The sequence below is a fragment of the Sorex araneus genome, chromosome 5, assembly GCF_027595985.1.
Source record: "Sorex araneus isolate mSorAra2 chromosome 5, mSorAra2.pri, whole genome shotgun sequence".
Lineage (NCBI taxonomy): Eukaryota > Metazoa > Chordata > Mammalia > Eulipotyphla > Soricidae > Sorex > Sorex araneus.
Window position 1 is genome coordinate 53,641,499 of NC_073306.1, and position 52,006 is coordinate 53,693,504.

General features: G+C 48.1%; 1 protein-coding gene and 1 non-coding gene across 2 annotated transcripts; both read right to left on the minus strand.

Moving 5' to 3' along the window:
* Positions 1-2,197: 2,197 nt before the first annotated feature.
* CDA (cytidine deaminase) lies at positions 2,198-28,649 on the minus strand. The gene is made up of 4 exons (XM_004603396.2): positions 28,496-28,649; positions 16,127-16,238; positions 8,900-8,957; positions 2,198-2,951 (listed from the first exon to the last, which is right to left on the minus strand). The coding sequence occupies exons 1-4, from the start codon at positions 28,647-28,649 to the stop codon at positions 2,835-2,837; spliced, it is 441 nt and encodes a 146-aa protein (XP_004603453.2). The 3' UTR covers positions 2,198-2,834.
* LOC129405334 (small nucleolar RNA SNORA72) lies at positions 11,455-11,590 on the minus strand. Its single transcript, XR_008630500.1, has one exon. It is a non-coding gene; the product is annotated as a small nucleolar RNA SNORA72 (small nucleolar RNA).
* Positions 28,650-52,006: the final 23,357 nt, after the last annotated feature.

A 52,006-nucleotide genomic window follows, 5' to 3' on the forward strand; every position in this document is an offset into this window, starting at 1 on the left:
AGGCAGAATTTTCTTGGATCTGAACACCTCGTGTTTCCTTTCAGCTTTTGCCACCCTCTGGGATGGGAACTCTCCAAAGTGTGCCGGGCCCAGCAGCCCCTGTGGGGGAGGCAGAGAAGTGCAGCATCAGGCAGCAACGCCCTCCACACGGGAAGCTGTGGGGTTGGGGGAGGAGACTGAAGCCTGGCTGACTTCAAGTGCTCCACGTGGAGAAGGGTCCCAGAGAGGGGGTACCCATCTGCACTTTCTGTGTCCCCCAGTTACTGAGAGAGAGGGAGCCAAAGCTTTAGTCTTTTTTTCTGGTGGGGGCTCAGGGCTCCTTCCAAGCAATGTTCAGGGAGCTCTGGAGACATTGCCACCCCGGAACCCTTGGCCAACCCAACAGGCTACCAGGGCTCAGAAGGAGGTGCTCTTGGGCCAGGGCTGCTGCAGACCAGGGCTGCACCTGGAAGTGCTCAGAGGGTCATAGGGTGCCAGGGGATCAGGTCCTTGCACATGTAAAGCATGCACCCCTCATCCCACAGTTATCTCCCCAACCCTGAAATTCCGTTTTCACCCCACCACCGAAGCTGGTCTCCAGGAGAACACCCTGATCTGTCAGCCCCTCCTCCAAGATCAGCCTGAGTCCTTTCCTTAATGACCAATTCTCACCTTCCTCTGGGGTGTGTGTGTGTGTGTGTGTGTGTGTGTGTGTGTGTGTGCCTGGACCACAGCGTTTCTGTGCATTAGATCTACTTATACCCCTCTCTCCATCATATGGTGAGTTCCCCAATGATACTTTTTTTTCCTTCTGTCCTTTCTCTCTCACCCTCCCTCCCTCCCTCTTTCCTTCTTTCCTTCCTTCCTTCCTTCCTTCCTTCCTTCCTTCCTTCCTTCCTTCCTTCCTTCCTTCCTTCCTTCCTTCCTTCCTTCCTTCCCTCTCTCCTTTCTTTCTTTCTTTCTTTCTTTCTTTCTTTCTTTCTTTCTTTCTTTCTTTCTTTCTTTCTTTCTTTCTTTCTTTCTTTCTTTCTTTCTTTCTTTCTCTCTCTCTTTCTCTCTCTCTTTCTCTCTCTCTTTCTCTCTCTCTTTCTCTCTCTCTTTCTCTCTCTCTTTCTCTCTCTCTTTCTCTCTTTCTTTCTTTCTTTCTTTCTTTCTTTCTTTCTTTCTTTCTTTCTTTCTTTCTTTCTTTCTTTCTTTCTTTCTTTCTTTCTTTCTTTCTTTCTTTCTCTCTTTCTTTCTTCCTGTCTGTCTGTCTGTATGTTTTGGGGCCACATCAACAGTTCAGTGCTGAGTATCAAACCATACCTACCATATTATCTCTCTGGCTTAAGACTGTTTCTTTTTTTAAATTTATTTTTATTTCTTCAATTTTATTTTCATAAAGTTGTTCACAGTAATTAATTACATTCAATATTTTAACACCAATCCCACCACCATTGCACCTTCCCTCCACAATTATTTTGAATTTTCTCACCACCACTAATGCCCGGCCCACAGGCAGATGCTAAATAATTTATTTTGATTGCTTGTTATGAACAGTTTAGGATGTCACATGGCAAAAGTGGGCAAGCATCAAGACTGTTTCTTATGCATCCTTTTCTCTGCAACCCATGGCATAGGAGAGATATTGGGAAGATCACGACAGACATGAGCTGTGGGAGAGTAAAGGAAACACTTGGAATCAGGCAGGCCTGGCTTACATTTCAGGTCTGTCACATACTGTCACAGATCTGTGACTATGGACAAGAGACTTAACCTCTCTGAACTTGCATATGCTCACTGGTAAAGTGAAGACTTGGCAATGGAGCATGATACGCACAAGCTGAAAGGCCTAAATTCTTGGGTACATTAAACCCCTGAACGCAGAGTATGAGAGAGAGCATGCACTGTTTTCAGCCTACAATCTGGCCTGAGTCTTGACATAATTTCGAGCAAGTCCAGAGCAAGTTCAACGAAGCCTGGCACCATCATCTGGGGAGACATAGACTTCCCGAGTGGTCGAGTCCTTGAGATAAAAAAGAATCATGGAGTCGAGTCCTTGAAATAGAAAAGAATCATGGGACACTGGTTGCCCCTTGGAGGAACGTCCCTTCTGTAGGCCCAGACAAACCCGTGCATCCCCTTGCTCCTTTGGAATTGCTTGGACACACCACGAGGTGAGCGGCAGCCAGTGTTGAGGCCTAAGAGACTAGAAATGGCCATTGGCAGTTAGGTCACCCCTCCTCCACGACCACACACACACACACACACACACACACACACACACACACACACACAGAGAGAGAGAGAGAGAGAGAGAGAGAGAGAGAGAGAGAGCAGTGTCTCCCATCTGGAGAAGCAGGGGCAAGTAGCCTAAACAGGCAGCTCTCTGCACTGAGGGTTTTGGGATCCTGGGCCTGATTCCTCTCCTGCAGAAAGAATCTTGACCGACCCTAGGAGACAAATCACTTTCAGAAAAGCTGTGCACAACAGGCACAACAATCATAGACTCAGGGCGATATGCGCTCCCCTGGTCAGGGCCTCCTTCCTGCATGTTCATGACGAGAGATGTTCCCCACTCTGGAACAGGGCAGCATGGTGGGCAGGTGGAGGGAAGTGGCCCAGACTCGGGGGGATTGTAAAGTGTAGCAGAAAGGAGAGGAATGACCATGTTCTTGGTCCAGGGAGGACAATGGGGTGCAGGAGGGCCTGGGGTCCTGGCGGAACATCCCTCGTTTCATTTGGAAGTTTCGTCTGCTCAGGCATGGTGGTGGGAGTGTCCCTGGATTGCGAGTATGTCCTTATGAAGTTCTTGGGGGTCCTCTTAAGCATGGGTAAGAAGCCAGCTCTCCAGGTTGGTGGGCAGCCTCTGGCCTTCACTGGACTTTATGCAGGTCCTGGGGCCCAAAGGAGGCTGGCAGCAGCTCCTGAACGGTCTTCGTTATGTATGTGCCGTCCGGCTTCGTCATAAAGACAGCCCAGTTGGTGCCGAACTGGAAAAGAGGTAAGAACAGCATAAGGGAGGTGATGTGACCAAGGAGGGTGTAACGACCCAGGTGTGGGTCTGTTCTACCTCTTACTACTCTGCATGCCTCAGTCTTCTCATCTGTAAATTGAGGATAGTGATAACCCTACCTGGATCACAAAGCATAATGGGGAAACAACAAAAGATGTGTGTAGGTGGTCAGTTTTAGACTTACTGCATTGTCAGCGGGTAATAAACACCCTGCTCTTTCTAGGGACTCACTCAAGGGTTTCTAGGAACAGTACTAACCTGTCCCACCCGCAGGAGCAGATCTGCTGCCAGAGAAGAGCTCATGCCTGCTCTTAGCTTCTCTTCTACTCCTCACAGCCCAGATGCAATTTGCCTCCTTCACCTGTCTGACTTCTCCATCAATCCTTTGAGGTGGGTACTATCAGCAACCCCATCATATGCACTTAGGGCAAATTAGCAGAACAGAACTTTACTCCCAATCTCCCCATCTCTCTCTTTCTCTCTCTCTCTCTCTCTCTCTCTCTCTCTCTCTCTCTCTCTCTCGCTCTCTCTCTCTCTCCCCCCATCTCTCTCTCTCTCCCCATCTCTCTCTCCCTCCCTATCTCTCTCTCTCTCTCTCTCTCTCTTGCATTTTTGGTCATACCCAGCAATGCTCAGGGGTTACTCCTGGATCTGCGCTCAGGAATCACTCCTGGTAGTGCTCGGGGGACCATATGGAATGCTGGCGATCGAACCTGGGTCAGCTGCGTGCAAGGCAAATGCCCTACCCGCTGTGCTACCGCTCCAGCCCTCCCCACCTTTCTCTTCCATGCTCAGGAACCACCCCTTTTGATGTGTAGCCATGGATGAAGGACTGAGCCTTGGGGAGCCCAGTGTGAAAGTGCAAGAGAGACAGAGGAACATGCTGGACAGGGAGCAGGTGGGAAATGAAGTCCGTTGCCCAGCTCTCCCTGAGCAGCTGCTGTGAGAATCAGAGGTGGCAGGTGTAGATCCCTGTCCATGTGCCTAGTCAGTACTGAACCTCAATCTTTCATGGGGTAGGGGCACGCCTGGGCGTGCTGGGAGGGGCATGTAGTGTGGTTGAACTCTGGGTGCCCACAAGCTGAGCATGTGCTCTCACACTTTGAGTCATCTTCATGCTTCCTAAAAGTCATGTTCTGGTTTCTCTGTCTTGGTATCACAACCATTGGTACTCAAGGGCCACTCCTGGCTTGGTACTTGTAGGACCACATGGTGCTGGCAAACTAGGCCTTCTGCATGAGAATCCTGCCCTGATCCCTAGAAGTAACTATTATCTTTTTAATGTATTGATTTTATTACTGTTACTGTGTTTTGCATATTGAATATGCCACGGGTAGCTTGCCAGGGTCTGCTGTGAGGACGAGAGATGCTTGGTAGCTTGCCAGGCTCCATGAGAGGGATGGTGGAATTGAACCCGGGTCAGCTGCATGCAAGGCGAACGCCCTACCTGCTATGCTATTGCTCCAGTCCAAGTCTCACAGTGGAGACTTTACTGGTGCCCACTCAAACAAATCGCTGAACAATGGGACAGCAGTGCAGTAGTGCTACAATACTATTGATTTTATTATTATTTTTTTGTTTGGGGGCTATATCTGTCTATGCTCAGAGTTTACTCATGGCTCTGTGCTCAGAGATCATTCCTGGAAGTCTCAGAGACCAAATGGGATGCTAGGGATTGAACCCGGGTGAGCCATGTTTAAGGAAAGTGCCCACCTGCTGTATTAATCTCTCTCTCCCCTACATTTACTTTTGTTGTAATTTAGGTACCATGGTTGCAATACTGCTCATGTTTATGGTTTTGGTGTGCAAAGTTTCTGTATTTCCCCACCACTGTCCTGTGTGGCTTCTAGTTTGCCTCTTCATTCTCTTACATTTCCTTTGCTGGGTAATCTCAGTTTTATAACTCAAGGCAAAGTTTTTGACATTGTTTAACACTATTTCCTTGTTTTATCAATATAACAATGAGTGGGGGGGGGAAATGCAGTATTTGTGTCCTTGTTCCTTAACACAATACCCTCTAGTTCCATCCAAGTTGCAGCAAACTGCAAGATTTAATCTTATAGCCACATAATATTCCATAGTGTACATAAACTACAAGTTCTCTATCCATTCATCTGTCATTGGGCATTTGGGTTGCTTCCATATCCTGGCTACTAGCACTGCAATGAACATAGCTGTACACCCATCTTTTGGAGTTAATGTTTTTGTGTTCTTGGGGGAGATGCCAAGAAGTGGAATTGCTGGGTCATAGGGAAGCTCAATCCTTACTTTTTTGAGTCTCTGTACTGTTTCCCTTAGAGGCTGAGCCAAGGATATTCCCACCAATTGTGAGTGAAAGCTCCTTCTTCACCACATCCCTTCCAGCATTCGGTGGTTTCCAGTCTTTTTGATATATGCCATTGTCATGGGGAGGAGACGAAGCTTCACTGTTGATGAGTTTTACACTTCCCTAATAAGTGACAATGAACTCTGCCTCACGTGCCTGCTGCCAGCCTACGTGTCTAGAAGTCATTCTTACTCTTTGACTGCTAGCTACAGCTCAGGTTTGCAGCCGACTCTTCCAAGCTTCTGTCTGAAATGCCAAGGGATTGCCAGGCACAATCAATCTTCTGGCTTTTAAAAAGTGAATGTTTTAGGGAAGGATATTTTTCTGCTTGGCAGGCTCTGCCAGAGGGTTCAGGAGAAAGTCTGCACAGGCGAGTTGAAGAGCCCAATGCCTCATCTCTTAGTCTTTGTATCTCGGTTTCAGTTTTGCTTCTCCCTGTCTTTAACTTTTTCATCTGCCTACTCTCCTTTGCCAATAACTTTGTCAATATCATTTGGAGAAAAAGCAGTGAGTCACTGGACAAAGTCAGGGTTTGGGGACAGAGGGGCCTGGTGTTCCGATGTGGTTTCCCAGACCAATGTTCTGGGCATCAGGGTCACCTAAAAGAGATGTGGTTGTCATAGTAAGCTGAGTCTCCAGGGTGGCAGTTTCCACCAGGTTTAAGATTGGAGCTCTGCAGACTGGGCTTTGTTCTGCAAGATGGCAGGAAGCAGCAAGGAGCCAGGGGAAGGCTGGCTTGTGCCACATATGCTTCTGAACCCCAAGGTTCAATGGCCAATTTCCATACCCCAATCTCAGCCAAATTTCAACAACTCTCCCCGAGTGGAAACCCCCATGGTACAGGCAGTCCCCATGGGACAAAGAACTTCCATATCTCCTCCACAGTTGGAAAACCTCTGTTCCACTTAGAGAGCAGAAATCAGGGAGTCTGCTGGGATTGTGTGTGCCCTTCTGTGGGCGCCCTCGAGGGCTCGAGTGTCCTTTGCAGACACACTGCACTCTAGGGAGAGAGGACAAGATGGACACTTCCCTTACAGGCTGAGTGGGGCCGGGGGTCTAATGAAACGCTGTGTTTGAGCGGATGATGTGGCACATGAGAGCTCAGGGGTCTCTATGAGGTCCCCAAGCTGGTGGCTTCAAGCTTTAGGGTCTTTGGAAGACACAGACAGTTATCCTCCCGGATATATAAAGACACTTGAGAAACTTCCACCAAAGCCAGGTTAGGAACCCACAACCAAACGTACCCCTTTGTTGTCAGAGCTGGAGAAACTGATTTTCCATCAAGATCATCTTAGTTTGAAAGGCTATTAGAGGGGTTGGAGAGATAGCATAAGCGGGTAGGGTGCCTGCCTTGCACGCAGCCAATTCAGGTTCAATCTCCAGCATCCCATTTAGTCCCTTGAGTATCACTAGGTGTAATTCCTAAGCATTGCCAGGCGTGACCCCAAAACAACAACAAGAAAAAAAACCAATAGAAGCACATTAGATCCCTTTAGTCCTTCTTTACAAACATCTATAGTTTCCCTTTTAGTTTGTGTTTCATTTTTTGGGGGCTACACCCATCAGTACTAAAGGCTCACTCCTGGTTCTGCACTCAGGGATCATTACTGGCAGGTTCAGGGGTCTACATGGGGTTCTAGGGATCGAGCCAAGGTCAGCTGTAGGCAAAGCAAGTATCCTGCCCACTCTACTACTGGTCCGGCCCCTTCCTTTCTTTTTAATCCAACTTTTATTTTAATGTGGCAGAACTTAAGTTTTTTTAAAACTTAAGATTTTTTAAAATCTTAAAAATTAAAAAAAATTTAAATTAAAAAATTCATATGTCGTCCTTGCTGTTTGTGACTCAAGATTTACACCTGTTTCTGCGCTCAGAATCACTCCTGGGTGGGGACTGAGGACCTACTGGGTGCTGGGATCAGTATGGGATCAACCTAAGGTTGGCTGCGTGCAAGATAAGCACTTTTCCTGCTCTATCATCTCTCTCATCCCACAGATTTTCAATTTTAACCATTTTTTGAGACTCCACCCAAGCAGTGCTCAGGGGGCCTGGAGCCCACTCCAGTGATATGTAGCCAATTGGGCCAGAGGGTTCAGGGCTCAGGCCCAGTGATACAGTGCTGCTAGGGTCTAATGGTGCTGGGGTCGCCAGGTCATCCCCGTGGTGCTCAAGAGGCTATGCAGAGCTGGGGATCAAACTCAGGGATGTGCCAGGGATAGGCACTGGAGTCATCTGCCTGGCCCCTTTTAAACCATTTTTAAGTATACCATTCATTTGCCTTTATTCTTGGTCTAAACATTTCCTCTGAGCCAGGGAGACAGGAAGACAGCACCAGGGGCTGCCATGCTTGCTTTGCATGGGGGTGGCGTGGTTTGGTTTAATGCCCAAAGTGCATGGCTCCCCAAGCACCACTGGGACTGGCCCCCAAGAACGTGGCAGAGGGTGGCTTCTGAGCACTACCAGGTGCGGCCCCCAAAATAAAAACTTTAAAAAACAAAATAAAAAACGTTCCCTCTGTCGCATGCCCTTGCAGGCCCCTGTGGTCTCCCCAGCCCTCTCCGAGTACCCCTCACTCACCATATTCTAGCCTCTGCCTCTTGCTACTTAGCAACTCACTAAATGGATGGGCCTTAAGTTTGCTGGTTTTACCTTTGAAAGACATAGCCTCCTTCTGCCCCGTCTTTTCTCATTATTTTTATCTCTGCTCAAATGGCATCTTCATAGGGAGACCTTTTCTGGTCATCTGAAGCAGGGACCAGCAGCCTGTTTTCTGTAAAGGCCCAGGGTGTCACTATTTCCAGCTCTGCAGGTCATGTGGTCTCTGTCTGAATTGCTAGACTCGGCTGTTAAGGGTCACAGCTACTGTGGACAACCCATGAGAGGATACACAGCGGGCATGACTGTATATACACACACCTTGATTCAGCAGAACAAACAGCAGGCTGAATTTGTCCACAGCCTATAGGCCTTGCTTGCTGACCTCTGACCCTGACCTACAATATCACCTGCCTGTATACTCACCCCCAACTCTCTACTTGTTTTCCTGTATCTTTTTATCCATGGTCTTCTTAAAACTATTTTTTTGGTTGCTCTGTGTGGGTTACTGATGTTGGCATTAGACTATAATCTCCAAGGAGTGGGGCGGAGTTTGTGTGTATTTGTGAGGGGGCAGCCTTATTTTTTTTTCTAATTTTATTTTACTTTTTGGGCCACACCTGGCAATGCTCAGGGGTTATTCCTGGCTCTTCACTCAGGAATCAATCCTGCCAGTGCTCAGGGAACCCTATGGGATGCTGGGATTGAACCTGGGTCACCTGCTTACTGGGTCTAAGTACAGCCATGCTTTCTCTTTGGCCCGGAGGGTGCCTTTTTATAGTTGTCTCCCCAGAGCTAGTTTACGGCCCAGCCCAGAGGATGTGCTCACTCAGCAAGTAGCATTTGCATCAGGAGTAATTTCCAGTGATTTGTGTGAGCCTGGGTAAGTCCTTTGAGTCGGCCAGTCAACGCATAACAGTTGCTTCATCTCCTGACAGGGAGTTAAGCTTTGCCCCCCACTGCTTGGGGAAGCAGGGAGGCAGCTCCAGAAAGAGATGCTGCTTACCTCTCTCATGACTTGCCTGCAGGCCCCGCACGGTGAGATAAAGTCATCTTTCAAGTTGCTAGGGAGTTAGAGAATCAAACATGGGTTAGTCCTGCTGGAGGCATAAAGACAATGGCTAGCTTCAGTCCCCAAGTCCCCACCCTGCTCCATATGGACCCACCCTGGCCAGACAGTTTCTGATTCACAGAGAGAGAGGCCAACAAGGGGCATGGAAGTTTTCCACACTTTTCAGAGACTTCATGACCAGTGGCTATTTTAGAGCATTCAACAGATGTTTGATAAGCGCTGACCATCACCCAGATTCCATGAACACCAAGGTTTGGAAGAATATATCTCTGGCCTTCAAGAGATTCAAGAGATTGCTCAGTCCAGTGGGAGACAGAAAATCAACTGAGTTCTAATTTAATTATTATTATTTTTTTGTTTGGGGGTCATACCACATGGTGCTTATGGGATACTTCTGGCTTTATTCTTTTTTCTTAATGTAGGAGTACTGCTATTTATTTGCTACTGATTAAGCTGATTGAAGTGGGCATGAACTCCACATACTTAAACATTTTTTTTAAATTGAGTATCCGTGAGATAGATCACTACAAAGCTGTTCATAATTGGGTTTCAGTCATACAATGATCCAGCACCCATCCCTCCACTAGTGTAACATTTCCCACCACCAATGTCCCCTGTTTCCCTCCCACCTTCCTTCAATACTCCACCCCCAACCCCCAGCCTTCCTCTATGGAAGGCACTTCCCTTCTTGCTCTCTCTCTCTCTCTCTCTCTCTCTCTCTCTCTCTCTCACACACACACACACACACACACACACACACACTCCTTTTCCTTTTGTGCATTATGGTTTGCAATACAGGTGCTAAGAGGTCATGGTTTTGTTCAGGGCATTCAGTATTTTTATTGGGATGGTAAGGCTGGAGTAGATTTTTAATTGGGTGGCCACTTTGGGGTGTGGATGTGACTACTGAGGCTTCCAGAAGTACAGGGAGGTGGGGGGAGGTAGCCCAACCTGACCCCGAGAAAGCCTGGGGATTTTAGTCACAAAACCTGCAAATCCAAATTTTCAACAGATTGTGCCTTGGTGAGATCGGTTCTGAGACAGTGGAGTAGGGCCAGGGCCATGGCAGTGATTTTGGGTTGTGGAAGAAGCGGCTCCCAAGGCCTCTGCTTGGGTGGGCACTAGGCCAACCCACCCCCCTCCGATTTCTCCTGGTTTGTTCAGCCATGTGCAGGTCCAAGATTAATTGTGGCTTTTGATCTCTTTTGAGATTTATTTATGGGTCTTTGAAATAAGGCCAACAAATGAGCTTGTGTAGCTAAGCCAGAGGTGATTTGTGGGCATGGCTCCACATACCTAACTTTTGGGCATTTAACTTCTTGGTAAACTTGGTCTCAAGTTGTTGGGGTCTGACCAAAGGCACAGCAGCAATTTTGGGGTATCAGGAAGCCTGGAGGCATCATCAGGCTACTGATGCACTCGCCCCACAGGTACAGGTTGACCTGCTGGCGACACCATACCCCTGGTTCTATTCTTCAGGGTGGCTCTTGGCAGAACTTGGGGGACCTGCTAGTGCCAGAGGTGAATCCCTGCCTCTTTCATGCCAAGCAAGTACTCGGATACTGAACACTCTGTACAGCCCCAAGTTCTTGTTTTATTTATTATTAATTAATTAATTAATTTATTTATTTATTTATTCTTTTTGGGTCACACCTGGCGATGCACAGGGGTTACTTCTGACTCTGCACTCAGGAATTACTCATGGCGGTGCTCGGGGGACCATATGGGATGCTGGGAATCGAACCCGGGTCGGCCGCATGCAAGGCAAACGCCCTACTCGCTGTGCTATCGCTCCAGCCCCTTGTTTTATTTTTAAATTAAAAAAATTGTCATTATCATTTCTTTTTTTTTTAAGAATTTTATTTCATTGAATTACCATGTGGAAAATTACAATGCTTTCAGGCTTAAGTCTCAGTTATACAATGCTGAAACAACCATCCCTTCACCAGTGCCCATATCCCACCACCAAAACAAAAACAAAAACAGTACACCTCCCATCCCACCCCCCCAGCACCCCCCAGCCTTGTAACTGATAAATTTCACTTTATTTTCTATTTACTTCGGTTACATTCAATATTTCAACACAAACCTCACTATTATTGTTAGGAGTATCCCACTAGAGTCAGACCTGTTGTGAAGAGATATGAGGTCTTGGATTTCTGTACTTTAGCAACTAAGTCCAGGGAGATTTCTTCCAGATATTGGATCATTGCAAGCTTGTAAAAACCATCTGTAGTCGTCATAATATGGCAGTCACCATGCCCTTCACCCCTGGCAAGGAAGAGGCAAGAGAGAGAAATACCTTTCCCCTCCTGGGCGGGCATGGAGCCTCGGCTTAGTTCTCAGTCTGGAGATATTCTGCGAGGAGCTGCCCATACCAAAAAATTTAGCTGGCATCTGGAGTCACGCTCATGCAGCTGTGGAGAGGCCACACACACGTGCGGCCCCCGGGATCACATCTTGGCGGCAGACAGGGCCGGTGCCACCCACCTTCTCATTCTCATTTCTAAGACCAGACTTAGGGAGGTAACGAACTAGGTGTGGGGACACATGCATGGTTTTATTATAGCAAGTATTTAGTCTGCCCTGATTATTACAAAATCAGAACAGTGAGAATATTCACAGTAAAGTTTTTATTTTAAACAATGTGTATTAAGTTCAGTGAGCTGACGCAACAGAGATGCTCTCCTTAAGGACTGGATTTTTCTGTTTGCAATGGAAATAGTAATTGCAAAGGCTCCAAGACATGAAAGAATAAAATGTGTGTGCTTCAAAGAGAAACATAGGCTCCTGAATCTGAGCATGTGGAGAAGAGACGGTGACATCTAGGGACTGTGTCTGAGGAGCCAGGCACCTCCTCTCCAAGCAGGAAGGAGATGGTGCTGCAAAAAGGCAGGTTCAGCTGCAGCATAGCCACAAGCCTGGAGGTTAGTCCACAGCAATTCTGGAGCCACCCAGATGAGATTTCACATTGCTCCATATCTGTCTAGTGGCGTCTGGGATGTGGCTCAAGTGGTAGAGCACGTCTTGTGTGTCTGAGGCCCCGAGTTTGATCCCCTGTACTGCACAACCCCCTGATCACTGCTGGGACAGACTCTTGTGGCCTCTAAGTATTCTGGCTGCGACCCCCAGAACATAAACAACAACCAAATTAAAACATATACAGAATATTTCAGGCATCCTACAAAGTACTTCACGTGCATTATCTAATTTTAACAAATATTGGGCACCTACTATGTGGCAGGCATTGTTGATGTTGGGTACATGGAAGTGGAAAAATCACTTAGAGTTCATTACATGCAGGAGTTTTTGAGTAATGAGGGTAACCAGACAACCAAGCAATCCATTAATTAGTATTTTGGGAGACAAAGATGCTATGAGTTAAATAAATCATATGAGAGAGAGAACAATGGGGCGCTGCCCTATTTAATCTTCATGACAACTCCCTTTTTTATGTGGGTAGTTGGGCCCAAAAGAGTTCAGCTCCGTGAAAAGATGGATTCCTCCTTGAGCACACTCCCTGCTTCAGAACAAACCCCTTGGGAACATGAGAGGGACCCTTGCCCGGAATGCCCAGTGAGTGGATTCAGCCTTACGATGACCAGGGACTAGTGATGGAGAAGTCAGATTCTGAGAAGTCCTTTGGAGGTGGGACTGCTTCTTTTTACTGCTTTCAATTTATGTTACCCTAGAGCCTGCTCTAGGAGAGGCATGCAAAAAGAGCAATGAAGACCCATCCTAGAATTCCTGCCTTCAGGGATCTTTTCGAAATGGAGATAAAATCTGCAGGGAAATTGGCTGTGGTTAGGACCACAGGAAAGATGCTGAGTGAATTCCAGCCTCCTTTCCATGGATGGTCAGGATCCAGCCCCTGTCCAGGTCCCTACTTCCTCTCCCACTCTTGTGACATGCATGGCCATCCGCCAATAGACATCTCCTTGGACATGATGACTTGCACTTGGGGTTTCAAGAGTGTATCTTTGAAATTGGATTTAACCATGGGTTCAATCGTCAAAAGTCAGAAGCAAGTACATGTAAGCACCAAAGGCCTGAGATAGCCCAATAACAAGAGTTGACACTTATAATGCCCTTCTCTGTGCCAGGCACTCTGCCAAGGACCTTATATATGTTAATTCATTTGCTCTTCTAACAAGTTTTTCCTGCTATCCACGTGATCATGAAAGTAGCCTTCTTAAGGTCTAGTTGTGGAATTGGTAAACAGAATTGAACACAGGATATATGAACTCTGCCTTGGGTAGTCTTGAAGCTTGTAGAAGTAATGATGATAACTTAAAAATTAGTTTAGGTGGCTGGAGAGATAATACAGTGGGTAAGGTGCCCACCTTGCATGTATCAACCTGGATTTAATCCCCACCACCCTTTATGGTCCCCCTGAGTCCTGCCAGGAGTGATCCCTGAACAAAGAGCCAGGAGTAAGCCCAGAACACCACCAGATGTGGCTCAAAAACAAACAAAAAATATTCATGGAGTGCTCTGTGCCAAGTTCTTTTACAGAAATTGCTTCCCAAGTCCTCACAATAGCTCATGGGCAGATGTTATTCTCTTCTACTTTACAGACTGAAAATCCAGGCTCAGAAGACTGGAGCAATGTCCCTGAACTCAGTAGCTGAGCAAGACTTGAAACTAGGTCTCAAAATCCCCAAAACACCTTGGCTCGTGATCATTGGCCATGAATTCAAATTACTATTGTTATCTTGTTGGGTTCCATTTTATTTTTTTTGGGGGGGGTGCACAATCAGCAGTGCTCAGGCATCGCTCCCAGCCATGCTCAGGGAACCATGTGGTGCCAGGAATTGAATCCAGAGCCTCCCACATGCAAGAGCTCTATCACTGAGTCACATTCCCCAGGCCCCATGAGTAAGATTTTATGGCTGGAAAGAAGATGCATTCTAGAATGTTCTGGGTACATGGAGTGTTCCCTCCTTATTTCCCCTTTCTCTTTCTCCTCTGCCCTTTCCTCTCCTCCTGGGCGGGGTAGTAAAAGTTTCCAGTGGTTTGTGCTGCCCTTGGTCGTGCTGAGGCCATGCTTTTCTGACTCAACAGTCTGGAAACGTATTGCTTCTGATGAAGACATCTGGGACCCCAGGGCTGTGCTTTCTGAAGGGGCTCTCTGAGACTGTTCCACACCCATCACTGTTAACAAGGGAGCTGGCATTTTCCATTCATCCTCTAAATCCACACTCTCAATTTAACAAGTCATTAGTGCAATAATGACTGCATTTCTGGCTCAGGGATGCCGCTTCGGGCCAGGTACCCAGAGGAGAGCAGTTGGGTGCTGGAAAAATGCAGGTTTTGTGTAAATAAGGACATTTGCTAATCATCGTTAGCAACACCCAGTCATGTTTGAGAGTAGATAATGACCAAGAGAAAAGGCTTTTAATTTAGAACATTCTAAACAGAGCAAGGCGACTGCGCTATTACCCTTTTGTTGACTTTGCTCTCTTTTTCTCCAGAATGTCATTATTTTCTTGGATCGGTTCTGAAACTGAGTGAATCTCCCCACTTCTTTTTTTTTTTTTTTAATAAAGTGTAATTCACATCCTGATCTCAGCTCTTTTGTACAAAATGTTCCCAGCATGGTCTCATTTATTCCTCTCAAAGCCAAAGGGAGGCAGGCCAGGTTCTGGGCACTGGAAGGCCTCTCAGAAGCTGGGGCCTTCGCCACAGAGCATGGTTGGCTCCAGCTACTCAGAACAAAAACAAAAACAAAAACAAAAACAAATAAACATCTTTCAGTAGCCTGGGCCAGCCTGGGCACAGCATGAGGCCAAGTTTGTGATCTTGTCAGAGAAATAGGGGCTTTTTTTCTGTCTCTTAGCTCCCACTGTCTTTGTTCTAATTCCCGGTTTCCATGGCTTGCCTTTCTAGCAGGAAGGTCCAGCAGCTCTGCCATAATGAAGCCATAATTCACTACTCACACATGACCCCAGCGGCCTGACGGCTCAAGATGTCAAACTCAGTCATCCATGCCCTTCCTTTCTGGGGGCGAAACATTTGTCGCATCATTCTCCCTGCATCAGTAACTTGCAAAGAATATGCAATATGAGTGCGCATACAATAGAGTGTGCACACAAGAGCAATTCACGGTGAAATCAGAGGCACAGTGGGGGCCATGTTAATACAAGAGCCCATTTCCATGCTGGAACGGTGAGGTCCCTTGGGTGCAAGGTGCAAGAATTCAAATTCCCTTTGTGAGGATGCATGTAAGTATGAATGCATCATTTATTTTAGAGTTGTTGTTGTTGTTGGGGGGGCACACCCAGCTATATTTGGGGGACTAGTGGCAGCTCAGTGTTCAGGGGACTATGCAGTGCAGGGGATCAAATCCAGGGTCTCACACATGCAAGACAAGTGGCTCAGCTGCAGAATCCCTTCCCTGGCCCCTAGGCATTTATATTGGAAACATGCAGAAAGAATTTAGAGGTGCTATGTTTAGCCAAGGACCCGAAGCGTGATTCATTTGAACCCTAAGCCAAGTTTACCCGACTGTCCGCCAGCCAGCTTGTCTTTGCATCTTGGTCCCTGGCACCTAGAGGTGAGAGTCGCTATGTGGAGGAGTCAGTTTGCATAGCAGCGATCCCCGCCTCGACTTGAAGGGGGCAGGGAAGTGTGTTTCAGATCTCCTGGCACAGGGAGGCACAATGAATAAGCCTGGATGAGACGCTAGAGATGGGTTTTGTTCTGCTCTACCACTAGCCTGCTGCTCCTTCTCAGCCTCTGTTTCTTTACCTGTAAGATGGAGGGGTGGACGATGAGCCTGCACTGGGGGATGGTTAGGTCCCTTCAGCTTAAGGGTTCTCTGCTCTCTCTGTCTCTGTCTCTGTCTCTCTCTTCCCTCCCCACCTCTCTCATATCTCCAAGGAACACTTCAGACTTTGCACTGTTAGAACTAGAGTACAACTGTCCTTGACCTAGAGCTGCCTTGTTGTTGCCTGCTCTTGGATGCACCCAGGGCAGAGTCCATTTCTTGTTTATCTCCTTACCCTCTGCACTCAACCCAGAGTCCCCTGGCATGCCCAACACATAGAAGTTTTAGAGTAAACATGTTCTATGCAGAGTGTCTGCATGAAGTGGATGTAGAGTGGATGTGAGCCAGATGGAGGAACCCCCTAGTTGCTGGGTCCTGTCCTTCCCACTCACCTGGAAATAGCGATTGCCTGGAAATCTTTGTATCCTTCCGAGATGGCCTTCTGGATAGCAGTCCGCTCAGCACAGTTGCCCAGGGCGTAGCAAGCATTTTCCACATTGCACCCTGAAAAGAGAGGAGAGCTCAGTGGTACTTCCAGCAGAGCCATTTCCTGTTGCCTGTGTTGTTGAGAGAGAATTTGCCCCATTCCCATGCAGAAACGGACCAAGACTCAGTATGATGGAGAGAAGAAAAAGGCAATTTTCCCAGAAGTCTTGGGAGGCTCTGGTCCTTGGGGTTGGGGTGCCCATCTCGGGACCCTCCCATTCTCACTCACACACAGCTGGAGAGTGGGGGGTGAGTTGGGGGCACAGAAGGGACTAATCTAGCCTCATCTCCCCAACATAGGTCAAGGTAAAGAGCAATGCAGGGTAAGAGAAAGAGAGAGAGCAAGAGAGAGAGAGAAAGGGTGTGTGTGTGTGGGGGGAGAGAGCAGAGGCTCCAGTTTGGGGTCTAAGAGACGGAAGTCATGGCAGAGTGGCAAGTGGCAGGAATGGTGGAGGCTGGATATTAATTCAAAACTTGGAGTTGAGCTGATTTTTAGGGGCTGAGTACCAGCTGGTTCAATCAGAGTTCTGTGTGACTTATTTTGTAGGATATGCTGTCAAAATCAACACACACATACACATACACACACACTTAAGCTTTATAAAAGTGCCTGTGATTGGGGCTGGAGCGATAGCACAGCAGGTAGGGCGTTTGCCTTGCACGCGGCTGACCCGGGTTCGATTCCGAGCATCCCATATGGTCCCCTGCGCACTGCCAGGAGTAATTCCTGAGTGCAGAGCCAGGAGTAACTCCTGTGCATCGCCGGGTGTGACCCAAAAAGCCAAAAAAAAAAAGTGCCTGTGATTGTCAAGACTTAAGGTAGTCCTCAGGCGTCCAATGGGGGGTGGGCTGCTAAGATGGCCCTGTCCCAAGCCAGGAGTCCTCTCAGGGTGTCCCTGGGGAACAAGCTGGTAAGGCCTTCGTCCAGGAGGTAAAACATTGACATAAGTCATTGGATAAGAAATTCTCGATTTCAGAGATGGGAACAGATGAGTACCAGAACTGGACTTTGCCCTGACCATCAGATGTGTAAATGTCTGTATCACTTCTCCTGACTTCCTTTGCTCCCTAAGGTAGCAAATAATTGGGAACAATTTATTGTTCCCAATAGCCATTTCTCCTCCTACCTTTAAGAAATACGAGAACTACAAGCCAAATACAATATGACTGATCAGAATATGACTGATCACATGTATCGAGATGGTATATCCCAGTCTTTCTTGTAGCCAGGTGTGGCTCTATCACTATGTACTGGCCAGTGAAATGTGGTCCCAAGTGATGGAGGAAAATTCTATTGCTTTTGTTTGGTAAGAAGATTGCTTGGCTTGTTATTATTATTTTATTAAGTCACTGTGAGATAAACTGTTACAAAGTTGTCCATGATTGAGTTTCAGTCACACCATGTTCCAAAACTGGCCCTTCACCAGTGTACATTTTCCACAACCAATGTCCCCAATTTCCCTCCTTCCACACCCCACACTTTACTTATTACTTCATTTATTTTCCTCAGGCTTAGATGGGGCACAAGAGTATTGAACATTGGCTTATGGTTACAGGAATGAAAAAGAAAAGAAGAAACTTGGGCTCCCTTAAGCTCAGGAGATAGCGCAAAGGGCTAGAGCACATACCTTCCATGCACAAAGTGCCAAATTTGATTCCCTACACTAAATGGCTGCCAACCCAGCACTAGCATGGGCTTATGCCTTGAACTGCCCAGCTAAGTTAGAATCTCCTGCCCCTCCCCCGCACCAGGCTGTCTTCACGGGGGGGGGGGGGGGGGCGGGGGGCCCTGGGAGGCCTGCTCCTGAGCTGGAGCAACAATTGGTGGGCCTGGCTTTGCCTCCCTCTGGAGGTGGTCCTATGTGAGTGCGTCCGATTGAGCAGAAGAAGGATGTGTATGGAGGTGTCTAGGCCGCAGCGGGTCATGTGACAAAGACTAATTTCCCCAGTGTCGACTCTCCCAGGAGAATCCACTGGTGGAACAGGGCCACTGGCTATAGAAGGTGGTTCCCAATTTCTCTGGAAGCTTCACGTGGCTCTTTAGCTTTAGCCCATGGAATGTGAATAGAAATGATGGGTGCAAACTTCTAGATGACACTTCAAGGAGACACTGCTTGCTCCCTCCACACTTCATCCCTCTCCTTCTGATGATGTATTGGTGCCCATTTTGAACTTTGGATGAATACACTTCTCTAGGGGTGATGGGACATCAAGACAGAGGAACAAGTTGCCTGGCTCCCCGTTCCATAGGGTAATGAAGACTCCACTGAGTAAAAGAAGTCGAAAACCATGCCTACAAAAGCTGTGATTGTTCAATTTAGAAAGAACTCCTACTTAGAGAGAAGCACTATATAATAAGGTGGCTGAATAAGGCAGCCACCTTATTCAGCTTCCTGTGCTGACACTGGTCTCTTTAGTGCAGTCTGCTCTGGACTAATCGCCCTCTAACCTCCCTCTCCTACCAGGTCTTCATTGGGATGAGGCACTAGTGTTTTGTTCTTGTATTTGTCCCGGTTAGACATTGCTTCCTCATTATGCCCTGATGTACTTTCTGCACCTCATTTCCTGTCCCTCCATTATTTACGCAGGCAAGTTAGGAGAGATCCATGATTTAGCCATCATTGTAGTGGTTCTTCAGATAACCGACCATCAGGACCAGACTGATGGAGAGAAATAAAGCTCCTAGACAGCCTTCCCCAAGCGCTAGGGAGCTTGTCTGCCAGTCCCCTGCTGGGGTGAGGGAGTGCGTTAACTTCCAGTTCTGCAGGGAACAGCAGGGTTAGGTGGGGACAGGGGAATTCTACTTTGAGGAAGAGGGTTAGGTGGGGACAGGGGCATTCTACTTTGAGGAAGAAAGGTGGGTAGCAAAGTTTGGCCTTGTTGAGCATCCCTGTACTGACACTGGGTGCCTCTTCTCCTCCTCCCAAGAGCTTTGCCTCCTTCCTTTGCATGTGCTTCAATGGGAGTCACTATCTGCTCTCACGTAACTTTGAAGTATGAGCACCCGGCCCACACTGGACCAGAGATTCTCTGTGTGAGAACTTCAGTTCTCAGAGACCATGAGTGCAGGCAGCCTTGACGGAGGAGATGAGTGGGAGCTCAGGAAATGGGCGTGAAGAATGGGCAAGAGCTGGTGAAGACTCTGGAGCCAATTACCCAAGGCCTGCCACACTTCAGCTCTAAAAGTTTAGCAATAGGAGCGAATAGAGACTCCTTTTGAGTAAAATAGTTCCTATGTGTTTCTACTACTTGCAGTCACACTGAAACCAGCAGTGTGGATGTGGATGTGGAGCCAGGGGGTTGCAATCTTGAAAGTAGCGGTTAGTCTTCACACTTGGGTTTGTTCATTCATGCTCAACTGTGCACAGCTAACCCAGATAACTGGTTGATTGCTGTCCGTGTAGGAAGTTAAGTGACTACATGGACAAGTGTTTCTTGTTCCCAATGAGTTCCCCCAGCTAGCTTCTGGATGGCATTATCCGGATAGCAATGATTTCCTTTAAACATACTCTTTCCCATCCTTCCATGCCAGCCCTGTCCACCTTTGTTGGCTTTTGACCTCATCTAATTACATAATTGCAAGACTCTGCCAGACTTTCTTTTAGCTTCTCACCTAGTAGAACCCCAGCCCTTCCTCTACCCAGAATCAGGGACATGCTCCCCATTAGATGAGATTCAGAATCCTGAGCGCTCCTTCAGATGCTGTGAAGGCAAATGGACAGATTGCAGTGAGTTCAGCCTCTCCTGACAACAGCTGGGTCTGTCTCTGGAGTTCACAACAATTGTTGATGCAGCCAGAACTTCGGAAATGAACCTGTGGCTTTCATTCTTTCCCGAGTCCCCCGTCCTGGGAAAGGAGGCTACAGAGAGAGCACAGGAGGTCAGGCACTTGCCTTGCATGTGATTGCACTGGCTGTGACCCTGATTCAAATCCCTGAGCACTGCCAGGGGACAGTCCTGAGCACAGAGTCAGGTCTAGCTTCCGAGTCCTCAGATGTCACCTTCTCAACAAGCCTTCTCACATCACCCTAAAATGCTTCCTCCCTGATCCTCTCAACCATTCACCCTGCTTGTCTTCTTCCTAGCATTTCACACTTTCCTGAAATAAAAATCTTTATGACCTAAGCCACCCAACTGTAGCGTAACACTTCCTAAGGGTAGATATTTTGTCTATGTTGTGCATTGCATTGTGCCTGGCATCTGGGATAGTCAGGATGCCTGGAATGAACCTATTTATTATTGTGGCATTTCCTCTTGTAGTGCTAGGCTTCTGAGGTATAAAGCAGTAACTGCATTGGAAGCCTCTAGCAAGTTCAAGTGTAATTTCTCACTCTTGTTTTTAAAGGAAAAAAAAGGAAAGAAAGAAAAGGAAGTCCTTAATCACCAACTGATCCTGAAAGGCCAGACAGCTTTGTTTTACCTCTTTAAGCCCAGGAAACAGGCCAGCCTCCATCCAGGCAAACCTACCCACTTCCCAATGTTGCCTTGGCTTTCTTGGAAACACTCAGAAAAGATGCCAAATTGAGGAATCCATAATGACAACAATGAGTCAAATAATACTTCGGTAATAGTGCCACCACTACTAATTATTATTTCTCTTACTGTTCATGGATAGGCTGGAGTGATAGCACAGCAGTAGGGCGTTTGCTTTGCAGGTGGCTGACCCCGGTTCGATTCCTCCGCCCCTCTTGGAGAGCCCGGCAAGCTACCAAGAGTATCTCGCCCTTACGGCAGAGCCTGGCAAGCTACCCGTGGTATATTCAACATGCCAAAAACAGCTAACAACAAGTCTCACAATGGAGACGTTACTGGTGCCTGCTCGAGCAAATCGGTGAGCAACGGGACGACAGTGACAGTGACTGTTCATGGATCTGGCAGACCCTCTGTGGAACCCTTTATCTGTATTTACTGCTGACCCTTTCAACAACATTGAAAGGCAGGTGTTATTATAACCCCCATTTGATAAAAGGTAAAGCCGAGGCTGCTGGCAGGGAGCTGGGACATATAGCCTGGCCCGTTGCACCCCAAGGCCTGTACTTTTTCTCAGTCACCTTTCTGCAAGGCTTGTTTTTAGGTGTTTGTTGCTGAAGGCAAGGTTGAGGGTTGTTGTCATCAGGACCTCAGCAAGAAAAGAGGTTCACAAAGGGGGCCTTTGGCTCAGTCTCCCAGAGAAGAGAGCCGTGCCCCAAATACGGGGCCCACTCAGTACCTACCCTCCTTCTGTGGGATCGGAATGGGATTAGAATAGCAGAGAGGGGCGGGAATGACAGTACAGTGGGCAGGGTGTTTGCCTTGCATGTGGCTGTCCCTGGGTTCAGTCCCCGGCGCCCTTCCCCAAAGCTGCCAAGAGTGACCCTTGAGTGCAGAACTAGAAGTAAGCCCAAGCACGGCTGGTGTGGTCTCCGAATAAAGAAAACACAAACAAAGTGGACATTAGTATCTCCTAGAAGGTTTCTTTTTTTTTTTTGAACCACACCTTACTGTGCTCAGGACTTACTCCTGGCTCGGTGCTCAGGGATCACTCTTGGCAGAGTGCAGGGGCTCGTATGTGATGCCAGGGACAAAGCCAAGGTTGGCTACATTCAAGGAAAGCATGCAGGGCAAATCCCCTGCCCCCTGTACTAGCTCTCCACCCTCTTCTAGAAGGTTTCGTCTTCTGAGGCCCTTCTGGAGTTCCTGCCTCAGCAGGTCTGAGTTGGCATTTCAAGAATTTGCATTTCTAGGGGCCAGAGAGATGGTGGATGGTTCAATGCGCTTGCATTGCAGAAGGCTAGTCCCCTGATGCCACATGGTCCCCTGAGCACTGCTAGAGCCAACTCCAAGCACTGAGCTGGAAGACAGTGGCCCAACTCCCCTCTACAAATAAATCTGCATTTTGGGGGCTGGGTTGTGATTCAAGTGGTAGAAATGTGCCTTGTCTGTGCGAGGTCCTAAATTCAATTCCTAGTCCTCTGAGCACTATAGGCCCAGAATACTTGGGAAATACTCAGTTTCCAGAGCACTGCCAGGAATTCTGGGAATCAGGAGGCCAGCGGCTGGTTGCCTGGAGCCTGAGGAAGAAGTAGAATTAATTGCTTCATTTTTTTTTTTTGTGTGTGTGAGTGTGTGTGTGTGTGTCTGTGCTATAACTGGCTGTGCTGGGGGTCGGTATAGTTTTCTGACCTTAGCTCCCTTTTCTCTTTCTTCCGGGTTCTTCCTGGCACTCTGCTAAAGGGTGCTTAAAGGTCCATGCCTTGCCAGGATCAGGCCTGGGGCTTGGACATGCAAGTCAAGTGGCTCAACCCTTGGAGCTCTCTTCCCAGCCCCAGAGAAGCAGATTTACGGGTTAAGGCAAGGTCAAGCTGGATTTGGTAACTAACTAGCATGTCCTTAAGAATATTGTTTCTTGAGGCTGGAGGGATAACACAGTGGGTAGGGCATTTGCCTTGTATGCGGCCGACCCAGGTTCGATTCCCAGCATCCCACATGGTCCCCTGAGCACCACCAGGGGTAATTCCTGAGTGCAGAGCCAGGAGTAACCCCTGAGCATCACCGGGTATGACCCAAAAAGAAAAAAAAAAGAGAGAATATTGTTTCTTTGTTTTTTGTTTTGATTTTTGGTTTAGGGTCACACCTGGTGGGATTAAGAGATTACTCTTGGGCTGACTCCATCTCTCACCCCCCCCACCCCACCCCCCACACACTTCTCCTGCCCCAGATGAAGTTTTCTTTCTTCTTCTTCCTCTTTCCTCCTCTCGCCCCTCCTCCTCCTCCTCCTCCTCCTCCTCCTTCTCTACCCCCCACATCCCCCTCAACCCGCAGTGATACTAAGGCTTATTCCTGGCTCTGCACTCAGGGATCACTCCTGACTCCTGGTTGTGGTCAGGAGACTGTATGGGGTGTCTGGATCAACGCTGGGTCAACTGCCTCCAAGGCTAAACACCCTACCCACTGTACTGTATCTTTGGCCCCTTTCTTTCCTTCTTTCTTTCCCTCTTTTTTTCTTGTTCACACCTGGCGATGCTCAGGGCTGACTCCTGGCTCTGCACTCAGGAATTACTCCTGGCGCCGCATAGGGGACCATATGGAATGCCAGGGATTGAACCCAGGTCAGCTGCGTGCAAGGCAAACACCCTGTCCACTGTACTATCGCTTCCTTTCCTTTCTTTCTCTCTCTCTCTCTTCTCTTCTTCCTTCCTTCCTTCCTTCCTTCCTTCCTTCCTTCCTTCCTTCCTTCCTTCCTTCCTTCCTTCCTTCCTTCCTTCCTTCCTTCCTTCCTTCCTTCCTTCTTTCTGTCATACTGGGTGGTGCTCAGGGCTCACTCCTGGCTCTGCACCCAGAGATCATTCCTGGAAGTGCTCATGGGCCTACGCAGGGTGCCGGGTTCCCAGGTGCTGTGTGCAAGGCAAACACCCTACCTGCTCTACTCTTGCTCAAGTCCTTGAGGTTTTCTGACCTCAGTTCCCTTTCCCTTTGTGGCACTTTCTTCCTGGGGAGCTTTACCTTGCAGAGATCTCTCACCAGTCCAGGCATGAGAGAAGTGGACCGTTGGTGTGGATGATTCCCAGCTTGAAAGCCTTTGGGGGGCGGGGATACAAGGCCCTGACCAGATTGGGGGAAAATCATTTTTATAAGAGGGACAGGCGGGAGTCTTTGTACCCAGACTTCCCGGCATAGGCTGCATTCAAGGCAAGTGCCTGGCCCTGTGTTATCCTCTGGCCCTCTGTCTCTCTGTAAGAAGGGTCTGTCCGGGGACACTCTCGGCCTTACAGGCAGATTGGGGCCAGGTGTTTGGTTCTGGCAGTGCTCAGCCCAGTAGTGCTCGGGGGCCACTGGGTCAACATTCAGTGGTGCTGGGGGGCTATGTGGTACTGGGAATGAATCTCAGGGCCTCAAGCACTGCACTTGAGCCTTGAACTCTCTCTTCCCACCTACCCCCATCCCTAGATTGGCTTAAAAAAAAAAAGACAGGACTTCCATGCAGTTGTAGAAAGCCACAAAAACTGGGCAGACCTGTCCCACTTCAAAATGTCTGTATACCACAGTGCCCTTCTGTCTCCTAATCATTGCTAATTTGCCTGTGCTGCCCTATCGGGTTTCTTCGAGTTGTTCAAGGTTCCATCCTCTCCTCGCTCCACCTTCTTACCCTCTATGCCCCCTTCCAGCTAAAGCAGATGCTGGAATTCTGGGAAATGCCCTCCAGCTGTCCTCTCTACTCACCACACCTCGCAGTCCGCTTCCACATATCTGTTCAACAGCAAGGAACAGTGTAAAGAGCACAGTCTTTGGAATCAGATCAAACTGAGCCTCAGTTATCTTGTTTATAAAATGTGGGTGTGCTGGCCCTTGATTTGGTCAGCGTGGCACCTAGATGCTTCTGCGGGAATGGCCCCACCAGCTCTCCCAGGAGGAGGGATCTACAAGGTGGCTGACCTATCACAGTTGTTGCATCATGACTGTACTGGCCCTCGGATGGGCAAACGGTTGACAGTGGAGCAATGAAAGCCCTTCCTTGGAATTACCCTCAACTTCATAATCAGAGGCTAAAAGAACAGATGATCATATCATAAATCAGAGACTGCCTACTTCTGTTCCCTGGTGCCTAAAAGACATATCACTTGCAGGATAATAGAAAGAAATCTTTGACCCCAGAAGGTTAAAGAAGGGCATAGTGCATTCAACTTCTAGGATTACTGTCTCCTAGTCTAGGTTGACCCTTGACTATTATGCTTCTGGTGGTTCTAGTGAATATATGTGACACTCCTGTGTCCCCTTATGTGGTGGCAGTGAGGTCACAAGAGTGCCTAGTGCAGGTTCAATTCATTGTCATTATATACACCACAGCTGATTTTGAGCCACAGAAAAATCCAGCCCTGTCTTCTGCTTCCTGCCTTATCTAGTGCCTCAGCACTGGCCTGAGAGCAGAGAATCCGGCTTCTTTCCTTTGTTTCTAAACTTCTCATCCCAGATCTATCCCATACTGCCTTTGTCCCATACTTTGTCCCATACTGCATCTCCCTGATGTTTCCTTCCTCTTCACCCCACCTGCTGCTTTCCTAGGCCAAGCCCTTCATTCATGTGTTCAATCAACCTTAACTGAAGGCCTGTTCTAGGTGTTGATGCTGGGACAGGTAAGGAAACAGGAGTCCTCGCCCCCTGAGGCATTCTCCTCCACCCCAGTCCTGCTTGAGGACACAGCAGACTTACTGCTCTCCAAAGCCACTTTCAGAGTACTCCTCCTTTTTTGTTTTGTCTTGTCTTTGTTTTTTTTTTGGGGGGGGGGGGGCTGTGCTCAGGGATCACTCCCGATGATGCTCAGGGTGCGTGAAATCCTGGGCCCACATCAACTGCATGCAAGGCAAGGAGTCTACCCCCTGTACTATTGCTCCAGCTCATTCTTAAGAACGCTCCCTGGCTGCTCACCTCCTTTCTCACCAACTCTCAACATTTCTTCTTGCCCCTCCCAAAGTGCCCTGCAGTCTGCCTCTCCGTCCTCACCCTCGCCTCACCATGAGCAGCAGCAGTTGTAGAAAGAGTCCAGGCAGCCCCCTGTGTGACAGTCTTTTCCGTGGTGCCTGGGATTGAATGCAGGACCTCACATGAGAGGCAAGCACACTCCTGAGCCACATGCCTGGCCCTGTGACATACCCTTTGTGCGTGTGTGTGACGCAAGAAAGTTTTCTTTTTAATTGAAACTTACTTAGGAAGATGTGAATGGAGAGAAAAAGAGAAGTGTCTGCACAAGAGAAAACAGGTTTCTCCAGAGCAGAAATAAGTGAGCACACGGCGAAGCAGGCAAGAGATGTGTCCAAGGCCTTGAAGAGGAAACCCCTGTGACATTCTCAGGGGACAGGCACTGCTCTGCTCCCATCACAGCCATCCTCAACGGGGCCTTAAGATCCTTCATTTACAAAGGCATAAGTAAAGGTGACGTGCGTTGCCCATGATCACACAGCTGATAGGACTTATACTTAGGACTTATACAGCAGTAGGACCTCTAAGGAGCGTAGAATTCCAGTCCTCACCCCCCCACCTCCCACCCCCACCTCAGAGGCCTCTCTAAATTCCCACTGTACCAGTCTGTTGGGAACCAACAGAATCCAAAATGTTGGAATCCAGATGTGGAATGCTGCCCTTGAATGCTGCCCCCCATGGGGGTCCTGTCGGCTCTATCTCTCCTGGGAGAATATCCTCTTAAGAAAGCCCTTTACATTTCTATTTATCCCGATACACTAACACCCTCAGATATATACTAGTCTAACCCAGATAGATCAAGATTGTTAGGTGGCTGACCAAAGAATGTTGTTCTCCTTTCAATGATTATTGGTTCTAAGCAATAAATACTGTACATGGAGGACAGTTGGGGCTCTTAGTCCACGCGGCTGTTAGCTCCCTGATCCCATGCTTTTTCCCTCTTATTTCTGTCTCTTCTTAATTTTCATGGTGCCCCTGCTTCAGCCTTGTTCACCTGGGACTTGTCCCTAGCAGAAGTTCCTTTTTTGCCACTTAGATAAGCCACCCTGGGTTCATCTTACTTATTTATTCCCTCCACAGTCATTGCCTGAGTCGCTGACTTTGATCCCTGACTAGGAGGCTTCCATGGGACCATTTTTGCTGAGGGCACCTATTTCATACATAAGGGGTGCTCAGCAAATAGTAGTCGACTGACTCAATGAAAGTACGAGGTCCCTTCTCTTATATCCCCTAGGGGGAATAGGGAGGCACTGGAAAGAATAGATGATTCCTTGTTCAAGGTCCTGGAACCCCAGGGCAATATGGGTTGTGGGCTGTTTGTGGCAGTAGTTAATGTGTAATTCTCATCTGAGCCACAGGAGCAGCCCTGCATATCTACGGGACGCTCCAAGATTCTTTCTTCCCCATACAGCAGCAGACTGGGACATCAGAGGAAGTCTGGGTTCAAATCCCAGTTCTGGAATCTTTGATGGTGAACTGTTCCCTTTGCTACGAAGGGTGCAATAGTCACTGCCTTGCAGGGTGGAAGGGGTGACAGAGACAGCAATCACAATTCTTCCCGGCATACAGTCAGATTACCTCTGCTCTACACGGGTGACTGGACAGACCTCAGAAGACAAGGTAACGGGCACAGGTGAGCAGGGAGGGGCACTAGAGACAAAGAGGCTGTGCCTAGCCCACTCTCGGCGGAGTGGCTCCTACCGGCCTGCCTCCTTTAAATAGATGTTCTATACAGGGAAGGGGGTTCTAGTTGCTTTCTGGCCAATTTTTATCTGGTTTGGCAGTTGTGGGAGGGGCGTGGTTTCCCAGCCCTCCCTCATAAAGCAGTTCTCACTGGTACTGAAGAGATGCTTGCCAACTTGGCAGAAAATAGTGTGAGCCCCTATCCCCCATAGCTCAGTGGCAGAGTGCCCAAGGCCCTGAGTTGGGTTCCTCAGTCCTTCCTACATGTACCTAGTGGGATTCTCATTACAAAAAAGTAATTAGGGGTGTGTGTGTGTGTGTGTGTGTGTGTGAGACTCTCCAATCACTTGCACTATGAACAAAAGGGAAGGAGAGAAACATGCTTGAATGTTTGTCAAGAGGCTGAGGATGTGGCTCAGGGGTCAAGCACCTGCCCTGAATGTTGAGGTCTCGGGTTGGATGCCCTCACAGCAAAAAAAAAAAAAGGAAAAAGAAAAAAGAAAAAAACCGAATTGTTGTTTAAGTAACTCTTTCATACAACCAACAAATAAATAGGAACAGACCGATGAGTGTAGTTCGAGTCCCACCCTGACTTTCACTACTGGTTCAACTACACACACACACACACACACACACACACACACACACACACACACACACACACCTTTTTCCCTCCAAAGACCCTCCGTAAGACCCTCCCCTTATAATCAGTCACCTAACCCTTTTTGCCTTACTTTTCCTCCAACACTGTGGTCGTTATGAACAGCTCTGGGGGGCCTGGGTCCTGACTCCCGGTCCACCGGCTTTTAAGCCCTGTCACCTCCCTGCACCTCCGTTTGTTCTTAGGAAACAGGAGAGTGCGGGGATGAGGACTTGCTGGTAGCCCTTGTGGGAGTTTTAGCAGGGGCTTCCCCGCTCTCCCCAGCCCCCCAGGACTGCTGATGCTTCTGATGTATGCATCCCACCGCATCCCTGCCCTCTGCCCGCGCAGTCAAGTCTGAGCAGCGCCCTCACCCCCGGTGTAGGGGACAGAGACCCAGGCAGGGGCCCCGGGGGCGCACGCGTGCCCCCCCACCCCGCGACCCTCGGCACCTTCCTGCTGGGCCCCGCCCGCCCGGGCGCGCGAGGGCCCCCCTTACCCGAGAAGATCCTCCCGTCGCGGGTGAGAAGGGCGGCCCCCACGGGGAAGTGACTGTAGGGGCAGTAGGCGGACTTCTTGGCCTCCTGGCAGGACCGCAGCAGCCGCTGGATCTGCTCGGGCTCCAGCGCGCAGGCGGGACGCTCCTGGGCCATGTCGCGCTCGGGGCGGTGGAACAGCGGAACGCCAACACCCGCGGCTGCAGCCCAAGCCAGGCCCCCCACCACGGCGGCTCCTCCCCCGGGGAGTGTCGCGGGCCGCAGGTGCTGCGCTGCTGGGAAGCTGGGTGGGGCCCCACGCGCCCCGCTCCTGCCCCGGGGCCAGAGGATGCTGTGCGTCTCCCGGTGTGGGAAGATGTGACCCCGTCCACACTTGCTTCATCCTCACCCTTAGGGGCCCTCTGACAGTAATTTAGCAAGGGGGAGGGGGCGGGGCGCCTGGGGGCCGGTGTCTAGAGGGGGTGGTGACTGTGAATACACACCTCGTAGGGCCAGCCTGAGGTCTAGCAAGTCCAAACTCCAAGGGTTGAAAATCCGCATTTTTTGTTACATGACAGTTTTCCTTCTCCTTATCTGAGGGAAGGGATAAGGCTGAAAACTCAGGGCCATGGCAGCCACTCTGGTTTCCTGAATCAGGGGTGTAAGGAAGAGCAAGGAAATACTGAAGTTTCTTGTGTTCACCTGTTGACTTTCCCATTTCTTGCCTTAACCCAGAATTAATTTGTGTGTGTGTGTGTGTGTGTGGTGGTGATGGTGAGTTGAAGTGTTTGGTTTACACCTTGCCATACTCAGGACTGACTCCTGGCTCTGTGCTCAGAGATCACTCCTACTCAGGTTCAAGAGACCGTATGGGATGCCAAAAATCAAACCTGGTCAGCTGCAAGCAAAGCAAGTGCCTTACCCACTGTCCTATCACTCCAACCCCATTAACTCAGAATTTAAAAGTATCCCAGTGGGAGACCGTGGTGATAGTACAGTGATTCAGGAGTGATCCCCAGGCATAGAGCCAGGAGTAAGTCTTAAGTACTGTCGGGTGGGGTTCAAAATCAAAATCAAAACAACCAAAAAATAAATTTTGATAGCACAGTGGGTAGGTCATTTGCTTTACATGAGGCTGACCTGAGTTTGATTCCTCCGTCCCTCTCAGAGAGCCTGGCAAGCTACCCTTGGCATATTTGATATGCCAAACACAGTAACAAGTCTCTCAATGGAGACGTTACTGGTGCCCGCTCGAGCAAATCGATGAACAACGGGACGACAGTGCTACGGTGCTATCCCAGCTTAAGCTGTCTTTGAGGCCATCTTCTTGGGCCTTCTCATTGTTTTTGACAAAATAGACATTGGCTTAGTGACCAAAGAAAGGGGTATGCATCCTGGTCTCACTATTTTCCACTTATACATCTCTGGGCAGGTTGAGATGACCCCTCGGAGTGAGGTCTCATCTCTGCAGAGGGGTGGGTAACCAGTGCTAATCTGTACCCTGGGGTGGGGTGCTGTATGTGTTTGAGCTCTGCAGTTTAGTAGGCCCTACTTTAGATGCCATTTCTTCCATTTGTTAGTCAGATGAACTTGGTAAGGTCACATGACCTCTCTAAGCTTCAGTTTTCTCTGTCAAATACGTGCATGATTTATGTTTCAGTTGTTCAGAGGCTAGAGGGAGATGATAGGCACCCAATGAACTAGAGGTTTTGATGTCATATGTGAGCCCCGTTTGTGACTCAGTATACAGTGACTGTTGTCTGTAAGTGAATTGGCCAAGATGATATAGGGCTTAACACTAGCTAAGAGTATGCAGGGGCCAGAGGGATAAAACAAGACAGCAGACTTGGTTTTGCTTTTGTTTTTGCTTTTGGGTCATACCCGGCGATGCTCAGAGGTTACTCCTGGCTCATGCACTCAGGAATTACTCCTGGTGGTGCTCGGGGGGACCATATGGGATGCTGGGAATCGAACCTGGGTTGGCCGCGTGCAAGGCAAACGCACTACTCACTGTGTTATCGCTCCAGTTCCAAGACAGCAGACTTGGATCCAATCCCTGGCACCCCCTATGGTTCTCTGAATCTCCAGAGAAGTGATCCCTGAGCACAGTCAGGAGTAAGTCCTGAGCACCAGTGGATGAGCCCACACCCCCACAGAAATAAATATGGCCATCCCCAGCAAGCAGAGTGAATCAGCAGCTTCTCAGTGGGAAGTGCAAAGTAGCATGTCTGTCTCTGTGTCCTGAGCCCGAAGCTCTCACCCAAGAGAACCCCAGGGAGGCCACTGTAGAGCTGGGTGGTTTGCCGTATTTCCCTCCCCTGCCTTCCCCCCAGAGTCCCTTCCCGCTTCCCAACTTGAGCCCTCAGACCAGAGGCTGGTTTTCCCCTTGTGGGTGGGGCTCCTGCAGGTTTCCATCAGCTCCTCACCTTCGGCCTCAAGTGCTTTCCTGGGTCTGGATTGGCAGGGAATGCTCCCTGCCTCCTCTTTCCAGGCCCCCCAAAGACCCTTCCTCCAAGTCTGAGAAAAGAAACAGTGAGTTTCACAAGGTGTGCCAGCCCACTTGTCAGAGAAATAATTCTGCAGTTGGTGGGACCCAGTGGTATGGTAGTAATTATACCAGTGGGAAAGGGGCCGGTGCCCTGCTGGCCTGCCAAGCACTGCAGAGACTTCCACAAGGGGTCTTGCTCCTGACCCTGGCTCAGTGTAGCTCCCCCAGGCCCAAGGCTGGGCTTATGGGTTCCTTAGTGCCAAGAGAACTAGGCTGACCTCCCAGCTAATGATGGGCACTGGGACCTTCAAGACTCTTTGTGTGCACATAGTCAGGGCGACTGTGGTGGGGTGGGGCAGGGGTGTGTGTGTGTGGTGGGTTATAGCTTTATGCCACTGGGAGCTGGGAGTAGCTCTAGAATCCCACATGGGAGTGTTGTGGGTGGCCATCTGGGATGGAAGGGGAGAGAAGGCCTGGAGACTCATTTAGAGCTAAGTTATAGCTTGAAGAATACGAACAGCATTTTCCAAGTACCCTTTAATCTCCACTTGACATTCAACTGAGAAATGTCGGTTGCCCACCTCAGAGTATAGGAATCTCCCAGGAAGGTGTTTGGGAGGCAATGGAGATTGCTAAGGGACCAACTGTGCTCCCAGCCGTTAGCATGCAAGGAGAATCACGCAGCGTGATCGAGCTCAGGTTCCACGCATGCATACACTAGTTCAGCCAACAGTCATTCACTCGTATTTAGCTCATTCTCTGCGCGAGGCCCCGTGTTAAATGCACAATTGGCAGTGCTAGAGATGCTATGGCTTGTAATGCTCACTATGAGGGTGATATTGGCAAGCCTAGGGCCCTTGTTTTACTGATGAGAGCATGGAACTCATGGATATTGGAAGTGGATCTCCAACCCAAGTTGGATTGCCTCCATCTGCATCCAGGGCTCTCTTGCCCCGAACCCCAAGCGTTTCAGTCTTCATCAATGAATTGCCCCTTTTCCTCCCCGCTTCCCCCCAGCCCCAGAGAAGCTTACAGTACTCATGGGCACCCCTAATACCCTGAGTTTATCTTTAACCTTTCCTTTGCGCTCTATATTTCCCTTCTGTTAGCTACTAAATCCCCCAAGTCAGGCTCGGTGACTTATAAAGTCACACCTTCTGATGAGTCTGGTCTTTGTATCTGTAGTGAATTCTTTTCTTTTCTCTTTTCCCTATAACCTTTTTATATTTTATGACAGAAAAATGTTCTTAAACGGTCTTAAACACAGAAGACCATTAACATTAGGCTCTTAATATTTGGGAGTTAAATGACTATGAAATAATTTAGTCTGGGCATCTCTCATAATTACTTGACTCAGGCTTCAGTTGCCGTAGTTCCTAACGTATCCAAAAGCTGGGTCCCACTGAGGGATCTCTGGATGGACCCGGGGCAAACAGCAAAGCTACCCCGGCTTTGATACAGGACAGTCTAGAAATCATAAAGCATGATCTTGATACAAGCCGTAATGACCTAGAAGACAGTACTCCATGGGGTAGGACAAGCTAACGTAGTCTGAGGACTTAGCCTGGGATTTACGGTAAAAGCCTAGCTAGCTTTTAACTTCAGCCCCCAGAGCTCAGAGAACTAAGTTTTCGAATCTGTATTTCTGTGTTTATACAAATAGCTGCAAATATTAATTAAAAAGTAAACTTTGTTACACATGCGGGGTGGGGGGCTGGGGAGGTGGGGGGAAGGGGGGAGGTATATCGTGATTCTTGGTGGTGGAATATGTGCACTGGTGAAGGGATGGGTGTTTGAGCATTGTATAACTGAGACTTTAACCTGAATGCTTTGTAACTTTCCACATGGTGAATTAATAAAAGAATTTAAAAAAAAAGTAAACTTCCTTGTTTAATATGTACTAGCAGCACGAGAAAGAGAAAAGGAATATAGATGCCCATCACCCTTGAGTGAATTTCTAAGTTTAGTCTCAAACTGAACATCTCCTTGAGTTAATTCCCCCCTCACCCCCAAAATCACCTCTGTCAAAGTGCTTTACCTCGGTAAATGATCAGTCACACCTGTGTGCGGCCCTATGCCTAGAACCTCCTCGGCTGTTCTACAAGTTTGCTATTTGGTTCTGAATTAAACACCCACTGTCCATTGACCTGAATCAGTCTGTAGTCCCTGTCCCTTCATTCCTCTGCCCGGGAGCCTGAGAGGCAGCTGTTAGCCACTGAATGCGTCATACCAAGGGATCCTCCTGCTACACACACATTTTTATTTTCTTTTTTGGGTCACACCTGTCGATGCCCATGCTTAGGGGTTGCTCTTGGCTCTGCACTCAGGAATTACTCCTGGCAGTGCTCAGGGGACCATATGGGATGCCAGGAATCTAACATGGGTTGATTGTGTGCAAGGCAAATGCCCTACAGGCTGTATATCACTCCGACCCCCCAACACACTTTCTTCACAGTCAGTATGTTGTAAAGGCAAGGGATATAAGCCTCACATTGGACCAATCGGTTAAATTTTTTTTTCTTTTTCGGTCATACCTGGCAATGCACAGGGGTTACTCCTAGCTCATGCACGCAGGAATTACTCCTGGTGGTGCTCAGGGGACCATATGGGATTCTGGGAATCGAACTTGGATCGGCCACGTGCAAAGCAAATGCCCTACCTGCTGTGCTATTACTCCAGCCCCAATCAGTTAAAATTGTATTCCAGTTCTTCTTGGGCGAGTTAACTCCTCACTTGGTGCCCCATTTCCTCATTTATTCAGCACTTGTGTCTCTACAGTTTTCCGTCAAGTCTATGAGAAGGTTAGTTCCTTCCACCGTGGTTGTTAAACAAAGGGGATGCAAGACTGTTGTTGAGAGGCTCTGCGTAAAGTGGAACCAGAGCTGAGAGAGCATGGGAAAGAAAAGTCTGGAACTAGCCATGCTGAAGGTATGAATTCTAGACTTTCCTTTAACTGAGTCAGCAAATTCACTTTTTGGGGACCAGAGAGAAGGTTTGATCTCCGGCACCACATGGTCTCTGGAAAACCTACAAGATCTCCAGCACCCCCTGATCTTAGACCTGGGAGGAGACCCTGAGAACCATTGGGTGTGAACCCCAAATCTCTCTCTCTCTTTCTCACACACTCACACACTTCACTTCTTTCTTAAATATGTTTGAATTCTGTTTTTTTCACCTCCATGGCATCTAGACTAATACAGTGCCTCTAGGATTACTTTCAATCTCAAAAGAGATAGGAAATGCAGTTTTTCATGGGCAGTGTAAACTCTCCGTGTGTGTTAATGCATATTATAATGCACATGGTATGCCAGGCCCTGGACAGGGCACAAGGAAGTCGAAGGTGAATGAGACTTGGTAACTGCCTCTGAAGATCTCACATACCAGGGAAGGAGAGAAACAAGCTAAGAGACGTGCAGAAGACACCAGAACACGGGGCTAAGTGCTGGACTCCGTGGTGCTGTTGAATAGCAAATACCTTGGATGGAGTGGTGGGTTAAGTAGGTTGACGTTTTCCCAGGTAATAGGAGGTGGAGGGGCCTTGAATGATGGGTGGGTGAGTGTTGTGAATTGAACTATCCATGATGCCTCCCCTCCCCAGAATACTGAAATCCCGACCTCCAGCATTCTTTATTGGGAAATAGGGTCATTGCGGATGGTGTTTGTTGCAGTGATACTGAATCTTAATCCACTGTGCTCTCTCCTCAAGAGAAGTCAGGTGAAGACACAGTGACACAGGGAGAGCCCCATGAGCAGTGGTGGAGGAAGGCCAAGGGCTGCAGCCGTCAGGAGGGAAAGAGGCAGGGAAGAGCATCTCCCCTAGAGCTTTTCTTTTTTTTCCGCTTTTTGGGTCACACCTGGCATTGTACAGGGGTTACTTCTGGCTCATGCACTCAGGAATTACTCCTGGCAGTGCTCAGGGGACCATAAGGGATGCTGGGAATAGAACCCGGGTCGGCCGCCTGCAAGGCAAACGCCCTACCCACTGTGCTATCACTCCAGTTCCTCCCCTAGAGCTTTTAAACAGAATCAGTCCCGCTGATACCTCAGCTTCATGCACTGTGAGAACCATTTCTACCGTTTCATGTCCTCCCCACTCCCCGCAGCTTATGGTCAGGAAAGCCCTAGGAAATTCCTACGTGGGGATGTGCAGCAAGTGCTGTTCGTGCTTCTTCTACCTCACTAGCAGGCCTGAGTGTCCCCTCTGGTATTAGTGACCAGACCCATGTTTTCTCTACCAAGCCTCTGGACTAAGTGCTGGACCAACAGTCGAGTAGGCCAGAAATGTCAGGACTTCACCCTCCTTCCTGGGTTAAGTCTGGAGCAATAGCACAGTGGGTAGGGTGTTTGCCTTGCACACGGCCGACCCAGGTTCAATTCCTCCGCCCCTCTCGGGGAGCCCGGCAAGCTACCGAGAGTATCCCATCCACATGGCAGAGCCTGACAAGCTACCTGTGGTGTATTCGATATGCCAAAAACAGTAACAACAAGCCTCACAATGGAGACTTTGCTGGTGCCCGCTCGAGCAAATCGATGAACAACGGATGACAGTGCTACCACAGTGCTACAGGTCTCCTTCCACCCCCAAGAGGTTTAGGATCCACAACATATCACGAATTCCTAAAAATCATTAAGAAAAAGACACACATCCCCAAAAACTTGAAAAAGGCATTTTACAGAAGAAGAAGGAGGAGTGAAAAGAACGGCCCTATAAATCTTCTCATCTTTAAATCTGAGTCCACAGCTAAGCTAGCAGATGCTTGAAAAAACCGGTTATTTTTCAATAACCTACCACACAGGTCTTTACTACTATAACTTTGAAATAAGTTTTGTTCCTTTTAGTTCTCTTCAAATACACATTGGGTCTTTGCTCCTCTATAAACTTTTTATAGACTAAGTTTTAAAATTTTAGAGAATAAGTTTTAAATTTTTTCAATAACCAGAACAATAACAAGCAGAGTGACCATTTTGGGAACTCATGGAAATGCAACAAGAGACAGGAAACTCTATTGAAACTCTATGATGAACAAAGAAGATGAATAGGCAATTTCCAGCTGGGGAAACTCCATGGACAGGAAGTCTTTGCTCAACATCCTGAGGGTTTCAGAACTGAAGTTATGACAGGGAAATGTCACTTTTCACCCACCGGAAGGACAAAGAGAATGCAGTAAGATGATGATATGCACTGGCAGAGATGAGGGAGATGGGGCTCCCTCTCAGGGAAGCCTCTTGAAGAACAGGACTCAAGGAAGTTCTGGAAGGAGAGATGCACTCACAGGTTTCTTCAGGAGGATTTGTGTCTGGCTGATTTCTGAATAGACTTTGCACTTGCTAATGATTCATGACCCAACTTTCACTTATTTTGGTTTCACTCTTTTCCATGGGGTTGACCTTGGATTTCAGCACCTGTCGCTGAGTAAACCTGCTTTTCCTCACAGATCAGGAGGCCAGATGTGTTGGTTTTCAAACTTCTAGGGGCAAGAGAGACAGTAGAGGGATTAAGGTATTTGCCTTGCACGCAGTGGATCCCCGACGTTGTCTATTATCTTCTGGCAATGTCACCCGAAGTGTCTCCCAAACACACAGCTAGGAGTAGCCCCTGAAAAATGCCAGGTGTGGTCTCACTCCCGTCCCCCCCCAAAAAAAAAACAATTCAAAATTCTACATTTGGATGAAAATGTTACTAAATACTTTATTATGGTGTGTGTGTGGTGTGTGTATGTGTGTGACTTAAAAAATTCCTAAGGATTGGAGAGAAAGTAAAGTGGGTAGAGTGCTTACCTTTCATGTGGCTGATCTGGGTTCAACTCCTGGCACCACATATGGTCCCCTGAGCAACACTGGGAGTGATCCCCAAGCACAGAGCACTTGTGGGTATGGCCCTCTCCCCCCAAACCCCAAAATTAATTAAATTAATTAAAAATCCCTGTGCCTATACCCGCCACACAGGTCTTTATTACTATAACATTATAAGAAGTTTTGTTCCCTTTTGTTCCCTTCAAAAACATGTTTGGTCTTTGTTCTTCTATAAAATTTTTATAGAATAAGTTTTTTTTCTTTTTGGGTTACACCCGGTGATGCACAGGAGTTACTTCTGGCTCTGCACTCAGGAATTATCCCCTGGCAGTGCTCAGGGGACCATATGGGATGCTGGAAATTGAACCTAGGTCAGCCGCGTGCAAGGCAAACACTCTACCCTTTGTGCTATTTCTCCAGCCCCTAGAATAAGTTTTAAAATATTATTTGAAAACTTTCCTGTCTATTTTCTGTAGAAATTGGTATAAAATTGGGATAATTGATTATTTAACATGTGGAAGAATTATATAACTATCCTGGGTTTGTTTTTATTTTTTAAAAAATATACTAAATAGGGGCTGGAGTGATAACACAGTGGGAAAGACATTTGCCTTGCATGCGGCCAACCCGGGTTCGATTCCCAGCATTCCATACGGTACTCTGAGCATTACCAGGAGTAATTCCTGAGTGCAGAGCCAGGAGTAACCCCTGTGCATTGCTGGGTATGACCCCAAAAAGCAAAAAAAAAAAATAAGTATCAATGTAATTGGTTGAAAAGCCCCGGAACTGCTCAGGTCTTACTCCTGGCTCTGTGCTCAGAAAGCACTCCTGGTGATGCTCAGGGAATCATATGTGGTGCTGGTGATTGAAACAGGGTTGGCCATGTACAAGGCAAGTGGCATAAACTTCGTGCTCTCTCTCCACCTTCATCAATATAATTTTATTTTTGTTTATTTTTTGAATTTAAAGAACTTATTTTTAGACAACCTATAAGACATGTTTTTTTTAGTCTCCCACTCCAAATAAATCAAGATCAAAATAAATGAAGGACTCAAGAGGATATCAGTTCCTGTTGTCTGGCATTGAGGATGGAAACCAGCAACTGTGTCAATGTAATTAAAAAATATATATTGTAATTTTTTGAACTAGGTTTTAAAAACCTTTCGTGTTGTGTGTGTATGTTTCAGAGGAATCTGTCACCTTTGGGGTCAGGGATATAGCTAGCATGATAGAGCACATGCCCAGTCATGTGTGAGGTTCTGAGAAAAAGAGATTTTGAGCAGGAGAGATAGGACTAGGGTTAAGAACTCTTGCCTTGAATGCAGCCAACTTCGGTTTAATCAGGGAGTGATCCCTAGCACAGAGCTGGAAGTAGGGTCCTAGCACCACAAAACAAAAACAAAACAGAAAGGAAGAAAATGAATGGAAAAATTTTGATTGAATCAGTGAGATACACAGTTACAAGGTTTTTTATGATTGGGTTTCAGTCATATAATGTTCCAACACCCATTTGTTCACCAGTATACATTTCCCTCCACCAATGTCCCCAGTTTCCCTCCCACCCCCACCACCTGCCTAGATGGCAGGCACTTTTCCTCATACTATTTTAGTATTCCACAAATGAGTGCAGTGATTCCATATCTGTCCCTCTCTTTTGATTCACTCAGCATGATACTCTCTATGTCCATCCATTTATGAGCAAATTTCATGTCTTCATTTCTCCTAACAGCTGTGTAGTATTCCGTTGTATAGATGTACCATAGTTTGAAAAAGAATTAAAAAAATAATATTTCCTTAATAAAATCTTCCCCCACCCCCTAATTTGGGGGTGCCTTACCCAGTGGTGCTCCATCTGACTCCCAGCTCTCTACTCAGGAATCACTCCTAGGACTATATGCAGTGCTGGGGATTGAACTAGTTAACCACGTGCTAGGCAAGTGCCTAAGCCCTGTTAACTCCTATCTCTCCAGTCCCATTTTTTGAGTATTGCAAAATTTAAAAAGCGTATGCTATAAAGTTATACATGGAGGGGCCAAAGCAATAATACAGCCAGCAGGGCACTTGCCTTTCATGCCACTGACCTGGATTTGATTCCTGAAATCCTATATGGTCCCTGAATTCAAGACTGACTTCTGAGTGCAGAGTCAGGAGTAAGCCTTGAGCACAGCCAGGTGTACCCCCCAAACCAAATAAATAATAAATAAAGTTCTACATGGTGTCCTATAGTTATCTTTGACATCTCCTGTGATACATGGCTGATCTTTGTGAATGTTCCATAGTGACAGGAGAATAGGTACAGTTAATTTTTTCTTGCCCCACTTAAAAAAATTTTTTTTATTAGTGAATCACCATGAGGTACAGTTACAGACTTACAAAGTTTCGTGCTTGCATTTCAGTCATACAGTGGAGGGAGTGCCCATCCCTCCACCAGTGCCCATTTTCTACCACCAATGGTCCCAGCATCCCTCCCACCATCCATACCCTGTCCTCCCCTCACCCCACCTGCCTCTGTGGCAGGGCATTCCCTTTTGCTCTCTCTCTCCTTTTGGGTGTTGTGGTTTGCGGTAGAGGTATTAAATGGCCATCATGTTTGGTCTATAGTCTGCTTTCAGCCCGCATGTCCCATTCTGAACGGGCCTTCCTAGCATCTTTTACTTGGTGGTCCCTTCTCTATCTGAGCTGCCTTTTCCCCCAGCATGCAAGGCTGGCTTCTAAGCTGTGGAGTTATCCTCCTGGTACTTATCTCTACTGTTTTGGGTGTTAGTCTCCCATTCTGTTACTTTATATTCCACAAATGAGCAGGCACAGTTTTTTTAAGCACAATGTTCTATAGGATGTTTGGAACTTACTAATTGTGCTGCTGAAAAAAGAAATCTTTTATTTGTGCCAATTGATTATCAATTTCTAGAGAGGTTTTCCAACATCTTTAACAGTAACTATTCATTATTATTTATTATGTATTTTCCATACTATTTTGCATATTTCCTATCAGTTATTTTATATATTTTGAAGGTATATTATTAGGTGCATGTATGTTTGTAAACTTTTGAGTTATTATTTAATTAATATATAATGCCTTCTTTTTATTTTTATTTATTTATTTATGTTTTGCTTTTTGGGTCACACCTGGCGATGCACTGGGGTTACTCCTGGCTCTGCACTCAGGAATCACCCCTGGTGGTCCTCAGGGGACCATATGGGATGCTGGGAATCGAACCCAGGTTGGTCGAGTGCAAGGCAAACTCCCTACCCACTGTGTTATTGCTCTAGTCCCCCTTCTTTTTATTTCTAATGAATTTTGTTTGTTTGGAGACCACAATTGGTGGTGCCAAGTGTTTGGTTGTTTTTGTGCTATACTAGGCAATGCTTAGGGGTTACTCCTGGCTCTGCACTCAGGAATTACTCCTGGTGGTGCTTAGAGCACTGTGTGTGTGGTGCCAGGGATTGACCTGAGTTGCCTGTGTGCAAAGCAAGTGTCTATCTACTATAGTATCTCTCCAGCCCTGGTGGTGCCAATTGTTAAACTACAATGTGGTTTAATTATCAGGTAAAACATTTATGGCAAATTATGTTTTAAAAATTAATGTGTGGAATAATGGTACTAGCAGTATGCCCTCTAGTTACTGTAATTTTGAAGCAATTGTAAGAGTAGAAGATATTTTAGGATACTGCAATGAGATACATAGCAAATATTTGAGTAACATTGGTGACAAGGTTGTGGATTTGTTGCCCACGTTTGTGACAGGAGTAGCAGAGGTTAGTCAAGGGTTGATGAAAATAAAGGCTTTTATTTGAGTATGGTACCATCATTAAATAATGTTATCAGTGTGTGGTTATGTGGGATAATGGTTTTATTGGTGAGAGAATGCTCTCTTGGTCAGAATATACTTAGAAGGGTATAAAGTGGCTTCATGTCTATCACTTCCCTAAAGTGTTTCAGTAATATATATAAGTAGGAATAAAAAGAAAAGAAAAGAAAGACTTATATTCTTCCAACTTCATGATCCTCTAAATACTGTCTCATGACTTTGGATAGTGGGGCTATCATAAGGTCCTTTTTTTTCATTTTTGGTTCTTGGTTGTGAGTATAAGTGATATGTTATTGACTTACATTTCTTCTGAAAGTATCTCTCTTTAAAAAAAAAATTGTTGAGCCCTACCTGGCAGTGCTTCCAAGATCTCCCTTCACAAATGCGTCCCAAGCAGTTGGAAAGAGGGATGGTGGGGAGAGGCGAGCATCTCTACTTAGGGCACTTCCTATGGCACTAGCCAGAGTTAGGCACGTGATTTCACCGGGTAACAGAGATGCTGGGGAAAGCTTTCCCCGACTGGGCACATGCGTAGCCTGAACAATACCAGGGTTGTTTCACCAAGGCAGAGGAGGACAGGGATTCTGAAGTAACTAAACACAGTCTCTGCTTAAGTCTTCCCATCTTAGCTGAGGCCCAACTGGCAAAGTCCTGACCTTCAACATGGTACCCGGACTAAAGAGCGCCACCTGGTGGCACCCGGTCACATTGGCTTCTTTTCACTGGGGAGCTAACACTTAGGCTGGTGGCTCTTCCGGGCACTTCGGGTGGCATTGTCTTCAAGGATTTCTCTGGATATGGACCACAAGAGAGGGCTAGAGCCCCTGGGCCACTGGCTGTGGGTGCTGGTGGTGCTTGGGGACCTGCCAGACTACCTGGGCAGTGCTCAGGGGCCATGCTGAGCTGGGGGATGGAGCCCAGGACCTGGACAGGCTACACATGAGCTCCCCGATTCGTGCCCCACACCCAGCCCTGGTCCCGCTTCTCTGCAGGCAGCTGTGGTGGGAGTCCAGTGCCAGGACGGCTTCTGGCTCCTGCGCGCCAACTGGGCGTGCTAGCTGCTTCCTTGGCAGCCTGTGTGGACTGCAGCTTGCGAGCAAGTTTCTCCTGTCAGTATTGGTGGCGGCAGAGGCAGAAGATCCTCTGTCCCACCAGCTTTGCTGATATTTAGGCTTGTCCCTAGATTAGAGTCTATTTTTCAGTCTTCCATTTCATTTTGTTTTTGTTTCTAGGTCACCTCCTGCCATGCTTAGCGGTACTCCTGGCTCAGTGCTCAGGGGACCATACAGTTCCAGTGCTCTAATCTGGAAAATCTCACATGTGAACCCTGTGCTCCAGTCCTATGAGTATTCTCTCTGGCAACCCACTTTTCCTTTTTAATATTCTTAAATTAAATTACCATAAGGTAAACTGTTATCAAGTTGTCCATGATTGGGTTTCAGTCATACAGTAATCCAACACCCTTCTCATCACCAGTGTACATTTCCCACCACCAATGTCCCCAGTTTTCCTCCTGCCACCCTCCTGACCCCCAGTCTACCTTTGTGGCAGACACTTTTCTCTTCTCTCTCTCTCATTCTCTCTCTCTTTCTCTCTCATTCTTTCTCTATTTCTCTTTCCTTTTGGTCACTGTGGTTTGCGGGATAGGTACTGTAAGGTTATCATGTGCCTTTACCTACTTCTAGCACTCAGTTCTTGTCCAGAGTGATCATTTCAAACTGTCACTGTCATAGTGGTCCCTTTCTCTGTTCTATCTGCCCTCTCCACTTCTCCCACTTGTGACAAGCCTGCATGGGCTGATTCCTCCTGACCCTCACTTCTATTGTACATAGGTAATAGTCTCATACGTGGGTGTTTTTTGAATCCCACAAATGAGTGCAATCATTCTATATCTGACCCTCTCCTGACTCATTTCGCTCAGCATGAGGGATACTCTCCACGTCCATCCATTTATAAGCAAATTTCCTGACTTCTTTTCTCCTAACAGCTGTGTAGTATTCCACCATATAGATGTGCCATCGTTTTTTTTTTTTTTTTTTTTTTTATCCAGTCTTCTGTTCTTGGGCACTCATGTTTCAAGATTCTTCTGGCAACCCATTTTTCTTAAACCTGATGGAGGACGCTATTGTGAGCAATAAACTGTAAATGGTGACAATAGCGAGGCCCTTGAAGTATTATTGTGAGGACTATAAGAATGAATACTCAGTGGCAGGCCTAAGGCAGGGTGATCCCACAGAAGCAATGCTGCCATTGTCACTACTGCAGTGGACAGTGGGACTGGAATTATAAGTCTGGGACTCTGAAGACCTGTGTGAGGAGCTCCGTCCTTCCCTCCCAGCCTCTTTGACCCTGAACCACTCTCTTTCCTTGCTCAGGGCCTAGGGGCAAGAGTCTACAAGCTCCAGATGTCTCCTGGACACTCTTAGGCTGCTCTCCCCTTCTCAGAGTCCAGGGCTAGAGGAGTGTTGGGGGAAGGGGAGGAATAACGCCTTGAGCTCTGTGCAGTGTGTTCTTCTTCTGTAGTGCCAGATACAGAATACCTGCGGCTTAGTATTCATTCATTTTGGCTTGATGGGGGACACACCCAGTGATGCTTATGAGCTCCTCCAAGCTTGGTGCTCATTACTCCCAGCAGAGCTGGAGGACCATGGGTATCCGGGATCAAACCCAGGCCCCCTGCCTAGAAAGCACCTGTTCAGTCTGCTGTTCTCTCTCTCTCTCTCTCTCTCTCTCTCTCTCTCTCTCTCTCTCTCTCTCTCACTCACTCACTCACTCACTCTCTAGCTCCCAGAGATTCCTTTATAAGCTGGCCCAGTGAAGTCCCAAGGACGGTGTTCCCACTGTTGGGATCTGCAGGTCCCATTCCTTCCTGTGCTCCTGTAGGGGAGGCAGCAGGCATGGGACCAGCTGAGGCAAGAAGGATGCATGCTGCTCCCCCCTTGCTTCATGGGGCCAGGCAGGGGCTCTAGGATTCTATATCTGGGGCGGGAGCACAGGTAGCTCCCCTGAGGGAAGGTTCCCTTGCAGCTGGATCTTGAGGGATGAGCAGGGAAGTGTGTTCTGAGGAGAGGGACCAGCTCGCACAGTGGCTCAGAGTTGCTGCCTACATGTTGTTGCCTTCCTGTTTTCCTGCAGAGATTCATGGGGAATCTTGAGTGTCTCAGGGTACCTGGCTCGCTCTGGGGGATATAGGGGAGAGTGTTACAGGCTGTGGCCAATCCAAGGGAAAAGACACCCCAAGTGATAGACTGGATTGGACTAGATTGGGCCTATCTGGGAATGAGGGATGACCTGGGTTGTGACAGAGGTGACTCTGAGCTGGACCCCTGAAGTGTCCTCTCTTCTTATAGGCCCCACAGGGAAGCTGTGCTGCCCATTGTCCAAACCGGGGCACTGAAGTTATGAGAGATGAAACCCAGGGACCTTCAGCAAGCAAGAGAGAGGCAGAACCAAGATTTCGCCCAAGAGGTATGTGTGTGTGTGTGTGTGTGTATGTGTGTGTGCGCTTGTATGAATGCGAGTGTGTGATTGAGTGTGTGAGTGTGTGTCTATGTGTATAAGTGTGTGGGTGTTTACATGTGCATTAGTGTGTGTATGAATATATGTGAGCATATGAGTCTGTGTATGTGTGAGTATATGAGTGTCTATGTGTATATGAGTGTATGTGAGAGTGTGTGTCTGTGTACATATGAGTGTGTATAAGAATATGTGTCTATGTGTAGACTGGAACATGTAAGGCATGTGCTTCAGCCCTTGAACTACCTCCCTGGCCCCACTACAAGATTTGGATGGCTCTAAATACCATTAAGGAGAGGACCCAGGGCCAGAGTGATAGTACAGCAGGTAGGGCATTTGCCTTGCATGCAGCCGACCCATGTTTGATTACCAGCATCCCACATGGTTCCCTGAGCACTGCTAGGAGTAATTGCTGAGTACAGAGCCAGGAGTAACCCCTTTAGTCACTGTGTGTCACCCAAAAGAAGAAAAAAATAGAAGAGGACAGCATGGTCAACAGAACACAGGCAGCAACAACAGTTCCCTCAGGGCATGGGCAGCTTGGCCAAAGCCCCGGGGCGTCCCTGTGGCAGATGCTGGTTCTTTAGAGAGAGGGGCTCCTCCGCCCCCAGCAAGGAAGGTACTGAGAGTCCCCTGGGCTATACTGGCTGTGAGCCAGGCATGCAGGAAAGAGCATGAAGGTCACCTTATACCCAGCGGCCCCACCCTCCATGCTCAGGGAGACCCCAAAGGGATAATGAAAGGATCCCTGGGGGCTCAGGGCACGAGAGAGAGAGAGAGAGAGAGAGAGAGAGAGAGAGAGAGAGAGAGAGAGAGAGAGAGTTGTGAGGGCCCCATCCTGTCCACAAAGACTCAAACACAGGAATTCCAGGGTCCAAGTTCTACCCCAAATGAAGCGACCTGCAGATGAAAATCCATCCAGAGTGGGGGAGCAGAGGGAAGAGGGATTTGGGGGCCTAGCAGGTGCTGATTAAGGAACTTGGGTGGGAGGGTGTGCAGCAGGGGAGAGCTTGCCCTGCATGTGTGAGGTGCCAGGCCTGGTCCCTGGCATCGTAGGGAAAACAAACGTATGAGCTGGGGGAGAAGGCAGCTGGAATAGAGAAGGGATCACTAAGTCAATGATGGTTGGAGGGATCGATCGGGATGGGAGGTGTGTGCTGAAAGTAGATAAAGGACCAAACGTGACGTGATGGCCTCTCACTATCTGCATTGCAAACCATAATGCCCATAAGTAGAGAGAGAGTAAGAGAGTCTGCCCTAGAGGCAGGGGAGGGGAGGGATGGGGCGGGAGAGATACTGGGAACATCGGTGGTGGAAAATGTGCACTGGTGGAGGGATGGGTGTGTGATTGTTGTGTGACTGAAACTCAAACATGAAAATTTTGTAGCTATAGCTCATGGTGATTCAATTAAAAAATATTCAGGGATAAAATAATGATAAAAGAATTAGAAACCAAGGTCCATACGCAGTAGGAAAAATGCCTCTGCCTTTCCTTTGCTTCCGCTCTTTCCCACCCCGCTTTGGGCTACCCTGCCATTTTCACCACACTCCACCCATGCAGGGCCAGCCCTCCAGCTCTGCCTGGACACAGGGAATGAGCCGGGAGGGGAATCTCTCCTTTTCTGCAGTGTTGAGGGGAGGATGGGAGCAGGAACCCCAATAGGTGGTCTGAGATGACCCCACCCCAGGATGGACCAGAGGCGCTGACTAGCTGGCCCGCCTACCGCTTCACGTGATGGCAGAGTTCCCAGATGGCAAACCCCAAAGGGCAGCGTTTTCCTCGTCTTGCAGAGGTCCCGTTACCAAGTCACAAGCTCAGAGTGGGAGGGGGACCACTCGGGGAGTGGACATGGGCATGGGAGATAGAACTCTTAAGAGCCATTACTGAGTGATCACCCCTTGGGTGGCACACTTAAGGCCAGACTCTGCAGGTGAGGACACTGGGGGCTCTGAAGGGTAAGGGACATGCTCCTACTGAAAGACAGAGTGGACGGCCACAGCTTCCACCTTCCACAGCCTTGCAGAGACAGTTAAGTCTCCATCCTGGGAAACGGCAAGATGCCATGCTTTGTCTTTGCCAGGCTCCTGCTTATCCTTAAAGATGTTTGTCTGTGTGAGTGTGCATGTGTGTGTGTTTGTGTGTGTCTGTGTGAGTGTGTATTTGTGTGTGTGATGTGTGTGCTTTATGGGGACCAGGAAATATTGCAAACCTAACATGCACCCAGCCTGAGTCCCATTCCCAGCACCAAATGTTCCCGGGGCACTGTCTAGGGTGGCCCTGGGGGCCCCCAGCACTAGTGCAGTGGCCTGAGTATGCCCAGCACCACAAGCCTCAAGCAGCATCACATCCTCTGTCCTTGTGCTGAACTGTGGCCTGGATGGCTGAGCATAGCTGGCATGGTCCCTGGGCTTCCTGAGCACTGCTTGGCATCCCTCCCCCAGCCAAAAAATGGAGAAAAACCTAAAACCAGCCCATCATCTAGCTTCTGCATCTTCAGTTTGCTCCTCTGTCTGCCCATCTGTAAAAGGGGTGTAGTAATAATATTAATGCAGTAAGAGCAGTAAAGCCCCTGCTCTTGCTTGTTTTGTTGCCTACTTTTTGTGCTACTAGAATTGAAGCCCCTTTGAGACCCAAGACTTTTGTCCATTGGTTTGGTTTGTTTTTTGGGTCACACCCAGTGATGCTCAGGGTTTACTCCTGGCTTTGCACTTAGGGATCACTCCTGGCAGTGCTCAGGGAACCAGATGGGTTGACGGGGATTGAACCCAGGACAGCCCTATGCAAGGCAAACGTCCTACCTGCTGTGTTATCTCTCTGGCTCCTTTTTGGTCCAATTTTGTTTGTCTGTCCCCAGGGTCTGGAGTGTAGTAGATGTTTGGGAAGCTATTGTTGACTGAGTATGTGAATATATGGATAGATGGGGGGTGAGACTATGAGAGTTGGGGAGATAATGAAGAAAGAATAAAGCCATGGCTGAGAAAGCTTTATCTATCTATCTATTTATTTATTTATTTATTTATTTATTTATTTATTTATTCGTTCTTGAAAAGCTGCTCTAGAGGAAGCATCAGTCAGACTTGCCACACCAGAAGCCTCTGAGTCTTGGCTGGAGACTCTCCAGCCCCCAGCCTCTAAGGAAGTCAGGAACTGCTCTCTCTGCAGGAGTTGGGGTGGGGCGGAATGGGGGCAACCTCTGCAGCCATCATCCAGCCAGTTTGTCCCCACCCAGCCAAGACCGTGCTCAGTGTGAGGGATCCAGCCCTACTCTATGGTCAGCAGACGTCGGATCCGTGGGTTGAAGTCTGTCTGAAATCCTTCCTCTGAGCTGGCCCCTCTTCAGCAGATCAGGCACTTGACTCAGAAACATACTTACCTGATAGAGGAAACTGCCAACAAGCAAACACATCCGTGATGGAGATTTTTCAGATGAGGGCAGGCGCTGGGAAGATTGCAGCAGGATGGAAGGAGGGGAGAGTGGACCTTGTCTGAGTTGTGGGGAGGCCAGCAGACACCAGGAGGGCCTCTAAAGGGCTGAGACTGGGCTATGGTGCTGCCAGTAGGTCAGCCTGTACCTGATGGTGCCTTCAGGCTTCCTGATACCCCAAAATTGCCACTGTGCCTTAGGCTGGACCCCAACAACTTGGGACCAAGTTTACCAAGAAATTAAATGGCCAAAAATAAGGTATTTGGGAGCCACGCCCACAAACCACCTCTGGCTCAGCTATACAAGCTCATTTATTGGCCTTATCTCAAAGACCCATAGATAATCTCAAAAGAGATCAAAAAACACAGTTAATCTTGGACCCACACATGGCTGAACAGACTGGGGTAAATAGGAAGGGGGTGGGTTGGCCTGGTGGCCTGCCCAAGCAGAGACCTCAGTAGCTGCTTGCTTCTACAATCCAAAATCGCCACCATGCTCCTGGCCTGACTCCACCATCTCAGGATGGATCTCACCAAGATATAATCTGCTGAAAATTCTGGTATGCGGGTTTTGTGACTGAAATCTCCAGACTTTCTCAGGGTCAGGATGAGCTACCTCCCCCAACTTCCCAATACTTATGGAAGCACTGGCAGTCACCCCCCACAAACCAACTGCAGCGCCACCCTGTAAAGCTGTACTACCGGCCTTGCTTCAGAGACCCCTAAATAAATCTTGAAATAGATCAAAAGCCACAGTTAAGCCAGATCCGCACATGGCTGGACAGGGGTAGGTTGGAGGGGGTGGGGCGCGGGTCAGCCTAGTGGCCTGCCCAAGCAGAGCCCCGGGAAGTCGCTTCTTCTACAATCCAAAATCGCCTCCATAGTCCAGGCCTTCTCGAGGTCGGGATGGGCTATCTCCCCCCAACTCCCTGTACTCCGGAAGCCTTGGCAGTCACATCCACACCCCAAAGCTGCCACTGATTGAAAAGCTACTCCAGCCTTACCATCCCAATAACAATACTGAATGCCTTGAACAAACACCATGACCTCTTAGCGCCTGTATTGCAAACCATAATGTACAAAAGGAAGAGGAGAGTGAGAGAAAGAAAAGTGCTTCCCACAGAGGGAGGCTGGAGGTAGGGGGTGTGGAGTTGGGGATGGTGGTGGGGAAATGGAGGACATTGGTGGTGGGAAATGTATGCTAGTGGAGAGATGGATGCTGGATCATTGTATGACTGAAACCAAATTATGAACAGCTTTGTAATGGTCTATCTCATGGATATCCAATTAAAAATTTTTTTGAAACAAAGTAATGTGGAGTTCATACCCAATTCAATCAGCTTAATCAATGGCTGAATAACTAGCAGTACTCCTACATTTAAAAAGAAGGCTGAGAGAGCTGAGATCTATATGGAAAAATCTGGAGACATGAGAAAGGGCAAGTGCAAAGGCCATCAGGTAGATACGAGCCTGGAGACATGGGGACCATGATGGGGGAGGAGTGAGGGGGAGAGCAAGCAGCCCCTTCTCTGTGCCATAAACTGCTTTTAGGATTTGAGTATAACCCATATTCTAATTTGATCCTTAAATTTGGGTCTCTATGAGTTTAACCTTGCTTGAACTTTTTCTATTTTCATTTAGTTTATGACAGTTTTTGTGTGGTGGACAGAATGTCGGTCTGTGAGTCAGAAGACATTAATTATGGCCCAAATTTTCCAGTAGCAAACTCTGTGATCTCAAACAAATCTCTCTCATCCATAAACCAGGGGCTTGGGCTTCAGATTCTATGAGCCCATCTGGCTGAGACACACCAGTGCCAGGAATTCATGCAAACTAACTGCTTGATCCTGTTTGTTTTCAGCCCGTGTGTTGATTTGCTCAGTGTACAGCTGATCCTCCTCTGAGGCTGCATACAGCAAGGGTCGACTTGATGCTCTTAAAAACCCACATTAACAGACACTCACATGGATGGTCCAGTAACTTGCATCACTATTAAAAGAAGGGGGGTGGGGCTGGAGTGGTAGCACAGCAGGGAGGGTGTTTGCCTTGCACGTGGCTGACCCGGGTTTGATCCCCGGCATCCCATATGGTCCCTTGAGCACCGCCAGGAGTTATTCCTGAGTGGAGAGCCAGGAGTAACCCCTGTGCATCACCAGGTGTGACCCAAAAAGAAAAAAAAATACCAAAAAGAAGAGGGAGAACCAGAGAGATAGAGCAAGAGTTAAGGCTTGAGGCTGACCTGGTTCAATCCCTGACGCCACATATGGTCCTCTAAGCACTGCCAGGAGTGATCTCTGAGCACAGGGCCAGGAGTAAATCCTGAGTGGTGTTGGGTGTGGCCCTAATTCAAAACCAAGGGATTGGCGGGGGTAGAAAAAGAATGGGTGAGTCTTAAATCCAGGGGGGAGCTGGAGGGAAGCTAGTGATATAAGTGAGGATCAGGCTAGTTGTAGAATGTGCTAGTAACTGACTCCAGTTTTGTGAAAACCAAATGACAGGATCTGTGTGTGTATAAATGAGTTTATTTATGTTCACAGTAAGGGGACAGTAGCAACGGATGGTACTGTTAATTATCTAGGAGTATGTGTTTGCTGAGAGTCTGGACAATGTGTGTGTGCGTAAGAGTGTGTGCGTGTGTGCGCGTGTGTGTGTATGTATGCGTGTGTCAGTGTGTGTGTGTGAGCGTGGGAGCTGGAGGATGGGAAGGGACAGGGAGGATGGGGGAAGGGTGTGCATTTCTGTCTTTGTTGTTTTGCTGGTCGCAAATAAAAACGTGTCTCTTTGATAACCTTGGGAGAAGAATTAAGTGTGTGCAGGGCAAGCATTCTTGCAGATCTCTGCTGGCTCCTGACCAGGGTGGGGGGTGGCTTCCCCTAAGGAGAGAGGGAGAACCCCCACATCCCATCCTATCCTGCAGTCAGGCCTGGGAATTTTAACTGAGCCGTTCGTATGACATGAACCCCCACATTGTCTGTCCTCTGTGGGCCCCGGGAGGTGGAGGGGAACAGGAGAATGCAGTGCCTGCTTTGATCGTAGGGACGCTCCCCATCTTCCGGCATCCACACCCCACTTTTAAAGGCAGCTGAGTGCTCCCCTGACAGAGGCTTTGGGGGCAGGGGTGCTCAGGAGCAGTCTGAGATCACAGGCTTGATGCCAGGGAGAGAAAGATGTTCTAGGTCCTGCTTCAAAGCTGCAGGGGCAGCTCTAAGGGTCTCCAAACACAATCAGGGTGGTCAGAGTCTGGGGGTGGGGGTGCCCCAGACAACAGGGTGCACCGCCCATGTCTCCAGTCCATGCAGAGTGGTGGAGAGGGAGAGCAGAGGTGGGGGGGCGGGTAGAGGGCCTATTGTTTGAGCTCCAGAAGCTGTTTCCTGGACAGGCCATTACCCCTTCAGGAAATCCCTGCAGATGTCTCGTGCGGTCTGTGCTCATTTCCTCTGCCGTGGGCCTCACTCCAAGAGGAGCCCCTCGCCCGGATGGGACTGACCTGCCTCCCTCCAGCATTTTTGTCTTAGAGCCAGTCTCAGGAAGCGGCACACCCCTGCTCTGACCTGGCGCCTGGTGCTTCTCAAACCTTCTCCATCCCATCCTTGCTTGCTTGTTTGTTGTGAGGACCACACCTGGCAGTGCTCAGGGCTTATTTTTGGCTCTATGCTCAGGAATCACTCCTGGCAGGGCTCGGGGGACCACATGAGTTGTTTGGGACCTAGCCTGATCTGCTCTACTATCTCTTCAACCCCAGAGCTGGCATGACTGGGTATGTCGCCTCAGCATTGTAGAGAAAAGATCCGGAGTATACCTCACACCACAGAGACTGGCGCACATCAAAATGAACAAAAACAACCAGTACTGGTGTGAACACGGGGATAAAGGACTCTATTTGCTGGTGGGAATTTCAGTGCTTTCTGGAAAACAATATGGACATTCCTATATTAAAAAAAAAGGAATTGAGCTTCTATTTGACCCAGCAACTGCACTTCTTGGAATATACCCTAATAGCCCAAACCCAAAACAGAGAAAAGACATTTGTACCCCTATGTTCCATGCAGCACTATTCACAATAGCCAAAATCTAGAAACAACCCAAAGTGTGCAAGAATAGATTGCTGGATAAAGAAACTGTGTCACATATACACAGTGGAATATTATTTGGCTGTAAGAAAAGATAAAATCATGCAGCTTGCTGCTACTTGGAGGGACCTGGAACATATCATGCATACAGAATGATCTCTCTCTCATATGTGTATATCACTCATTTACAGATATATATGAGGGGTTTGGGGGATAGGACAGGGAGGGGGCAAATCTATGCTGGAGGGAAATGTTCGGCCAGGAGGAGGAGGTGATGCTGAAAGGTGGGATAGTGTTATGTAGGAAACCCTACCAGCAACAGTACTGTAAACCACAATGCAAAGCTAATATTAATAAAAAGCATCTCTTTAGAAGCAGACGGGTGGGTAGGAGGCAAATGGGGGTGGACAGACATTGGTGAGGGAAGTGGACAT

Excerpts from the sequence above, each read along its gene's own strand:
- CDA (XM_004603396.2), bottom strand. The coding sequence starts at position 28,649 with ATGGCCCAGGAGCGTCCCGCCTGCGCGCTGGAGCCCGAGCAGATCCAG. Across the intron at positions 16,239-28,495 it reads CGACGGGAGGATCTTCTCGG|GGTGCAATGTGGAAAATGCT; the intron begins GTAAGGGGGGCC and ends CTCTCTTTTCAG. Across the intron at positions 2,952-8,899 it reads GCAGGCAAGTCATGAGAGAG|TTCGGCACCAACTGGGCTGT; the intron begins GTAAGCAGCATC and ends CCTCTTTTCCAG.